The 71,606-nt window shown below is 49.6% G+C and overlaps 2 protein-coding genes across 2 annotated transcripts; one reads left to right on the top strand and one right to left on the bottom strand.

The window, feature by feature from the left end:
- Positions 1–18,219: 18,219 nt before the first annotated feature.
- eif3f (eukaryotic translation initiation factor 3, subunit F) lies at positions 18,220–45,396 on the bottom strand. Its single transcript, XM_052009342.1, has 8 exons — positions 45,237–45,396; positions 37,109–37,179; positions 29,254–29,333; positions 23,031–23,168; positions 20,929–21,020; positions 20,310–20,446; positions 19,172–19,285; positions 18,220–18,415 (listed from the first exon to the last, which is right to left on the bottom strand). The coding sequence occupies exons 1-8, from the start codon at positions 45,343–45,345 to the stop codon at positions 18,338–18,340; spliced, it is 819 nt and encodes a 272-aa protein (XP_051865302.1). The 5' UTR covers positions 45,346–45,396; the 3' UTR covers positions 18,220–18,337.
- Positions 45,397–51,180: 5,784 nt separating this feature from the next.
- Positions 51,181–57,682, top strand: LOC127566850 (zinc finger protein 16-like). The gene is made up of 2 exons (XM_052009339.1): positions 51,181–51,328; positions 56,097–57,682. The coding sequence occupies exon 2, from the start codon at positions 56,493–56,495 to the stop codon at positions 57,375–57,377; it is 885 nt and encodes a 294-aa protein (XP_051865299.1). The 5' UTR covers positions 51,181–51,328; positions 56,097–56,492; the 3' UTR covers positions 57,378–57,682.
- Positions 57,683–71,606: the final 13,924 nt, after the last annotated feature.

Below are 71,606 nucleotides of genomic sequence, written 5' to 3'. Positions count from 1 at the left end.
TGATACATCCGAATAGGATGCTCTTTATGGTGCATCGGTAAAAGTTGGTGAGAGTCAAAGGGGACAAACCAAATTTATTTTAGCATCCTGAGGAAGTAGAGGTACTGGTGAGCTTTCTTGGCCGTGGCATCTACGTGATTTGACCAGGACAGATTATTGGTGATGTTCACTCCCAGGAACTTGAAGCTCTCAACCCTGTCGACTTCAGCACCATTGATGTAGAGAGGTGCATGTACACCGCCCCCTTTCCTGAAGTCAATGACCAGTGAGATCACTGAAGGACCAGGAGGAGGGTATACAACACCGTAGAGGCCAGAATAGGTACTCAGCGACAGTACAGTTTTGTGTCAGACTGAAGCAGTCTTTCTGTTGGATAGATAGATCCAGTTCAGAAATCTTTTCGGACATATACTTGTAGATTGTTGTGTAGTAACGGGATAAGGAATTAGCACATGGACAGGAGTAAGTGTGCAAAGGAAATAGAGGTAGACAACTCCACATTGAGAAGAATACACAGGTGATTCGGCAGCGGTAGGCGTGAATCTCGGATGCTATGTCTTGATAGAAGAGTCCCGAAAGGCAATTGCCAAGGATTCCAAGGCTATATCAAATAATAAAGGACAAAAGGCAGCCCTCTCTAGTGCCTCGAAAAAGCCTGAAAAAGGCGATCTATGATTATTAGTAAGTATTGAAGCCAAAGATGTATGATATATCAATGTAATGGCGGATATAAAATTTGGGCTAAAATTAAATTTCTCAAGCGTGTTAAATAAATATTACCATTTGATAGCCTTCTCCGCATCAAGCGAGATAACACACACTGGAATTGTAGATGAAAGGGTATATACAATATTCATTAACCTCCTAATATTAAAATGCAAATATTGATATTTAATAAATCCTGTCTGGTCATCAGAAGTAATTTCTGGAAGTACCTTTTCCAGTCTAGAAGCCAATATTTTGGGAAAAAAATGGAGTCCACATTCAATAAAGAGAAAAGTCTGTAAGATGCACATTCAGTAGTATCTTTATACTTTATAAGAATTAAAGAGATAGATGCCTCATAAAAGGATTGTGGTAATTTATCTGCTGATAGGGCATCTTTAAAAATTTTACCTAACCAGGGAGACAGAAGATCAGAAAAAGATTTTAAAAATTCAACTGTATACCCATCGGGATCGGGTGTTTTACCGGAGTTCATTGAAGAGATTTCTTTCTTTATTTCTTCCTCCGAAATGGGTGCATCTAATATTAAACGTTCATTAAGTGATAATTTCGGAAAGTTAAATTTCCTTAAAAATTCATGCATTAATGGAATGCATGTTCAATCAGGAAATTCTGATTGATATGAAGAAGTATAAAATTCTTGAAAAGATTTATTAATTTGATCATGGTCCACGGTGCAATTACCATCTCGTTTACGAACTTTAATAATCTGACGTTTAGTCGAAGCAGCTTTTAGTTGGTTGGCCAATAATTTACCAGATTTATCACCAAAACTCCTAGTTTTGAGTAGTTGATTTTCAATTAGAGACGTTAATAATAAACTGTGTTGCAATTGAAGTTCAGTTCTCTATTTATAAAGCTCCAAAATGGGAGCAAAAGGGTATTTTTTTATCGATTTCTTTAATCTTATCAGCCAATATACGTAGTTCGTTATTAGTTAGTTTTTTCAATCCAGAAGAATATGAAATAACTTGACCACGGCTTTAAAGGTATCCCATAATATCCCACTGGAAACTTCTTCCGTAGAATTAGTTGAGAAGAAAAGGGAAATCTGTTCTTTAATAAAATTAATCTATATCCTGGAGTAGTGAAGAATTGAGTCGCCATTGTCTAGCACCAGAGGGTACGTCTACTAATTTGATTGATAGTTTCAATGGTGCATGATCAGAGACAGCAATTCCATCATACTTACAGTCAATAACAGATGGAGCTAATCCCGCGTCGATAAAAAGTAATCAATTCTAGAGTAGTTGTGATAGACACGAGAAAAGAATGAAAACTCTTTACCATGTGGGTGTAGAAATCTCCAAACTTCTAAAATTCCTGAATCCACTAAAAAGGAATTAATAAAGACAGCGGATTTGTTTGGAAGTACTTTATTCGACACCCACCTATCCATCGAAAGGTTTAAACAACAATTGCAATCTCCACCCATAATCTACGTATATTGGTTTAAATTAGGAAAAGATGCAAATAAATGTTTAAAGAACTCGGGATGTTCAACATCAGGTGCATTGTTATGAAGTAAGCCAGTAATTAATAAAAATCTATCATTCGGGTCTGAGATTGTTTCATGATGAACAAATGAAATCGAGGAGTCAATAAAAATAGAGATTCCTTTCACCTTTGCTTGTGAGTTAGAATGAAACTGTTGACCCCTCCAAAATTTAAAAAAGCGCTGATTATCCTCTCTCCTAATATGTCTCCTGAGCATAAATGATCAGAGCGTTCAATCTATGAAAAACTTTAAAGATCTTCTTCCGCTTAATTGGATTATTTAAACCATCCATGTTCCATGAAACAAAATTAATGATATCCATTTTAATAGACTAAAACATATGGTGTGTAAAGGGTTAACCTTGCTGCACAGGGGATTCATTAACAGGAAGAGGGAAAAGAGTTCAAAGAGGAGCCGGATATGACGACAATTCAGACATATTTGTAGTTTTAAATCAGTCCAGGAGAAAAAACTAAACTAAAAACAGTCCCACCCCCACCCACAAAAGCCCTAGAACTGGCCAATAGGCAGCCAGAATTCTGCTCACTAAATCCCTTAATCCCGCCTCTTTTGGTGGCAAATCTCCAAGTTAAAAAAGGAATGCAAAACGCCACCGGTAGCCAAAACATGAAGGTACAAGTACCAAAAACATTTCGAAAAGTACAACCACTGAGAGAAAATGACTTGCTGAGAAATTCTACGCAGTTGAAACCACTGACAGTCGACATTTAAAAAATACAATCTTACTATTATTCAAAAAAAGCAATCAATCACCCAATCCGATTCTTAATTATTACAAACATAAACCATTAAAAATATTAAGTAGAATAATAAAAGGGGAGAAAAGAACTGTAAAATAGAAACATGATAAGTATCCATGTTCCAGAACCAAACACGAAGGGGCAGAAAATATCTCCGGCCTTAAAACGTTCAAATCTGTGCGTTAGTTATTACCTTGTGGATCAAATAGGTGTAAAAATCACCGAATAGCACATTTATTAACCATCTGGAATCAAAAGTTAATCTTTGAGAAATTCTTCAGCTTCATTCACGGAATTAATCCACTTACGTGATTTTTCAGGGAGTACAATCCTCAGGCGAGCTGGAAACAGCAATGCAGGTTGCTGGTTGCAGGTTGCTGTCGATAAAGCCGCGACATAATCGGTTTATCTCTTTCATAACTTCTGGGCTGTAAACTTCAACCAGACGAAACTTCCAGTCTTTATATTGGATCATTCCTCGACGACGAGCAATTCGAATCAAATGCTCTTTAGTACTTACATAGTGAAATCTCAGCATTACTGGACGTCGTTTTTGCTCTGCTGAGGTTTTGGTCTTAACGCTCGGTGAGCACGATCAAGCATGCGACGTACAGAGAAAACTTCAGAGCCAAATAAATCCATCAGAAGTTTGGAAAATAATTCAATAGGATTACTAGTTTCAGCATCTTCAGGAAGGCCAATAATCCTCAAATTGTACCTCCGACTGCGGCTTTCTCAATCAATAATCTTCCGTCTTTGCTGTTCCAGTATTTGGGTGGTCGCAGTTAAATCCTTTTCCAATGAGCTCAGTTTATGATTTCTCTCTTTGCCAGCTTCATCCGGTTCAGCAATTAATTTCTGTTGTTTAACATTTGCCTGTTTAAGTGTTGGTAGTCTGTCTTCGATCTCCTTTAACAGCGTTTCCAAAGTGGAAAATTTCTGATTTTTTTTTAATCCAGCAGTTTAGAAATAGCTTTCAAAGTAAATTGAGGATTTCCATTCGCCTTGCTTTCAGCTGCACCTTTAGCTCTGGTGTTCATTTCCCGCAGTTAGAAATCAAAATCCAATCTTAAAAAAGTATTATAAAAGTCTTATTAAAACTTCAGCATAAATTCAGCATAATTCAGAACAAAGAATTAAAAACTGAGTGGAACAGAGCCAAGATGCGACCTACTCCATCTAGCGCCACTTAGAGAGAGAGAGAGTGTGTGTGTGTGTGTGTGTCTGTGTGTCTGTCTGTCTGTCTATCTATCTATCTATCTGTCTATCTGTCTATCAGCAGATCTATCTGTCTGTTTGTATATCTGTCGATCTATGTCTGTCTGTCTGTCTGTCTGTCTGTCTCTCTATCTCTCTCTCTATCTATCTATCTATCTATCTATCTATCTATCTATCTATCTATCTATCTATCTATCTATCTATCTATCTATCTATCTATCTATCTATCTATCTATCTATCTATCTATATCTATCTATCTGTCTGTCTGTCTATTTGTCTGTGTCTGTCCGTCTGGCTGGCTATCTATCTGCATATCTATCTGTCTGCCTATCTATGTCTGTCTGTCTGTCGGTCTGTCTATCTCCGTATCACAGGTACGGGCGAACTGTTTAAAAAGCTCCTGTGTTTTTTCTCTTGCAGAATTAAGAAGGGCCAATAAAAAGGAGGTCGTGTAAAGCGGAGCAGCCGTTGTGGAGCAGCCGTTGTCGGAGTGGTCCGAGTCAGAGTGGTAAGGCTTTGGCTCAATAGGCTTCGGCGAGAACAGGCAAGAGGCGAGGTAAGTGGGTAAATTGACTTATCTTTCCTTGTTACATTCTTTGTAGAATTAGTCAGCATGTCTGCAAGGTTAGTGCTTTGTTCCGGGTGTCACATGTAGGAATCCTTGGAGAATTCCAGCCTCCCCGATGGACACATCTGCGCCAGTTGCGCCGAGATGCAGCTCCTTAGAGACCGTGTTAGGGAACTGGAACTGCAGCTTGATGACCTACGGCTTGTGAGGGAAGGTGAGGAGGTGATAGACACGAGCTACAGGGAGGTGGTCATCCAGAGGCTACAGGAGTCAGATAACTGGGTGACTGTCAGGAGAGGGAAGGGAAATGCCCAGATAGTGGAGAGCACCCCTGTGGCCGTCCCCCTCAGCAATCAGTATATCGTTTTGGATGCTGTTGAGGGGGATGACCTGACAGAGGACGGCCACAGTAAACGGGTCTCTGGCACTGAGCCTGGCTCTGTTGTGCAGAAGGGAAGGAGGGAGAAGAGGAATGCGGTAGTCAGAGGGATAGTGAGGGGAGCGGACAGGAGATTCTGTGAGCCTGATGGAGACACCCGCATGGTGTGTTTCCTCCAAGGTGCCAGTGTACGTGATGTCTTAGATCGGGTCCTGAGTATCCTGAAGGGAGAGGTCGAGCAGCCAGAAGTCTTGGTAAATGTTGGTACCAATGACATAGGTAGAAATAGGGAGGAGGTCCTGCAGAGAGACAAGGAATTAAGAAGGAAGCTGAGTAGCAGGATCTCCAGGGAAGTAATCTCAGTGTTGCTGCCTGTGCCATGTGCTAGAGAGGGCAAGAATAGCAGGATCAGGAATAGCAGAATGCGTAGCTGAGAGACTGGTGCAGGGGTCAGGGCTTCAGATTCTTGGATTATTGGGATCTCTTCTGGGGAAAGTATGACCTGTACAAAAAGGACGGGTTGCACTTGAACCCGAGGGGGACCAATATCCTAGCGGGCAAGTTTAATCGAGCTGTTAGAGAGGGTTTAAACTAATTTGGTGGTGGGGTGGTGGGGGGGGGGGGGGGACCGGAGTGATAGGGCTGAGGAAGGGGAAAACAGTAATAACTCAAAGATAGCGCGCAGTAAAGATGACAGGAAGGACAGGCAGATGATGGGGCAAATCTGCAGCCAGTGGGATGAGTTGCAGTGTAATCAAAGCAAAAAGTACCAAATACTGGACCAAATAGTATTATACAAGTGCACGCAACATAAGAAATAAGGTGACTGATCTTGAAGTACAGCTACAGATTTTCAGGTATGATGTTGTGACCATCACTGAGACGTAGCTGAAGGATGGATGTCTTTGGGAGCTGAACGTCCAAGGATAAACGGTGTATCGGAAGGATAGGCAGGTAGGCAGAGGGGGTGGCGTGCCTCTGCTGGTAAGAAATAATATTAAATCATTAGAAAGAGGCGACATGGGAAAGGAAGGTGTAGAATCTTTGTGGGCTGAGTCAAGAAATCGCAAGGGTAAAATGACCCTGATGACAGTTATATACAGGCCTCCAAACAGCTGCCGTGATGTGGACATAAATTACAACATGAAATAGAAAAGCCCTGTCAGAAGGGCAATGTTACGATAATCGTGGGGGATTTTAACATGCGAGTGGTTTGGAATATAAGGTTGGTACTGGATCTCAAGAGAGAGAATTTGCAGAATGTCTACGAGATGGCTTTTTAGAACAGCTTGTTGTTGAGCCCACTAGGGGATCGGCCGTACTGGATTTGGTATTGCGATTAGAGAGCTTAAGGTGAAGGAACCCTCAGGAGGCAGTGATCACAACATGATTGAGTTCTGTTTGAAATTTGAGAAGGAGAAGCCGAAATCCGATGTGTCGGTATTTCAGTGGAGCAAAGGAAATTCCAGTGGCATGAGAGAAGAACTGGCCAAAGTTGACTGAAAAGGGAGACCAGCGGGAAGGACAGCAGAGCAGAAGTGGTTGGAGTTTCTGCGAGAAGTGCGGAAAGTGCAAGACAGATATATTCCAAAAAAGAAGAAATTTTCGAATGGAAAAGGGACACAACCGTGGCTGACAAGAGAAGTCAAAGCCAAAGTAAAAGCAAAGGAGAGGGCATACAAGGAAGGAAAGATTAGTGGGAAGATAGACGATTGGGAAGCTTTTTAAAAAACTTACAAAAGACAACTTATGAAGGTTCATTGGGAAGGAAAAGAAGAACTATGAAAGCAAGTTAGCAAATAATATCAAAGAGGATACTAAAAGATTTTTTCAAAAGTATATATAGAGTAGAAGACAGGCGAGTGTAGATATAGGACCGATAGAAAACGACGCTGGAGGAATTGTAATGGGAGACAAGGGGATGGCAGAGGAACTGAATGAGTATTGTGCATCAGTCTTCGCTGAGGAAGACATCAGCAGGATACCGGACACTCAAGGGTGTCAGGGAAGAGAAGTGTGTGCAGTCACAAATTACAACAGAGAAGGTACTCAAGAAGCTGAATGGTCTAAGGGTAGATAAATCTCCTGGACTAGATGGAATGAACCCTCATGTTCTGAAGGAAGTAACTGTTGAGATTGCGGAGGCTTTAGTAATGATCTTTCAAGAATCAATAGATTCTGGCATAGTTCTGGAGGACTGGAAACTTGCAAGTGTCACTCCGCTATTTAAGAAGGGTGCGAGGTTGCAAAAAGGAGACGAGAGACCTGTTAGCCTGACATCGGTGGTTGGGAAGCTGTTGGAGTCGATTGTCAAGGATGAAGTTATGGAGAACCTGGAGGCCCATGACAAGATAGGCCGAACTCAGCATAGTTCCCTTAAAGGAAAATCCTGCCTGACAAACCTATTGCAATTTTTTGAGGAAATTACAAGCAGGCTAGACAAAGGCGATTCAGTGGATGTTGTGTATTTGTATGTTCAGAAGGCCTTTGACAAGGTGCCGCACATGAGGCTGCTAAACAAGATAAGAGCCCTTGGAATTACAGGAGTATTACGATCGTGGATAGAGCATTGGCTAATTGACAGGACACAGAGAGTGGGAACAAAGGGATCCCATTCTGGTTGGCTGCCGGTTAGCAGTGGTCCGTGTTGGGGCCGCTTCGTTTTACGTTGTATATCAACGATTTCGATTATGGAAAAATTACCTTGTGGCAAAGTTTGCTTACGATACAAAGATAGGCGGAGGGGCGGGTAGTGTTGAGGAAACGGAGAGTCTGCAGAGAGACTTGGATAGACTAGAAGAATGGACAAAGAAGTGACACATTAAATACAATGTTGGAAAGTGTCTGGTCATGCACTTGGGTATAAGCAATAAACGGGCAGACTATTATTTAAATGGAGAGAAAATTCAAAATTCAGAGATGCAAAGGGACTTGGGAGTCCTCATGCAGGATACCCTAAAAGTTAACCTCCAGGTTGAGTCGGTGGTGAAGAAGGCGAACGCAATGTTGGCATTCATTTCTAGAGGAATAGAATACAAGAGCAGGGGTGTAATGTTGAGCCTCTATAAGGCATTGGTAAGACCTCACTTGGAGAACTGCGTGCAGTTTTGTGCTCCTTATTTAAGAAAGGATGCGCTGACTTTGGAGAGGGTTCAGAGAAGATTCACTAGAATGATTCCAGGAATGAGAGGGTTAACATGAAGAACGTTTGACGGCTCTTGGGCTGTACTCCTTGGAGTTCAGAAGAATGAGGGGGGACCTCCTCGAAACATTTCGTATGTTAAAAGGCCTGGACAGAGTAGATGTGGCGAATTTGTACCCATGGTAGGGAAGTCCAATACAAGAGGGCATGACATCAGGATTGAAGGCGCCCATTCAGAACAGAGATGCGGAGAAATTTCTTCAGCCAGAAAGTGGTAAATCTGTGGAATTCGTTGCCACGGGCGGCTGTGGAGGCAAAGTCATTGGGTGTATTTAAGGCAGAGATTGACCGGTATCTGAGTCTCCAGGGCATCAAAGTTTATGCTGAGAAGGTGGGGGACCGGAGCTAAATGGGAGAATGGATCAGCTCAAGATAGAATGGCGGAGCAGACTCGATGGGCCGACTGGCTGAATTCTGCTCCGAAGTCTCATGGTCTTATGGGTACCAGTGGGGGAGGTAAGGGGATCTCAGCTTATTGTGTGTGGATTCCCACTGGTGAAGGGAAGGGGATCTAGGCTCATTATGTGTGAGGTCCGTTGGGGCAGGAAAGGGGATCTCAGCCAACTGTGTGTGGGGTTCCCACTGGTGGAGGGAAGGGGATCTAAGCTCACTGTGAGTGGAGTGCAGTGGGAGAGGGAGGGAGATCTCAGCTCACAGCGTGTGTGGGTCCCAGTGGCGGAGGGAACGGGATCTCAGCTGCCTGTGTGAGGTCCCGGTGGGGCAAGGAAGGGGATCTCAGCCAACTGTGTGTGGGGTTTCCACTGGTGGAGGAAAGGGGATCTCAACTCACCCAGTGTGTGGGTCCCAGTGGGGGAGGTAAGAGGATCTCAGCTCACAGTATGTGGGGGTTCCACTGGTGGAGGGAAGGGGACCTCAGCTCACTGTGTGTGGCGTGCAGTGGGAGAGGGAGGGAGATCTCAGCTCACAGTGTAAGTGGGTCCCACTGGTGGATGGAGGGGATCTCAGCTCACAGTTGGTGGGGGTTCCACTGGTGGAGGGAAGGGGATTTCAGCTGATTGTGTGTGGGTTCCCGGTGGGGCAGGGAAGGGGATTTCAGGTCACTGTGTGTGGGTTCCCGGTGGGTCAGGGAAGGGGATCTCAGCTCACTGTGTGTGGGATGCAGTGGGAAAGGGAAGGGGATCTCAGCTCACAGTATGTGTGGGTCCCAGTGGGGGAGGGAAGGTGATCTCAGCTCACTGTGTGGGGTCCCAGTGGGGGGGAAGATGATACCAGTTAACTGTGTGTGGGGGTCCTGGTGGGTCAGGAAAGGGATCACAGCTCACTGTATGTGAGGGTGCCGGTGGGATAGAGAAGGGGGTCTCAGCTCATTGTATTTTGGGGGGGGGGGAGATCCCAGTAGGAGAAGGAACGGGATCTCAGCTCACTGTGGTTGGGGGCCCAGTGGGGCAGCGAAGGGGATCGCAGCCTCTGTGTGTGGGGTCCCGGTGGGGCAGGGAAGGGGATCTCAGCTCACTGTGTGTGGGGGTCCTGGTGGGGCAGGGAAAGGGATCTCAGCTCACTGTGTGTAGGAGTCGCTGTGGGGCAGGGAAGGGGATCTCAGCTCACTGTGTGTGGGGGTCGCCGTGGGGCAGGGAAGGGGATCTCAGCTCACTGTGTGTGGGGGTCGCCGTGGGGCAGGGAAGGGGATCTCAGCTCACTGTGTGTGGGGGTCGCCGTGGGGCAGGGAAGGGGATCTCAGCTCACTGTGTGTGGGGGTCGCCGTGGGGCAGGGAAGGGGATCTCAAGCTCACTGTGTGTGAGGCAGAAATTGGGGCTGGAAGTGATGTAATGATGTTCTGGACTGAAGGGGGTAAAATAACGAGCCCGGTTGGATGGTCAATGTGTGTTTGCCAGGGTGGGGGTGTCAGTGACCAGAAAGCACAGGTTTCAGGTGGATGGGGGAAGAGGGGACAGAGAATGTTGGCCAGTGATGGGAGCTTGGAGCTCGCTGTCGGGGGGTGTGGGGTGGGGAGGGTGCAGACACTGTACGGGCGTTGGGACAAGTCCGTGAGCAGGGAGGATATGGAGGGACACAGATGGGGTGAGGTCAAGTCGTCATCATGGTGGGTGCAGAAACAGTGGGCCGAAGGGCCTCTTCCCGTGCTGTTCCCTTCTGTGTTTGTTTCATGAGATGGGGCACAGGTTGGTGGGTATTGGTTAAGGTGGGGTGGGGGGGACGGAGGGGAGGGGTCAGAGTGGCGTCGTGGGGGAACGGAGGGTGGAGAGGTCAGAGTTCAGACATGGTGGGGAGGGGTCAGAGAGACGTAGTGGGTCAGGGGAGGGTAAGCGGAGGGGTCAGAAGTGGTGGGGACGGGAGGAATCACAGAGACGTGGTGGGGAGAGGTCAGAGGTGGTGGGAGGGGAGGGGACTGTGAGGGGAGGGGGAGTGGAGGGGTTAGAGACGTGGTGGAGGAGGGGTTAGAGGTGGTGTGGGAGGGGAGGGGAGGGAGAGGGGAGTGGGAGGGGTCAGAGATATGGTGTGGAGTCAGATCTGGTGGGGCAGGATGAGGGGTCAGAGGTCAGACGTGGTGGGGAGAGGTCGGAGAGACTTGGTGGGGGAGGGGTCAGATGTGGTAGGGAGGGGTGGAGGAGGAAGGGAGAGGTCAGAGACGAGATGGGGAGAATGAGTAGAGAGGTCAGGTGGCGGGGGAGGGTGGTGTCATACGTGGCGGGGGAGGGGAGTGTGAGGAGGAGGGTCAGAGCTCAGGTGGTGGGGAGGGGTCAGACGTGGAGTGGAGGGGAAGGGTCAGAGAGGTTGTGGGGAGGGAGGGTGAGGGGAAGGTGAGGCTGAGGGGAGGGGTCAGCGAGACGTGGGGGAGGGGATGGTAGGGGAGGGGTCAGAGCTCAAGACGTGAGTGGGGGAGGACAGGGGTCAGACAGTGGAGGGGTCGGAGGTCAGACGTGGTGGGGAAGGGGGGCAGAGAGACGTGGTGGGGTGGTGATGGGGAGGGGAGGGGGGTGAAGGGACAGGGGAGGGGTCAGAGACGGGGACGTGATGGGAAGGGGTCAGAGAGACGTAGGGAGGGGGTGTGAGGAGAGGGGGTGAGGGGAGGGGAGTGGCCTGAGCTCAGGTGGAGGGCGAGGGGAGGCATCAGAGGGGGAGGGGTCAGAGCTCAGACATGGTGGGGGAGGGGTCTGAGAGGTGGTGGGGAAGGGAGGGGAAGGGTGAGGGGTCAGAGCTCAGACGCCGACAGACACATGAATGATGGAGCAATGGGCGACGTGGGAGGGAGGGGTGGGATAGATAAAATGTCGGCATAACATGGTGGGACCCTCAGCCACTAATCACAGAGCTCCAGCCACAACCACAGCCCTCCAACCACTGCCCTCTGTCTTCTCCGGCCAAGCCAATCTTGCATCCTGCCCATCAGGTCACCGCGTTCCCTCCTCACTCTCCACACCACCGCCGGTTTCCGAGTGACAGGAAAACGTCACCAATCGCACCTTCATATCCAACCCGTACCCATACAGACAGGACGATCCCGTGTGCCTTCACCTTCTCGATGAGCCAAGGACGGTGTGGGGACCTTGTCGAACGCCACATCGGAGTCCCTGAGGACGACGTGCGTTACTCGACCCTCGTAGGCCATCTCCAGCAGGGGAAGGTTTCTCGCTCCCCCCCCCCCACCCCCCACAATCCCGCGTCTCGATGCCTCTCAACCTTGCGCGTCGTGGTCGGGCCTCCGCCGTTCGTGGGAGGACAGAGCCGGTCTCTCCGCCCGCTCCATCCCGGGCAGCGTACCGGTGACCGGAACTGCACACCACCCTTGCTCACCACCTTATCTACCTGTGCTGCCACCTCCAGGGGTCTGTGTACACGGAGGGCCCCTCTGATTGCGAATATTCCTCCGGGGAGGACACGATCAAGACGCTGGGAGAACTCAGCGGGACAGGCAGCATCGGTGGAGAGAGATCGACTGCAAGACCCAAGACTATCGCCTGTCCATCTGTCGTATGAAAGCACATGGATGTCACATGACAGTAACAACGCTGACCCTTCTGGCCCGACGACAGAATTGTTTATAGGATTGGAAATTACACCACTGTCAATCAAGGTTCGGCTCCACCCCACCCATCAGGTGTGGGCAGACGGATTGGCCTTGGAGAGGTACCTTTGTTCCTGGGCCTGCCTGACCATTGGCCTTGGTAAACACCTTTGTCCTTGACCTCCAAGTCATTGGCCTGTCCAAATTCCCTGGCCGGGCTCCACCCAGCCTCCCAGAACTATAAAGAGTGCTGCACATTCCTGGCTCTTCACTTCCCCAGGAATAGTGAGACAATGCTGCAGAGACCACTGGTAAGAGTGTGCACCACCACGTGGTTTGGGAGCGTCTCAGTCAGAATCCAGGGAATGTTAGGGCCAATACTTGTTTGGGTCAAGATTTTCAGGCATTAAAGTGTTTATCCCTTGATAAGCTGTACCTAGTTTATTTTGTGTTCGTGTATGTAAATGTGTGTGTATATCTCATCCTCGTTGAAATTCCCCCTCACGTTTGTAGTCTCCTGATTGTGTGTGTGTGTGTGGGAGTGTGCATCCGTTCCCATTCATTCTGTCCCTTTGTGATTAAACTATTTTTAAAATCCAAAGATTGTGTCCAGAGTCCTACATCTTTAAGACCGAAAGAAGCTTCTCACACAACACCATCTTCCTTCCTCGATCCAGCCGCACCAGAGGGGAAAGAGGAATCACGATGGATTGGTATGTTCCCGCATTGCAACAGAGGGGATGCTGGCGGTCTGAGGTGGAGAGGTCCCCAAGGCCTGAACAAATGTCTCCCAGAACTTTGAGGACAACTGGAGGAAGAGATATCGGCATCATCCTATCCGGATGCATCACAGCTTGGTGTGACAACTGCTCTGCCTGGGACCGCAAGAAACTGCAGAGAGTTGTGGACACCGCCCAGTGCCTCACGGACACCAGTCTCCCCTCCGTGGACTCTGTCGAAACCTCTCGCTGTCTCGGTGAAGCAGTCAAAGACCCCACCCACCCGGGACATTCTCTCTTCTCTCCCATTGGGTAGAAGATACAGGAGCCTGAGGGCACGTACCACCAGGCTTAAGGACAGCTTCTACCCCACTGTGTTAAGGTTATTGAACGATTCCCTTGTACAATGAGATGGACTCTGACCTCACAATCTACCTTTGTTGTGACCTTGCACCTTGTCTACCTGTAATGCACTTGCCTGTAGCTGTGACACTTTGCTCTGTATTCTGCTGGTTTTTACCCTGTACTAGCTCAACGAACCCTGCTCTGCCTCGATGCAACTGCACTGTGTAATGAATTGACCTGTAAGATCGGTATGCAAGACAAGTTTTTCACTGTACCGCAGTACAAGTGACAAAGTAAACCAACACCAATACATACAGGGCAGGACCTGTACAGTGAACGGTCAGGCCGGGGAATGTTGTAGAACAGAGGCAACCACCTGGGGTACAGGTACACTGTTTCCTGGACGTAGTGACATGGGGGCAGTGAAGAAGGCTTCCGGTGTGCTGGCCTTCATTAGTCTGAGCACTGAGTACGGGAATTGGGACGTCATGTTGCAATGACACAGGTCGTCGGTGAGGCCGCACCCACAGAACTGTGCATGGTTCTGGTCGCCCAGCTACAGGAGGGACATCATTCGGCTGGAGAGGGTGCAGAGGAGGGGTCCTCGGTGGAGATCTCTCTACGCCAGAGTCCTTCCCCTTTACATCAGGGACCTGAGGTGGAGGGTACTGCACTGGGCAGTGCCGTGCAACCATTTCCTGAGCTGGTTTACCGACACCCCGGCCACCTGTCCCTTCTGTGGCCGCGAGGAGAAGGTGTACGTGTACACAGAGTGCAAGAGATTGCGGCCCCTCTTTGCGTATCTGATGGGATTGCTGCTCAAATTTTTGCTGCACTTCAACCCGATGCTGCCGATCTATGGTCACCCGGTGCAGTGTGGAGCGTGTCACGCTTCTGCTGGGCCTGGTCAAGCTGGCCCTCCATGGGTCCTGGCAGCCGAGGGTTCTGGCCGGTCTGCCTGCCTGCCCATCGTCTGGGCTTATATCCGTGCGCGGGTGTCCTTGGAGGGGGAGCGCATGGTCCCCATGGGGCACCCTGGCTGTGTTCTGTGCTCAGTGGGCCCCTCGGGGGATCGCGTGTGTCGTGGACGGCGAGAACGTGATTCTTCTCTGAAGTGTTGGGTGGTGAGTTTAGGGGGTGTTGTGTTGCGTGCGTCTTTAGTGGGTGTTTAGTCAGCATTATTTTGGTATTGCTGTTGGTTTATTATTGTCATTTGCACGGAGGTACAGTGAAACACTTGTCTTACAAACCGATCTTACAGGTCAATTCATTACATTGAGTTAGTACAGAGTGCATTGATATAGTACAGGTAAAAACAGTAACAGTACAAAGTAATGTGTCACAGCTACAGAGAAAGTGCAGTGCAATAAGGTGCAAGGTCACAACAAGGTAGATCATAAGGTCATGAGGTCATAGTCCATCTCATTGAATAAGGGAACTGTTCAATAGTCTTATCACAGTGGGGTAGAAGCTGTCCTTAAGCCTGGTGGAACGTGCCCTCAGGTACCTGTATCTTCGACCCAATGGAAGAGGGGAGTATGTCCCGGGTGGGTGGGGTCTTTGATTATGCTGGCTGCTTCACCAAGACAATGAGAGGTAAAGACAGAATCCAAGGAGGGGAGACTGGTGTCCGTGATACACTGGGTTGTGTCCACAACTCTCTGCAGCTTCTTGCGGTCTTGGGCAGAGCAGTTGCCGCACCAAGCCATGATGCATCCAGATAGGATTGGTAAAAGTTGGTGAGAGTCAAAGGGGATGAACCAAATTTCTTTAGCCTCCTGAGGAAGCAGAGGCACTGGTGAACTTTCTTGGCCGTGGCATCCATGTGGTTTGTCCAGGACAGGCTGTTGGTGATGTTCACTCCCAGGAACTTGAAGCTGTCAACCCTCTCGACCCCAGCACCATTGATGTAGACAGGTGCATGTTCACCGTCCCCTTTCCTGAAGTCAATGACCAGCTCTTTAGTTTTGTTGACATTGAGGGAAAGGTTGCTGTAGTTATGTAGATGCTCAGTTTGTTATCAATCTTTCTGTATTAGTTGCAGTGTACTAGTTGTCCTTTTGTAGTGCTTTTAGTTAATAAACGCTTATATTAAAAAAAAGTATGCAAAGGAGATTCACGAGGATGTTATCAGGCTTGAATGGTAAGGAGAGACTGGGGCTTTTTAACCCTGGAGCAGAGGAAGTTGGGGGCTGACTCTACTGAGGTGTATAAAACCACGAGGTGCATGGATGTCGGGTAATTTTCCTAGGGCGGGGGGTGGGGGGGGAAGAGTCTGAAACTGAAGGAACATTCACCGAAGGTGGGAAGAGGGAAGACGTAACTGGGACCTCAGGTTCTCAACCAGACAGTGGTGGGGATGCAGAACTCAAGGCAGCTCGGGTGACAACAGTCGAACAGGGGGCGTGGAGAGCTTCAGAGGGCATCTGGGACGGGGCATCTCGGATGCCATGGACTAGAGGGTCTGAGTTTTAGGGAGAGGTTGGCCAGGCTTCATTCCTTGGAGCGTAGGAGAACGAGGGGCGATCTTACAGAAATGTTTGAAATTATGAGGGGGGAGGAACGGGAACAGTCTTTTCCCCGGGGTAGGAGAGTCCACAACTAGGGTGTTATAGGTTTAAGGTGAGAGGGGAAAGATTTAAAAAGGACCTGAGGGGCAACTTTTTTCATGCAGAGGGTGGTGTGTGGAACGAGCTGCCAGAGGAAGTGGGTGAGGCAGGTACAACAGGATCATTTAAGAAGCACTTGGATAGGTACATGGAGGGGCAGGGCTTGGGGGGATATGTAGCCGAGCAGAGGGATCTGGGACTAGCTGGGTGGGCACCGTGGTCAGCATGGACAGGTTGGGCCAAAGGGCCTGTATTGCAACTGTGACTCGATAAAAATGCTGATGTGCTGAGTAGCGAATCTGCAAACACAATTCAACACAGGAATTCGAACATAGAACAGGACAGCACAGAACAGGCCCTTTGGCCCACAATGTTGTGCTGACATAGCTAATCCCTCCGACCTACAGAATGCCCCTATCCCACCATTCTCCCCTCATTCATGTGCCCATCCAAGCCTGTTAAAAGCCCCCAATGAGTTTGCCTCCACCACCCTATCAGGCAACGCATTCCAGGCATCCACCACTCTCTCAGTAAAACAAAATGTACCCCTCACGTCTGTTCTGAACCTACCCCCTCTCACCTTAAATGTGAAGAGGAAGGAAGATTGCCGAAGATATCCAGCAGGATATCGATCAGCCAGAAATATGGGCGGAGAGATGGCAGATGGAGATTAATCAGAACAAACATGAGGTGTGGCACTTTGGGAGGTCAAATGTAAGGGGAAGGTAGACAGTTAATGGCAGGACCCTTCATGGTGGATGTTGGGGACCAAGTCCACAGCTTCCCTGAAAGTGGCCGTACAGGCTGACAGGGCGTATGGCGCGCTTACCTTCATCGGTCAGGGCACCGGGTATGTCGGTAAGTCACGTTGCCGCTGTATAAAACCATGGTTGGGCTGTATTGCAGAGTATCGCGCACAGTTCTGGTCGCCCCATTGCAGAAAGGGTGTGGGGGCTTTGGAGAGGGTGCAGGAAAGGTTCGCCAGGATGCTCACAGAGACACCCAGAGATTCTGCAGACACTGGAAATAAGAAGGTCGGGGGAGGGACAGAAGCGCACGCAGGCAGGGGATAGGTGAGTCCAGGTGAGGGGGGGGGGGGAAAGGGAGGTGGGTGGGATGCTGCCTTGGATTAGAGGGTCTGAGCTCGCAGGAGAGGTTGGACGGACTTGGGTTGTCCTCCCTGGAGTGGCAGAGGCTGAGGGGAGACCCGATGGAGGTTATGAGAGGCACAGTCAGAACGCCAAATACCAGAGGGCATAGGTTGAAGGTGAGAGAAAGTTACACAGAGAGTGTGGAGGGGCTGCTTGGGGAGCAGATATGGTGGTGATGTTGAAGAGTTTAAATGTGCAGGCAATGGAGGGATATGGACCATGGGCAGGCGAGATGGGACCAGTTTCATTTGGTCGGCGCACACGTTGTGGGGCAAATGGCCTGTTCCTGCTCTCTGCCAGCTCCACCCCTTCGGGCAGTGCATTCTGTGACACCGTCCCTCCTCCAATCTCCTCGCAACCTCCCGTTCCTTATCCTGAACCAACGCAGGAGCAGGGCAGTGTGGGCCCATGGGGTGGAGGCTCCACAGACCGAGCCACATCGTGCTCAGGAGGACACCCATCCAGAGACGATGGCCACGTGGATCTGATGGAGAAGCCACCACCTTGGACTGCAGACTCCAGCTGTCGCGGGCGTCTGGAGCATCGCACTCTTCCCAAGATGGCTGACCGTAGACTCCAGCTGTCGTGGGCAGCCGCTGCATCGCGCCCTTCCCAAGATGGCTCACTGTACAGCAGCAGTCATAAGCCAGAACATTATACCCTGTCCAAGATGTCAGACCAGACCAACAGTCACGAGCAGCCAAAGCATGACACCCTTCCCAAGATGGCTGACCAAAGACTAGCGGTCATGAGGAGGCAACACATTACGCCCTTCCCAACATGGCTGACCGCAGCCAGCAGCAGCCAAAGCATAACGCCCTTCTCAAGATGGCTGACCAGACTCCAGCCGTCAAGATGGACCCGATACACAGCCATGACAACCAGCAGAAAGACAGCTCGCTCTGCTGACTGGCCCCCTGAACCCAGCGCACTCACGGACCAAAGATCTGCCCATCTGCCCCCTGGAGGGCAACCTTAAATCCAAGCCACCTCCCCTGCTGCCACACACCGGGGATACTCACAGCAAGACCAACAGACAGACTCACACCAAGGTGCTTCCAGCAAAGAACAATTTAATAGCTTGGGGCTGGAGGGGAGGGGGTTGGCATTCTCACAGCACACGAGGTAGGCAGGGCGGCCTGGTCCATTCGGGGAGAAGGTCCCGCCCAACACTTCACAGAGCCACCAGCTTCTCATTCAGCGAGATCTGTGCCTGGGTCAGGTTTGACAGATATGTCACCATCAGGAGATCCTGCCCAGAGAAATGGGGAAAGAGAGAGAGAAGAGTTCTTAACCTCACACATCACCCTGCAGCTCACATCCAGGTAACCAGATGTGGCCATAACTCTGCCCACCAAAACCCCTCGATAAGATCACAGCCCATAACTCACTCTGAGGATCTGCTCGACACACAAACAGCCCGAACTCTTGGCCAGAATCCAGCCCCAGGTGTCGGTTACTGTGCACATAAACCCTGACACTCTCACATTGATCCCAAGCCTGTGACTCACCCCTGGGGATCTGTTGTTCAATGTATAAAACCCCTGAACTCTTCCATTCCAGACGGTAACTCACAGCCCCGGAGCTGCTACTGAACAACCAAACCCCTGAGGTTCCCCGATAACGTTGTACCCTGCAACTCATCTGTTACCCCAAACATCCCAAACCCTTCAAGTTCCAGCCTGCAACATGCCCTGGGAGTCAGTTATTCCAGACATAATCCACTCCGACCCCTTGATGATATTCCAGTCTGCATCTCATGCCTAGGGATCTGTTGTCTGATGGTTGGACCCAGTGAACCCTCGATGGGACCCCACTCTGTGTCCCACTCCCACCATGTGTTACCCCAGGGTGGGACCCAGTGACCCCGACGGGACCCCACCCTGACCCACTCACACCGTGTGTTACCCCAGGGTGGGACCCAGTGACCCCAATGGGACCATGGGACCCCACCCTGTGTCCCACTCCCAAGTTGGGACCCAGCGAAGCCAGCACCCGTCAGACTCACATTGATGTTGCTGTTGAGCATCGTCTCGAAGTCCTGGGCTGAGATCTTGGGCACCTTGTTCACCAGGTCAATGAGGAACCGTCCCACCGAGTTATCAGGGCTGACCTTTCCCGACTGTGGGGGGTGGGGCAGGAGAGAGGCAGGTGGATTAGTGCACCCTGGACGGGCGGTGTCACCACCCCCCACCCCCATCCGGCCTGAGGCCACCGTCCAATCCCTGTAGGGCAGAGTGGTGCGAGACCCCCCACCCAACCATCCCACCATTTTGTACCTGCATTTGACCTCCCTCCACCCCTCCGACAGCCACACACCCCTTGTTGCCGGGACACTGCAGCCAGGCGAGGATTCCCGCCCATTTACCCAGCGCTGTTGTAACTCCCAGGATTCATGGGGCCGGGAACTGGACGCACCACTCAGGGCAAGCCGGGGGGTGGGTGGGGGGGGGGTGGTGTCAGGACAAAATGTTCGGGCACCATGCGCTGGTGGGAGGGGGGTGGGGAAGTGGGATGTGGGGCCAGATGCTGGACGATGGCCCCTGTCCATCAGGGATCCAGTGCGTGGGGGGGGGGGGGGGGGGGTGGAGGAGGAGGGGGGGTGAGGAGGAGGGGGGGTGAGGAGGGGGGGTGAGGAGGAGGGGGGGTGGAGGAGGAGGGGAGGAGGAGGGGGGGAGGAGGAGGAGGGGGGGAGGAGGAGGAGGGGGGAGGAGGAGGAGGGGAGGAGGAGGAGGGGAGGAGGAGGAGGGGAGAGGAGGAGGGGGGAGGAGGAGGAGGGGGGAGGAGGAGGAGGGGGGAGGAGGAGGAGGGGGGAGGAGGAGGAGGGGGGAGGAGGAGGGGGAGGAAGGGGGGGAGGAGGGGGGGAGGAAGGGGGGGAGGAAGGGGGGGAGGAGGGGGGAGGAAGGGGGGGAGGAGGGGGGGAGGAGGGGGGGAGGAGGAGGAGGGGGTGAGGAGGAGGAGGGGGTGAGGAGGAGGAGGGGGTGAGGAGGAGGAGGGGGTTGAGGAGGAGGAGGGGGGGAGGAGGAGGAGGGGGGGAGGAGGAGGAGGGGGGGAGGAGGAGGAGGGGGGGAGGAGGAGGGGGGGAGGAGGAGGGGGGGGAGGAGGAGGGGGGGGAGGAGGAGGGGGGAGGAGGGCCCGGCACTCACCAGCACCTCCTCGGCGTACTGCAGCACGGTGGTGAGCATGTCCTGGATGCGGGCAGCGGAGGTGCCCACCTGCTCCAGCTCGGTGGCCAGGCTGACGGTGCGGCTGGGGCTGCTCCTCGTCTTCTGGATCAGGTCCACTGCGGGCGGGGAGGCAGCAGGTCAGAGCCGGGAGGCGAAGGGGGGAGCGAGGTAAAGGCGACACAGCAGAACCTGGGGGGGAGGGGGTGGGGTGGGGGGCAGTGGGAGGGGAGCAGGTTGGGGGGTGAGGGGAAGGGGACGTGAGGGGGGAGGGGGCAAGGGTGGAGGAGGGGACGAGGGAGAAAGGGAGGGCACGAGGGTAAGGAACGAGGGGGAGGGGCGGGGGTGAGGGTGAGGGGGGAGGGGACGAAGCAGGGGGGAAGTGACGTAAGGGGGTTAAGGGACGCAAGGGGGTTAAGGGACGCAAGGGGGTTAAGGGACGCAAGGGGTGGGGGTGGAGGGGGCAGATGGGACGCGAGGGGGGAGGGGACACGGGGTGGGGCAAAGGGGAGGGGGCGAAGGTGAGTGGGGAGGGGTCAAGGGGGAAGGGGCGAGTTGGGGAAGGTGGGGGGAGGGCTCCCTCTTCCGAACGTCTCCCTACCTCCAATCCTCTCGGTGTCATAGTAGACGTAATTGACGGTCAGGGGTGTGAACATCACCCCCATGGTCTTCCCTGGGACCCCCAAGGGGGCGCTGTGAACCAAGGGGAGAGAGGTGATCAATGGAGTCCTTCACCCACGGCTCCCTCACCCCCATCCCCCCCGCAGGGAACTCCCACCCCTCCCTCGCACCCACACCCCAGGAGCCACCACAGCCACCCCACCCCGTCCCCACGGCTCCCTCACCCCCACCCCCTCCCCACCCCTCCCCCCGGCTCCCTAACCCCACCCCCCTCACCTGGGAACCCCCACACCCACCCCAGCCTTCCCTCTCACCTCCAGTCCCTCCCCCTGGAATTCCTCTACCAAACCCAGCCCACAGCTCCCTCTCACCCCCCACTCCTGCCCGACCCCATCCCGCCCCCAGGTCCGTCCTCCGCGCGGGGGACAGAACAGGGCAGCACAGGAATGGGCCCTTCTGCCCACGAGGTTGGGCGGAACAAACGAAACTGGTCACGAAACCCCTCGCTGAACTAACCACAGTGTCCACATCGGTCCGCTCCCTGCACACCCACGGGCCTGTCTGAGACACCTCGGTCGTATCTGTCTCCAGCCCCAACCCTGGCAGTGTATTCCAGGCACCCACTGCTCTCTGTGTAACAAAACTTGCCCCACACACATCCCCTGTTAACTTTACCCCCCTCTCACCTTAAATGCATGCCCTCTGGCACTGGACATTTTCACAAGATGTGAGGTGTTGCATTTTGGAAGGACAAATCAAGGTAGGACATACACAGTAAACGGTAGGGCACTGAGGAGTGCGGAGGAACAAAGGGATCTGGGAGTTTGGATACATAATTCCCGGAAAGTGGCGTCACAGGTAGACAGGGTTGTTAAGGCGGCTTTTGGCTTCCTGGCATTCATAAATCAAAGTATTGAGTACAGGAGTTGGGATGTTATGGTGAGGTTGTATAAGTCATTGGTGAGGCCAAATTTGGAGTATTGTGTGCAGTTCTGGTCACCTAACTATAGGAAGGATATCAGTAAGATTGAAAGAGTGCAGAGGAGATTTACTAGAATGTTGCCGGCTCTTCAGGAGTTGAGTCACAGGGAAAGATTGAACAGGTTAGGAATTTATTCCTTGGAGCGCAGAAGAATGAGGGGAGATTTGATATAGACAGAGTTAATGCGAGAAGGCTCTTTCCACCTAGATTAGGAGAGATAAGTACGAGAGGACATGGCTTTAGGGTGAAAGGGGAAAGTTTAGGGGGAACATTAGGGGGAACTTCTTCACTCAGAGAGTGGTGGGAGTATGGAACGGGCTGCCATCTGATGTGGTAAATGCGGGCTCATTCTTGAGTTTTAATTATAAATTGGATAGATACATGGACGGGGGAGGTCTGGAGGGTGCAGGTCAATGGGATGAGCAGAATAAAGTTTCGGCACAGACTAGACGGGACGAATGGCCTGTTTTCTGTGCTGTACTGTTCTATGGTCCTAAGACATCAAAGCAGAACTAGGCCATTTGGACCATTGAGCCTGCTCCGCCATTCCATCATGGCCAATGTATTTTTCCCTCTTAAATCCCATTCTCCTGCCTTCTCCCTGTAACAATTGACACCCTCATTAACCAAGACCCTCTGCTTTAAAGACACCCAATGACTTGGCCTCCACAGCAGTCTGTGGCAATGAATTCCATCGATTCACCCCCACCCCCCGCTCAACAAATTCCTCCTCATCTCTGTTCGAAAGGGACGTCTCTTTGTTCTGAGGCTGTGTCCCCTGGTCCCGGACTCTCCCACTAGTGGAAACGTCCTCTCCACAGACCCTGGGGGGAAGGTACCGGCTCTCTGTCTCTCGCAACCTGACAAACCTCTCTCGGGTCTCCCCTCAGCCTCCGCTGCTCCGGAGGAAACCACCCGAGTCTGTCTGACTCCCTTGCTCGAGCAATCGGGTCCTTGGCCGATGTCTGTGCAACTCTCCCACACCACGTGTGAGGGTCCCAGTCAGGGCGTGAGAAGCACCGAGGATGTAACCAACCCCCTCCCCCCCAAGCTCCACCCCCTGATTCCCCCGCTCACGTCTGGGTCAGTCCTGGTTCTACCTGACGTAGGCTTTGATACTCATCCTCCCATTCAGCAGGGTTGTGTCGACCGTAAGGTGCACCGGGTTCTGGGCCTCCCGGCTGTAGTACTCGTGGATCAGGACCGAGTGCTCCGTGATGTCATGTCCTGTGGCAAACCTGCAGTGAGAGCCCAGGGTAGGTCAGCTCCCGTACAACGACCGGCTCCCGATAGTATACCGACTGGGTGTACGGCACCAGCTCCCGACTGTACACCGATCGGGTGTATGGCACTGGCTCCCGACTGTACACCGACCAGGTGCATGGCACCGCCTCCCGAATGTACACCGATCGGGTGTATGGCACTGGTGCCCGACTGTACACCGGCTTCCGACTGTACACCGACTGGGTGTATGGCACCGCCTCCTGACTGTACACCGGCTTCTGAATGTACATCGACCGGGTGTACGGCACCGGCTCCTGACTGTACACCGGCTTCCGAACATACACCGACCAGGTGTACGGCACCGCCTCCCGACTGAATACCGGCTCCTTCCCAACTGTACACCAACCAGGTGTACGGCCTGACTGTACACTGAGCAGCTCCCGACTGTACATCGAGGTGTACGGCCCGACTGTACACCACACCGAGTGGGTGTATGGCACTGGCTCCTGACTGTACACCGACCGAGTGTACGGCACCAGCTCCCGACTGTACAACGACCGGCTCCCGATAGTACACCGACCGGGTGTATGGCACTGGCTTCCAACTGTACACCGATGGGGTGTATGGCACCGGCTCCCGACTGTACACTGACTGGTGTCTTGCAGTCTCACTCTCTCAGGGGGATAACTGTTCACAGACTGGGATCTACAACCCCCTCTCCCCAGGGGGTAATCAGTCCACTGACTGTTGTCATTTCATCCCCTCTCCTGGGAGGGTTATCTGTACACAGGCTGTTGTTTGTCAGTGGCTCTCTCTCTTGTTATCACAGTACTTTGACTGCTGTTTCTCAATCCCTCTCAGAGATATTTTTGCACTAACTGGTGTCATCAATCCCTCTCTCAGCGACATCTGAACACTTACTGGTGTCCGTAAAACCCTCTCCCAGGAATATATCTGCACACTGAATGGTGTCACTCAATCCCTCTATCAGGGATATCCATAAACTGACTGGTGTCAATCAATTCCACTCTCATGGATTTCTGTACAGCGACCGCAGTCCATAAAACCCTCTCTCAGGGATATATCCAACTCTCAGGAACATCAGTGTATAGTGACTGGTGTCCATCAATTCCTATCTTAGGGATATCTGTACACTGAATGATGCCTATCAATGCCTCTGTCAGGGACATTTGTACACTGACTGGTGTCTATCAATCCCTCCCTCAGGGATATCTGTAGACCGACTGGAGTCTATTTATCACCTTGTCAGAGATATCTATTTACACTGAGAGGTGTCCATCAATTCACCTGTAAGTGATATATGTATCTGTACACTGAGAGGTGTCCATCAACGTATCTCTCAGGCATATCTGTACAGTGACTGGTGTCTATCAATCACTCTCTCAGGGATACCTGTACACTGACTGGTGTCTATCAATCCCTTTCTCAGGGATATTGTGCACTGACTGGTGTCTGTCAATCCTTCACTCAGGGATATCTAAGTACACTGCCTGGTGTCTATAAATCCCTCTCGAGGGGATATCTCTACACTGACTGGTGTCTACCACTCCCTTTCTCTGGGATATCTGTACACTAACTGGTGTGTATCAATCTCACTCTCAGGAAATCTGCACACTTCCTGGTTTCTGTCAATCCCTCTCTCGGTGATGTGGGTACACTGACTGGCGTCTGTCAATCCCTCTACTGCACACATCCTGGTGTCTACCAGCCCCTCTCATCTCTCTCTCAGGGAGATCTGTACCCTAACGGGTGTCTACCTCTCCCTCTCCCAGGGATATCTGTGCACTGACTGGTGTCTATCAAAGCCCCTCTCAGGCATACCTGTACACTGACCGGTGTCGATCAATCACTCTCCCAGGGATATCTTTACAGTGACTGCTGTCTGTCAATCCCTCTCTCAGGGGAACCTGTGCACTGACAGGTGTCTGTCAATCACTCTCTCAGGGATATCAGTACACTGACTGGTGTCTTTCTCTCCCTATCTCATGGATCGCTGTACAGTGACTGCTATCAATCCCTCTCTCAGGGATATCAGTACACTGACTGGTGTCTTTCTCTCCCTATCTCATGGATCGCTGTACAGTGACTGCTGTCTATCAATCCCTTTCTCAGGGATATCTGTGCACTGACTGGTGTCCGTCAATCCTTCACTCATGGATTTCTGAGTACACTGCCTGGTGTCGATCAATCCCTCTCTCAGGGATATCTGTACACTAACTGGTGTCTGTCAATCCCTCTACTGCACACTTCCTGGTGTCTATCAGTCCCTCTCATCCCTCTCTCAGGGATATCAGTACACTGACTGGTGTCTTTCTCTCCCTGTCTCAGGGATCGCTGTACAGTGACTGCTGTGTATCAATCCCTCTCTCAGGGAAAACTGTGTACGTGAACTGCTGTCAATCAATCCCTTTCTCAAGGATATCTGTGCACTGCCTGGTGTCGATCAATCCCTCTCTCAGGGATATCTGTACACTGACTGGTGTCTGTCAAACCCTCACTCAGGAATATCTATGTACACTGATAGGTGTCCATTCATCCCTCTCTCAGGGATATCTGAGCAGTGACTGCAGTCTATAAATCCCTCTCTCAGGGAGATCTTTACCCTGACGTGGCTCTATCAATCCCTCTCTCAGGGATACCGTATCTGTGCACTGACTGCTGTCTGTCAATCCATCTCACAGGCATATCTGTACAGTGAATGGTGTCTATCAATCCCTCTCCCTGAGCTATCTGTGCAATGACTGGTGTCTGTCAACCCTCACTCGGGGATATCTATGTACACTGACTGGTGTCTATCAATCCCTCCCTGAGGGATATCTGTACACTGAATGCTACCTATCAATCCTCCTCTCAGGGATATCTATGTACATTGACGGCTATCTACCAATGGGCTATCTCAGGGATATCAGTACACTGACTGTTGTCTGTCAATCCCTCTCTGAGGGATATCTGTACACAGACTGGTGTCCATTGGTCCCTCTCTCTAGGATATCTGAACACTGAGCTGTGGCTGTCAATCCCTATCTGTACTGAGTGGTGATTATCAATCCCTCTCTCTGGGACAGCTGCACATTGACTGGTGTCTATCAATCTCTCTCTCAGGACATCTGCACACTGACTGATGTGTATCAATCCCTCTCTCAGGACATCTGCACACTGACAGGTGTCTATCAATCCCTCCCTCTAGGACATCTGTAAATTGACTGGAGTCCATCAGTCCCTCTCTCAGGGATATCTATGAACACTAACTGCTGTCTATCAATGCCTTGCTCTGGGATATTTGCACAGTGAGTGGTGTCTAACAAACCCTTCCCAGGGATAACTGTACACTCACTGGAGTCAATCAATCCCTCTCTCAGGTATATCTGTACACTGACAGCTGTCTATCTATCCATCACTCGGGGATATCTGTGCCCTGACTGGTGTCCATCAATTCATCTCTAAGCGATATCTGTGCACTGACTGGTTTCAATCAATCCCTCTCTCAGGTATATCTGCACAGTGACGTGTTCAATAACCCCTCTTGAGGTACATCAGTAAGCTGACAGGTGTCCATCAATCCCTTCCTCAGCAACATCTTTGTAGTGACTGGTGTCTGCCTCAGGGATATCTGTGACTGACTGGTGTCTCTCAATCCCTCTCTCAGGGATATCAGTACACTGACTGGTGTCTATCAATCCCTCTCCCGGAGCTATCTGTGCAATGACTGGTGTCTGTCAACCCCTCAGTCAGGGATATCTATGTACACTGATTGGTGTCGATCAATCCCTCTCTCAAGGACATCTATACACAGACTGTTGTCCATCAATCCCTCTCTCTGGGATATCTGTACACTGACTGGTGTCTGTCAAACTGTTTCTCAGGGAAATCTGAACTGACTGTTGTCCGTCTTCCCATCTCTCAAGGATATTGAATCACTGGTGTCTGTCAATCCCTCTCTCAGGGATGTCTGTGTGGGCTGATTGCTGTCTATCAATGTCTGTCTCAAGGATACCTGTCCACTGCCTGGTGTCAATCAATCCCTCTCTCAGGGATATTTGTACACTGATTGGTGTCTATTAATGCCCCTCTCAGGGATATCTGTACACTGACCGATGTCGATCAATCACTCTCCCAGGGATATCTTTACAGTGACTGGTGTCTGTCAATCACTCTCTCAGGGATATCAGTACACTGACTGGTGTCTTTCTCTCCCTATCTCAGGGATCACTGTACAGTGACTGCTGTCTATCAATCCCTCTCTCAGGGACATCTGTACACTGACAGGTGTCAATCAATCCCTCTCTCAGGGATAACAGTGTATGTGGACTGATGTCAATCAATCCCTTTCTCAGGGATATCTGTGCCCTGACAGGTTTCAATCAATCCCTCTCTCAGGCATATCTGCACTGTGACGTGTTCAACAACCCCCCTGAGGTACATCAGTAAACTGACTGGTGTCCATCAATCACTCCCTCAGCAACATCTTTGCAGTGACTGGTGCCTGTCAATCCTTCTCTCAGGGATATCTGTGACTGACTGGTGTCTCTCAATCCCTCTCTCAGGATATTTGTACATTGACTGGTGTCTATCAATCCCTCTCCCAGAACTATCTGTGCAATGACCGGTGTCTGTCAACCCCTCAGTCAGGGATATCTATGTACACTGATTGGTGGATATCTATGTACACTGATTGGTGTCGATCAATCGCTCTATCTGGGATAGCTGTACACTGACTGGTGTCCATCAATCCCTCTCTCAGGGGCATTTGTACGCTGACTGGTGTCTATCATTGACTCACTCAGCGATAGCTATGGAGACTGACTGGTGTCTATCAACCCCTCTCCCAGAGCTATCTGTGCAATGACTGGTGTCTGTCAACCCTCAGTCAGGGCTACCTATGTACACTGATTGGAGTCTATCAATCCCTCTCACAGGGATATCTGTACACTGACTGGGGTTTATCAATCCCTCTTTCTGGGTTAACTGTACAATGACTGTTGCCCATCAATCCTTCTCGCAGGGATATCTGTACACTCACTGGTGTCGATCAATCACTCTCAAGGATATCTGTACACTGACTGGTGTTCTTCAATCACTCTCTCAGGAATATATGTACACTAACTGGTGACTATGAATCACGTTCTCAGGGATATTTGTACACTGACTGGTGTCTGTCAATCCCCCTCTCAGGGATATCTATGTACACTGGCTGCTGTCTCTAAATCCCTCACAGGGATATTGATACATTGACAGGTGTCTATCAATCCCTCTCTCAGGGATATCTGTACACTGACTGGGGTTTATCAATCCCTCTTTCTGGGATAACTGTACAATGACTGTTGCCCATCAATCCTTCTCGCAGGGATATCTGTACACTCACTGGTGTCGATCAATCCCTCTCTCAAGGATATCTGTACACTGACTGGTGTTCTTCAATCACTCTCTCAGGAATATATGTACACTAACTGGTGACTATGAATCACGCTCTCAGGGATATTTGTACACTGACTGGTGTCTGTCAATCCCCTTCTCAGGGATATCTATGTACACTGGCTGCTGTCTCTAAATCCCTCACAGGGATATTGATACATTGACAGGTGTCTATCAATCCCTCTCTCAGGGATATCTGTGCACTGACTGGTGTCTACCTCTCCCTCTCTCAGGGATATCTGTACACTGACTGCTGTCTATCAACCCCTCTCTCAGTGATATCTGTGCACTGACTGGTGTCCATAATTCCCTTACTCAGGGATATCTGTACACTGACTGGTGTCTGTGAATCCCTCTCTAAGGGATATCTGTATACTGACAAATATCTATCAATGCCCCTCTCATGGATATCTATGTACATTGACTGGTGTCTATCAATCCCTCTCAGGGATATCTGTGCACTGACTGGTGTCTATCTCTCCCTCTCTCAGGGATATCTGTACACTGACTGCTGTCTATCAACCCCTCTCTCAGTGATATCTGTGCACTGACTGGTGTCTATCAATCCCTTCTCAGGGATTTACCAGGACACTGACTTGTGTTAGAACAACCTTTGACTACGTATAATTGAGCTCAAAGTGTGTCGGCTGTGTGTATTCAACTCACCAGCCAACGATCACCTCATTGGGAGCCACTTTCCGATGCAGTTCGTACATGTTCTTTGCAAATTCCATGTCGACTGCCACCTGCAGGTGAAAGGGGAGATGGTGAGGAGTCCCCAGCCAGGACCTTAGTTTCGGCAGTCTGTGGGGGTATCAGTTGCGTTGGTCTGTGGAGTGCTGTGTTGGATTCGAATGTTTGAAATCATGTATGGTGCTTAATGCACCTCGAGTGGCTGCACAAGGAATGGTCGCTTCCGGGCTCATTGGTTCGTCCATCAGATGAATATATGGTTTCTCATTGGTTGGTTTTGCCACAGGTATCAAATAGGTTTGCTGATTGGACTATAGTTAGTTAAGGAGTACCTCTCATCTCAGGTATAAAATGTGTCGTTTTTTTGTTCATTGCTTCTTACTTTTTACCTTTAATTTATCATGTTAAACAGTTGTTTACTAAATGGTCCCCCCAGTCTCTATCATTGATTGGCCGAATTAATGCAGTTAAGATGAACATTTTACCAAAATTTTTGTATTTATTTCAAGCGGTTCCAACTTTGATCTCGAAATCCTTTATTGATACTATTGATTCTAAAATTCTTTCACATATATGGCAGTATAAAAACCCAAGGTTAAATTTTTCTTTTAAATTTTATTTACAGTGTGGTAGTAGGCCCTTCCGGCCCAACGAGTCCGTGCCGCCCATTTTAAACCCAAATTAACCTACCTGTACGTCTTTGCAATGTGGGAGGAAACCGGAGCACCTGGAGGAAACCCACGCAGACACAGGAGAACGTACAACGGGAATGGAACCCCAATTGCTGGCGCTGTAATAGCGTCGTGATAACTGCTACGCTACCGTGCCGGTAAGAAGTATTTACAAAAATTAAAAAAGGATGGCAGTATGGTTTTGCCTAACTTTAGATTTTACTATTGGGCAATTAATATTAGATATTTAATTTTCTGGGCACAAGATTTAGATGTAATTCAATGTCCTCGATGGGTGTATCTTGAGCATGAATCCGTGCAAGGATTTTCATTAGCTTCTACTTTAGGAGCCTCACTCCCTTCTGCACTTACTAAATTGAGTAAACAAATGCCTAACCCAAAAGTTAAACATACAATGCGAATATGGTTTGAATTTCCTAAATTTTTCGGATTGAATAAATTCATTTTATCAAGTCCTATCCAATCTAATTTTTTCTTTCAACCATCCAGAATTGATTTAGTTTTTTCTCTATGGAAAATGAAGGGAATAACATGCTTTCATGATTTATTCATTGATAACTGTTTTTTGTCTTTTGAACAGCTGTCCAATACAATTTGCCTAGATTACAGTTTTTTCCGATATTTACAGATTAGAAATCTTTTAAAAGTTATATTACCTTCTTTTCCAATACCATATAAAATTGAAATTATGGAAAAAATCTTAGGTTCTAATCCTTATCAGAAGGGCTTGATAGCAATAATTTATGATCTGATTATGAAAATATGTCCAGAGACACTTGATAAAATTAAGAATGAATGGGAAAGAGAACTCCAGATACTCTTAACTACAGAGACATGGAAGAAAATTCTCCAATTAGTTAATACATGTTCAATGTGTGCCAGACACTCTTTGACCCAGGACCCACATGTCGAAGGACAAGTTAGCCCTTTTTTTATCACCATAAAAATCCTACATGTGACAGATGTAATTCGGAGGTGGCTTCCCTGACACATATGTTTTGGTCCTGTCCTCTTTTGAAAAAATATTGGAAAGACATTTTTAACATTATTTCAACTGCATTGAATATTGATTTACAACCCCATCCTATTACTGCAATTTTTGGGTTACCAGTGATGGATTCTGGCCACTTATCTGCTCCTGCTTGTCGTATGATTGCTTTTGTTACATTAATGGCCAAGAGGTCCATTCTGTTTAAATGGAAGGATCCTGTACCCCCTACTACATTTCAATGGTTTTCTCAAACTATAACATGTTTAAACTTGGAGAAAATTAGGAGCGGTACTGTTGATCCTTCACTTCAACTTGAGGAAGGTTGGAGTCCATTTATTCAGTATCTCCACATGATATAAGCTGACCTTTTTCGAATCCCTTTCAATAACCTTAGAAGATAGAGGAGCAGAGTTAACGACATGTTTTTTTTAAATCGAAGAAATATTAGTCCAGTTTTATTTTTGAAGTTTTTTGGTTTGCTTTTGTTTCTTTTTTTTTTGATTTGCGGGTTCTTTTTTCATATAATTAAATTTCTTTTCAATTTTTTTGTATCATGGTCAGTTAGCAAGAGCACGGGAGGCCCAGATTATATTTTACTCCTTGTGAATATGTATATTAACTATTATTACTGTTACCCAGATCTCTCCGCACCATCTGTACAATCATTAATGTTGTGGATATTAATTTGAATTAATTTGGAATTCAATAAAAAGATTGAAAAAGAAAGAATTGCTTCTCATGCCTCGCTCTCCTGCGCGCCTCCATCTCTCTGTCACCCTCTCGCCCACCTCCAATCTCCCCCCCCGCGCCTGCCTCCAATGTCTCTCCCTCGCGCCCGCCTCCATCTCCCACTGCGTCCGCCTCCAACCCTCCCTCCCGCCCGCCTCCATCTCTCTCCCTCCCACGTGCCTGCCTCCATCTCCCTCCCGCGTGCCTGCCTCCATCTCTCTCTCGTACTTCTGTGAGTGTGCTAGTGTTCGAGTGCAGGGGGCAGGATGACCTGGGTGCGAGGTAACCAAGGTATCGTCTCTACAGACATGAGGACCCTGCGGTGCCCGAGGCAACGGTCACATGACAGGGTCGACCTGGACAAAGGTTCGACGCAGGCATGGGGCGGAGGGAGGTGTGACCAGGCGATGAAAGAGCGAGCGCACCGGGTGGTGAGGATCTCTTGGATTTGGGACTCACCACAGATCAGGTCGCGACTGACGCCGTGGAGTGACAGGAACGGTGAAAACGGGCTCAGGCGCGCTTCCGAGACAGGTGGCGCTCGTCGAGACCCAGCAGCAAAGCGTGTTTCGTGCTGCACTGAGCGCGAGGATGATTTCTGTCGGATCCGCGGACAATCCTGCTTAACTCTGGCGCAGGAACCGTGCATGGTTCCGGCTGTCCTATTGCTGGAATGACTCAGGACAACGTCACTGGGACTGCAGGGTTTCAGCTACAAGGAGAGGCCGGATAGGCTGGGATTTCTTCCCCCCACCTCTCCGGAGCGCAGGAGGCTGGGGGTGGAAGAACCACACACAGGTTTACAAAACCACAAGGGGCATTAATAAGGTGGACGGTCACGGCCTTTTTCCCTGCCCCACCTGGGTAGAGGAGTGTAGTGGTTAGTGTGACACTGTTACAGCGCCACCGACCCAGGTTGAATTCCGGCCGCTGTCTGTGAGGGGTTTGTACGTTCTCCCCGTGCCTGCGTGGCTTTCCTCCGGGTGGTCCGGTTTCCTCCCATATTCCAAAGACGTACGGGTCAGGAAGTTGTGGGCATGCTATGTTGGCGCCAGAAGCGTGGCGACACTTGCGGGCTGCCCCCAGAACACTCTACACAAAAGATACATTTCACTGTGTGCTTCGATGTACGTGTCACTGATAAAGAGATCTTAACCTTGAAACTAGAGGGCATGGGTTCAAGGTGAGAGGGAGAAGGTTTAGGGGACAGCAGACAGGGTGGTTTGTACACGGGATGGGCTGCCATAGGAGGTTGTGAAGGTGGCTACAATTACAACGTTTGGAAGGCACTGGGACAGGAAAGGTTTGGAGGGATGTAGGCCAAACTGGATGAGCCAACTTGGTTGGTATGGATGAGATGACCTGGAGGGCCTGCTGCCAACCTCCATTGCTCTGTGAGACTCGAAATGGTAAGACTTTGGTCAGGGCCCATTCAAGTCTTGTGTGGGTGCAGCTATAGTCAGCGTCGTGCAGCACAGAGAGAGGCCCTTCAGCCCAACTGGTCCGTGCCAACCATGTTAGCCCCATTTGCCCGCGTTTGGCCCCACAACCTTCTAGACCTTTCCAGTCCACCCACCTGCCCAACTGTCTTTCAACAGCTGCAATCGTACCTGCCTCAACCACTTCCTCTGGTTGCTCAGCGTGACAAAAAAAAGTCGCCCCTCAGGTTCCCGGTGAATCTCCCCCCCTCAGACCTACGCCCTCTCATTTTCGATTCCCCCGCGCCCCCCCCCCCCCAGGACCCTGGGAAGAAAGACCCAGTGCATTCCGCCCCTTATCTCTGCCCCTTGTGGCTTTGCACACCTCTGCCCGTACACCTGTGCACTCTGGCCACACTCCGAGAAGGAGGCGGAGGCTTCGGTGTTGGTATTGGATTATTATTGTCACTTGTACCAAGGTACAGTGAAAAACTTGTCTTGCAGACCGATCGTACAGGACAATTCATTACACAGTGCATTGAGGCAGCACAGGTAAAAACAATAACAGTACAGAGTAAAGTGTCACAGCTACAGAGAAAGTGCAGTGCAATAAGGTGCAAGGTCATAACAAGGTAGATCGTGAGGTCAGAGTCCATCTCATCGTATAAGAGAACCATTCAATAGTCTTATCACAGTGGGGTAGAAGTTGTCCTTAAGTCTGGTGGTATGTGCCCTCAGGCTCCTGTACCTTCTACCTGATGGAAGAGGACCAGGTACAGAAGAGGGGCAACGAGATGCCACCCCGGTTGGAGGGCGTCAGCTGCGAGGAGAGGCTGGGGTTATTATCTTTGGAGTGTCGGGAGGCTGAGGGGAGACCTGATCGAGGTTTATAAAATGACGGGAGGCAGAGAATAGGGTATTCAGAGTCCTTTCTCCCTCAGGGCAGACATGTGAAATACTAGAGGAGACATGTTTAAGGTCTGAGGGGGAAAGTTTTGAAAGACACGTACATGAAGAGGTTGTTTTTTGGTCATCCGCGGGGAAAGGTGTCCGGAACGCACTGCCAGGGGTGGGGGTGGAGACAGCGAGGAGTTTGGGCCGCTGGAGATCAATGGCCCTGGTCGGAAAAGTGCCGACAGGGATTCAGCGCAGACACGCGTCTGGGGAGGGGCTCAGAGAAAAACGATTGTAGCCGTGAGGGAGGGAACCCAGGAAACGAGGCCAGTGACGGGAGAGGGGCACCCTTGCCCCGAGGGGAGGGGGAGCGCATGGCACGCCTCCCTCCAAACTGCCCGAGAGGAGCCGAGAGCACTCGGGAGCAAATCTCCGGCAGGGTGGGAATACTGGGAGACTCCTCAGGTCCCGCTAGCGTTAACTGGGACACAGTCCACAGTTCCAGCAGTGGTGCTGGTGGGAACACTGGAGACACAGGTGCCGGAAATTTGGAGCAACGCACAAAGACCACAAAAGGAGCAGGAATAGGCCGTTCGGCCCATCCAGTCTGCTCCGCCATTCGATCATGGCTGATTTTATTTTCCCTTCTCAACCCCCGTTCTCCTGCTTTCTCCCCGTAATTTTTGACACCCTGACCCCTCAAGGACCTCTGCTGTAAATATACCCAATGACTCGGCCTCCACAGCCGTCTGCGGCTGTGAATTCCACTAGTTCACCACCCTCTGGCTAAAGAAATCCCTTCGCCTTCCTTACTTCTGACTCAACCTGCAAGTTAACCTTTAGGGAATCCTGCACTGGGACGTCCAAGTCCCTTTTTCACCTCCGATTTTTGAATTTGCTCCCCATTTAGAAAATAGTCTATGCTTTTATTACTTCTACCAACATGCATGACCGTACACTTCCCAACACTAGAGCTGTAGAAGATCCTCCTATTCGGAGGCTGTGCCCTCTGGTCCTAGACTCTCTCACTACTGGAAATGTCCTCTCCATGTCCACTCTATCCAGGCCTTTCAATGACTCATCCTTCTAAACTCGTGAGTACAGGCCCAGAGCCATCAAACGCCCCTCGTGCATTAACCCTTTCATCACCGGGATCATTCTCATAAAACTCCTCTGGACCCTCTCCGACACCAGCACATCCTTCCTTAGATATGGAGACCAAAACTGCTCACAAATGTGGTCTGATCAACACCTTATAAAGCATCACATCCTTGCTTTTATATTCCCGTCCTCTCGAAATGAATGCTAACATTGCATTTGACTTCCTTACCAAGATATCTTTATTAGTCACGCGTACATCAAAACACACACAGTGAAATACATCTTTTTTGCGTAGTGTTCTGGGGGCAGCCCGCAAGTATCGCCACGCTTCCGGCGCCAACATAGCATGCCCACAACTTCCTAACCTGTACGCCTTTGGAATGTGGGAGGGAACCGGAGCACCCGGAGGAAACCCACACAGACACGGGGAGAAGGTACAAACTCCTTGCAGACAGCAGCCAGAAATCAACACGGGTCGATGGCACTGTAAAGCGTTACACTAACCGCTACACTACCGTGCCTGCCCACTCAACCTGCAAGTTAACCTTTAGGGAGTCCTGTACTAGGACTCCCCAAGTCCCTTTACACCTCTGATGTCCGAATTCGCTCCACCTTTAGAAAATGGTCTACGTCTTTAGTCCTTCTACCAAAGTACATGACCATACACTTCCCAACGCCATGTTCCATCTGCCACTTCTTTGCACATTCTCCCAACTTGCAGTCCTTCTGCAGACTCCCTGCTTCCTCAACATCACCTGCCCTCCACCTGTCTTTGTATCATCCGCAAACTTGGCCACAAAGCCCTCAATTCCTTCATCCAGATCATTGACGTGTAACGTGAAAAGTAGCGGACCCAACACCGACCCCTGCGGAACACCACTAGTCACCGGCAGACAATCAGAAAAGGCCCCCTTTGTTCCCACTCTTTGCCTTCTGCCAGTCAGCCAATCTTCTATCCATGCTGGTACCTTTCCTGTAATACCGTGGGCTCCTATCTTGTTTAGCAGCCTCGTGCAGTACCTTGTCAAAGGCCTCCTGAAAATTCAAGTAAACAACATCCACTGACTCTCCTTTGTCTATCCTGCCTGTTACTTCCTCAAAGAATTCCGACAGATTGGTCAGGCAAGATCCTCCCCTTAAGGAAACCATGCTGACTTCGGCCTATTTTATCATGTGCTTCCAAGTACCCTGAAACCTCATCCTCAATGACGGACTCTAACATCTTACCAACCACTGAAGTCAGGGCTACCCGGCTGATAATTCCCTGTCTTTTGCCTCCCTCCCTTCTCGAAGGGTGGAGTGACATTCGCGAGGAGCTGGAACAACTCAGCGGGTCAGGCAGCATCCGTGGAGGGAAATGGACAGTCGACGTTTCCGGACGAGACCCTTCATCTGGACTGAAAGAGGGGAGAAGGCAGGATGAAAGGTCGGGGGGGGTGGGGAGAGGTAGGTAGGGGGCAGGGTAAAAGGGAATGATGCGAGAAGCTGGGAGGCAAAGAGCTGAAGGACGGGAGAGGGCAGTGGACCATGGAACAAAGGGAAGGAGGTGGGGAACCAGATGGAGGTGGTGGGCTGACCGTGAGGGGAAAGAGAAGGGGAGAGGGGACCACAGGAAGGAGGGAAAACTAAGGAAAGGTGGGAGGGGAAAGCAGAGGGGAGGGGTTCCCGGAAGATCGAGAAATCAACTCCCTCCACGGATGCTGCCTGACCCGCTGAGTTCCTCCAGCACTTTTTACGTGCTTTGCTCCAGATTTCCAGCATCTGCAAAATCTCTTGTATCTCCACCAAGATGGTTTTTGTTTGGATCTAATTGTGTTTTATCATATAAAAATGGTGTATAATTTATGTTTTTCTTGTGAGTCACTGCTTGTCTGATGCTGTGTGCCTGGGATGCCGCCGCAAGGAGGTCTTTCATTGCAGTCGTGCACCCAACGGTAAAATGGCTGCCTGCTGTTACCTGGGTAACAGGCCCTCCGCCCGCTTGCCGATCGCAGTCGCCTTACCTCATCCTCCGACTCGTTGTGTGGGACGGAGAAGCAGTTGGTGATCTCCACGGTCTGCTTGTCCACCGTGCCTGGAGGAGGGGGGAGAAGAGAGGGAGAGGGGTGAGTCGCTGCTCCCGAGGCAGACGGGAGTGGGTGACAACTCCTGCGGCCCTGGCTTCGCGAGCCCCAGCCACCCCCCATCCCAATGAGGAGGTAAAGGGTTAAAAAAAACTAACTCTACATATAGCTGATGGAAAAATACCTCGTAAGCAAGAGCAGGCAAGCTGCTGACTCAATGTATAAGGTGTTAATTACTGTGTCAGGAATCTTGGTTTCAGACCAGGTATGCTAGACAATAAGGGTACTGGGTACAAGAAACGAGTGGGAAGCTTGTCCTAAACAATGAGGGGTGATACCTGTCTTTGAATCTCTTGATTATAACTCAATTATGCTGGACAATATTCCAAAGGCGTATGGGTAGGTTAATTTGGGTTTTAAAAAAATGGGCGGCGCGGACTCGTTGGGCCAGAAGGGCCTGTTACCGCGCTGTAAATAAAATATTTTTAAAAATTTAATTTAATTTAAAAAAATAGGTGCGATGTCTGTCCCGCGATCTCTGTGGCCTAACCGAAACTTGCGGCGCCGCATGCATTAAGTGTGCGTGACAATATCTATAAATTTCTGTCTGCTCCTTTGTACGAGGAGACCTCAGGAAGCGACTCTTAACGAGTGCTGAAGAGACCTCTCCTTAGCAGTACACTGTTAATAAAAGTGTTTTATCGAATCGACTCGTGGCACTGTGTACTTTACAGCAGACAGAAGTGAGAACTTAATTTCGGGATGACACCAAGACCTCCCTCCTCACCATCAACCCTGTCACTGCCCTCCAAGTGCCAAACATCGTAGTCAGAATACAACGACTATGTTCTCTATTAAGATGTCACTTATCATTAAGACTTTATTAGTCACATGCACATCAAAACAACAGTGAAATGCATCTTTTTGCGTCAAGTGTTCTGGGGGCAGCCCGCAAGTGTCGCCACGCTTCCGGCGCCAACATAGCATGCCCACAACTTCCTAACCTGTACGTCTTTGGAAAGTGGGAGGAGGCCCACGCAGACACGGTGGGGAGAACATACAAATTCCTTACAGGCAGCGGGCGGAATTGAACCCGGGTCACTGGCGCTGTAATAGAATTACACTAACCGCTGCGTTACTGTGCCTGCCACCTACACTACCGTGATAAGACTATTGAACGGTTCGTTTGTACTATGAGATGGACTCTAGACCTCACGATCTACCCACGCAGACACACGGGGAGGGGGAATCATGCGAACTCCTTACGGGCAGCAGCCGGAATTGAACCCGGTTCGCTGGCGCTGTAATAGCGTCATGTTAACTGCTGCGCTACTGTGCCTACTTGTGGTGATAACTCTGTTAAGTTTCAAAATAGTGAAAGACAGGGTTGGTCCACCAGTTTAAGTCTAAAGCTGGGGCAAGGCCGATTTCGGGGGCACTGGACAGGAACTGTGTAAGATGCATGGGATTCACGGGGACTTGCTAGTTTGCATTCAGAACTGGCTTGCCCATGGAAGGCAGAAGGTTGTGGTGGATAAGATTTCTTTATTAGTCACATGTACATCGAAACACACAGTGAAATGCATCTTTTGCGCGGAGTATTCTGGGGGCAGCCCACAAGTGTCACCACGCTTCTGGTGCCAACATAGCATGCCCACAACTTCCTAACCTGTACATCTTTGGAATGTGGGAGGAAACCAGAGCACCCGGAGGAAACCCACACAGACGCGGGGAGAACGTACAAGCTCTTTACAGACAGCGGCCAGAATTGAACCCAGGTTGCTAGCGCCGTAATAGCGTTACGCTAACCGCTTATTTCACCTGGAGATCCATGACCAGTGGTGTTTCGCAGGGATCCGCATTGGGACCTCTGCTGTTTGTGATGTATGTATACATGACTTGGGATGGAAATGTAGACGGGTGGGTTAGTAAGCTTGCGGATAATTGGTGGAATTGTGAATGGTGTAGGAGGATGTCACAGGATACAGAACGACAGATATGGACAAAAATACGACCGATGGAGAGTTTAATCTGGGCAAATGTGAGGTATTGCACTTTGGGAGGTCTAATGTAATTCATTAGACCTCCCAGTAGTTCAGAACATGGGACAGTACAGCACAGGACTGTCCATTCGGCCCACAATGTTGTGCCGATCTTGACGCCATTTTATACTAAATGTCCTCCTCCTGTGTATCATCCAGATCCCTCCATTCCCTTCATATTCATGAGTCTATCTAAAAGCCTCAAACTCCACCAAACTGCCTGCTTCCACTGCTACCCCTGGCAACCCATTCCAGGCACCCACCACTCTCTGTGCAGAAAACTTGCCCCACACCGCCTTTAAACTTCCCCCACTAACCTTAAAAGCACGTCCTCTGGTGTTTGATATTTCTACCCCGGGGAACAGGTTCTGACCGTCTACCCTATTGTAATGTTAAAAACCTCCATCAGGTCTCCCGTCAGCCTCTGACACTCTGAGGCGAACAACCCGAGTTTGTCCAACATTTCATTCTGGCTCATACCCTCTAATCCAGGCAGCACCCTGGTGAACCTCTTCTGCACCCTCTCCACATCCGACCTGTAACGGGGTGACCAGAACTGCAAGCAGTGCTCCAAGTGTGGTCTGACTGAAGTTTTATGAAGCTGCAGTGTGACTTCTTGACTCTTAGACTCAACACCCCGACCAACATAACATACTTCACCACCTTATCGACGTGTGTAGCCACTTTCTAAGGACCTGGACCCCAAGATCACCTCTGTACCTCAGTGCTATTAAGGGCCCCTCTGTGTACTTTCTCTTTTCATTTGACCACCCAAAATGCAACACCCTGCACTTGCCCAGATAAAACTCCACCTGCCACTTCTCCGCCCAGATTTCCAGCCGACCCATATCCCGCCGTATCCTTCAACAACCTTCCTTGCGATCCACAGCTCCTGAACCAGTCAGCCCACCAGCGTTTTCATCACGCGCATTCACGGACGACGCCGATCCCCTGCGGAACACCGCTGGTCACAGACCACCGGCCAGAATTGTACTCAACCGTTTCCACACCCCCTGAGCCTCCTATTATCGATGCACCATAGAAAGCATCCCACCTGCATGCATCACGGCTTGGGACAGCAACTACTCTGCCCAGGACCGCAAAAAACTGCAGAGTTATGGACACAGCCCAGCGCGGCACGGACACCAGCCTCCCCTCCGGGGACTCTGTCTGTACCTCTCGCTGCCTCGGAGGAGCAGCCAGCATAATCAAAGGACCCACCCACCCGGGGCATACTCTCTTCTCCCCTCTCCCATCAGGCAGATGATGATACAGGAGCCTGAGGGCACATACCACCAGGCTCAAGGACAGCATCTACCCCACTGTGATAAGACTATTAAACAGTCCACTTATACGATGAGATGAACTCTGACCTCACAATCTACCTTGTTGTAACCTTGCACCTTATTGCACTGCATTTTCTGTGGCTGTGATGCTTTACTCTGTACTGTTATGCACTCCGTACTAACTCAACACACCGTGTACTTCCCCAATGCACCCTGCACTGCCCCAATGCAGTGTGTAATGAATTGACCTGTACAATCGGTACGCAAGACAAGTTTTTCACTGTATCTCGGTAGAAGTGACAATAATAAACCAATATCAATACCTACCAAGCCATCGTGGAAGCCACGTGACTCATGAGCCAGATCAGCCTACTGCAGGGGACCTGAACCAGTGAATTCCCAGAGACAAGGACCGACGAGGAGTCGCCTGATGGGGGATGGAATCTGGACAACACGCAAGGCGTGGGGGGAGCTGCCCGCGGAGGGAGACGGGCAGCCGACGTTCCGGGTCAAGACCCTGGTCTCAGCCAAGTGTGGTTTTGCGCGCGGGAAACCGCGTCTCACAAACTGACGGAGTATTTTTTCCTGGGGGGGGGGGGGGTGGGGGGGGCCACAGAGAAGTGGACAAGGGTGGGGCAGGGGGACGTCGTCCACGTGGTCTTCGATGGGGTCCCGTGCGGTAGGCTGGTCCCGCAAGGGGAGATGCGGGTGAGCTGGCCAACCGAACACGCAGTGGGACGAGTGAAGCGGAGGGCCGTTCTTCCTTTTCCCTCTCTGGATCGAGAGGCCCGTGACCATCGGGGGCCGCCACCAGCTCCCCCCCGCCGTGGCTCGGATCGTGGACGCCCGCCGGAGTCTGTGGTTCGCGCAGAGGGTGGCGAAGGGGATCGTGCGAGGGTACGGAACATTCCTGAGGCAGGAACAGGCCCTCTGGCCCATAGTGTCTGTGCTGACCTCAGTGCCAGAATCTAAACCGATCCCATCTGCCTGCACGCGGTCTGTATCCCGATATCACTGCCTGTCCACATGCGTCTGTCTGCACGCCTCTTGAACATTCCCCTTGTATCTGCTTCCACCACCTCGAGAATGTAGAACATTACAGCACAGTAATAACTGAGGAGAGAGGGAAGAAGTGTTGTGGAGAGCAGCAAAGTAAAAAGAAAGAGGGACTGGGGAACTGTCTAAAGAATCTTCACCGAAGACCAGAGACTGGACCACGAGTACTTCTGGATATGTGGCAGATCTTCAGCAGATGGCTGGACCAGGCCTGGTAGGCGAGGGTGGTCCTGTGTGCCAGGAGGACTCCACGTCAGGGGAGGTGAGAGTTTTTGGTGGGGGTCGAGGCACTGCTGTAGTGTGGAACAGTCAGAAGCCCGGGCACCTGCAGGATCTGTGTGTCTGAGGGGCACTTTGGAGGATCAGGAGTACACTGGATGTTGGGCTCATCGTAGTGCACACAGGCTCCGGGTGTGAGAAGGCACTTGGAAGGTCGGTTTATCGGGAGGGTTACGCAGGGGCATCAGAGGGTCAGATATTAAAACTGAGGGAAGGATGTATGATGGAGGTCAGAGGAGAAATGGTGGAGGGGGCTGATGGAGAGGAAAGGTGTGGTTATGGAGGAAAGAGATGGAGCGGCAGGAGATTTGTTACGGTGAAGAATTGCACAGTGACTGGTGAATGACAAGTGACAGGAGAAGGGTTAGAGTAATTAGGCAAATGGTCTGAGGAGAATGGGTGCAATAACTCCTGAGAGAAGGGAAGGACTCTTGTGGAGATGGGTACAGTAACAAGAAAGAGGTATTGGTGTTGGTTTATTATTGTCACTTGTACCGAGGTACAGTGAAAAGCTTGTCTTACACACTGATCATATAGGTCAATTCATTACAGTGCAGTTAGATTGAGTTAGTACAGAGTGCATTGATGTAGTACAGGTAAAAATAATAACAGTAAAGTGTCACAGCTACAGAGAAAGTGCAGTGCAATAAGGTGCAAGGTCACAACAAGGTAGATCGTGAGGTCAGAGTCCATCTCATCGTGTAAGGGAACTGTTCAATAGTCTTATCACCGTGGGGTAGAAGCTGTCCTTAAGTCTGGTGCTACGTGCCCTCAGGCTCCTGTATCTTCTACCCGATGGAAGAGGAGAGAAGAGAGAATGACCCAGGTGGGTGGGGTCTTTTATTATGCTGGCTGCTTCACCAAGACAACGAGAGGTAAAGGCAGAGTCTGCTGAGGGGAGGCTGGTGTCCGTGATGTGCTGGGCTGCGTCCACAACTCTCTGCAGCTTCTTGCGGTCCTGGGCAGAGCAGTTGCTGTACCAAGCCATGATACATCCAGATAGGATGCTCTCTATGGTACATCGGTAAAAGTTGGTGAGAGGCAAAGGGGACAAACCAAATTTCTTTGGCCTCCTGAGGAAGTAGACGCATTGGTGAGCTTTCTTGGCCGTGGCATCTCCGTGATTTGACCAGGACAGTCTGTTGGTGATGTTCACTCCCAGAAACTTGAAGCTCTCAACCCTTTTGACCTCAGCACCATTGATGTAGACAGGTGCATGTAGGGCAACTGTCGAAAGAATGGCATGCTGGCCGAGGAGAGTGGTGTCAGGTGACTGAGGAGTAACTACTGGCAGGTGGAGCAGCATCTGACGGGTGGGGGGGGGGGGGGGCAAGGAATTGTCGACATTTTGGGTTGAAATCCTGAATCAGGTCTGAGAGGGGAGTGATCCGGTGTAGAGGGGAGGATAAGATCGGGAAAACGAAGGAGGCATGCATTGGGTCAGGTGGTCAGGAAATGGATTCGTCGGGTCTGGCAATCGGGAACAAGCAAATCCCTGTAAGAGGGAAATCAGGAGGGCAAAAAGGTAGCATGAGTTGGAACTGGCAGGCAAGGTTGAGGACAATCGCAAGAGCTTCACCCAGTATTATGAGTAGAACATAGAACACTACAGGCCCTTCGGCCCACAATGCTGTGCCGACATTTTATCCTGCTCGAAGATCTATCCAACCCTTCCCTCCCACACAGCCCTCCACTTCTCTGTCATTCATGTGTCTATCTAAGAGTATCTTAAATGTCCCTAATGTATCTGCCCCCACAACCTTGGCCGGCAGTGCATTCCACGCACCCACCACTCTGTGTAAAAAAACTTACCCCTGATATCCCCCTTATACCTTCCTCCACTCACCTTAAAATTATGCCCCCTCATGGTAGCCATTGTCGCCCTGGGGAAAAGTCTCTGACTGTCCACTCGATCTATGCCTCTTGCACACCTCTATCAAGTCACCTCTCACCCTCCTCTTCTCCAAAGAGAAAAGTCCTGGCTCGTTCAACCTATCCAGGCTATCAATGCTCTCCAATCCAGGCAGCATCCTGGTAAATCTCCTCTGCACCCTCTCCAAAGTTCCAACATCCTTCCTATAATGAGGCGACCAGAACTGAATACAATACTCTAAGTGTGGTCTGACTGGAGTTCTGTAGAGCTGCAACATCTCTTAGCAGCAGTTTCCAGGCACCCACCACACTCTCTGTTTAAAAAAAAAGCCTCATAAACCTGCTTTAAATCTCACCCAGCTCACCTTGAAGATGATACAAGACAGGACATGATGGTTCCATCCTGGGGGAAAAAGACAATCTATGCCCCTCATCACTTCAATCAGGTCGCCTTGCAGCTCCTGACAAAACCACCCAAGTCTGTCCGACCCAACTGCTCCCTCCAACTTGTGCTCTCTAATTCCTTCCTGGAATTGGGGGGAGGGCGACAAGAACTGCGCACGAGGTTCCAAATGCGGGCCGAAGCAACAGTTTTATACAGCAGCAACGTGACTTCCCAACTTCACGCACACACACCCCACCCGGACCGACGGGAGTCTTGCGTGCACCGTGCACCTTCCTTCATCACATTCACCTGGGCCCTGACAGCCCTCAGTACATTAATGCTCTCAAGGGTTCAGCCATTGACTTCCCTCCAGCATGTGAACCCAACCCCCCCAAAGTGCAAAACGACCTGCGACACGTCCAGATTCAACTCCATCTGCCATTTCCTGGCTGCACCAGGCTTATGTCTACTGCACAACCACAGCTCCCCAGCCGGACCCTCCTCCCTTCCAACCACCTACCCAGCGGCCCTCCCTCCCCCCCAACTCCCTCCTCTCCAACACCCTCTCACCCCTCCCCCACCGTCTCATCCTCCCTACCTCCCTACCCCACTCCCCCACCTCCCTATTCCACTTCCAACCATCTCACCTCTCCCCCACCCTCTCATCCTCCCTCCCCCTCATCCCCCTCCCCCACCCTCTCATCCTCCCTACCCCCTCCCCCACTCACTCCTCCACTACCTCCCTACCCCACACCCCCACCTCCCTATCCCCTTCCCACCCCTCCCCCACCCTCTCATCCTCCCTACTCTCCCCCACCCTCTAACCCTCCACCACCTCCCTAACCTCTCAGCCCTCCCCACCCTCTCATCCTCCATCCCCTCCCCCACCCTCATCCTCCCTACCCTCCCTACCCTTTCCCCTACCCTTGCACGACCTCACTACCCTCTCCCCACCTCCTCATCCCCCTCCTCCACCCACATCCCACCCTCGCACCCTTCCCCCACCCTCTCACCCCTCCCTACCCCTTCCCCTCCTCTCCCCATTCTCCCCCCAACCCCCTCACCCAGCAGGGTGCCCCTCCACCCCACGCACCCAGCAGGGTGCCCCCCTCACCACCCTCCCCCAGCAGGGTGCCCCACCCCCTCACCCAGCAGGGTGCCGATGCCCCTCCGCGCCTCCTCGCTGCGCCGCTCGCTGCTGTCGGCGATCGAGCACAGGACCACGGGGTGGATGCGGACAGTCGGGCCTGCCGCCATGCTGCCGTCACCTGCGGGCCGGGAGCGGACGTGACGTCAGCGGGGAAGGGGCGGGGCCAGCCCTGGGAGTGACGCAACCGCAGGGGGGCGGGACAGTCCGCGGATTGACAGGTAACTGGCGGGGCCCGCCCGGTGAGTGACACAACCACTGGGGCGGGGCCTGTTCGGAGTGTGACGCAGAGGGGGGCGGGGCCAGCCCGGTGAGTGACATGTGAGCGGCGCGGCCGCAACATGTCGCTGCTTCATGTGGTCGCCTCTGCTGAAGCGCTGGGAAACACTGACTTCCTGACACTGCTGTCCTTATAATAAACGCATTGCAATGCAGCGTTACTGTGCAGCGTTGTAATGCAACGGTACCACCTCTTCACATCGCCCAGTCTGGGGTTTTGCAAGGTGAAGCTGCAATGTTTGATTGTCAAGCTGTGACCGACCCCCTCCCTCCCATCCCTCCCTACCCCCTCCCTCCCATCCCTCCCTACCCCCTCCCTCCCATCCCTCCCTACCCCCTCCCTCCCTCCCTGCCACCCCTCCCCCTCCCTCTCATCCCTCCCTAACTCCTCCCTCCCACCCCTCCCGACCTCCTCCCTCCAATCCCTCCCTACCCCCTCCTCCCTCCCTGCCACCCCTCCCCCTCCCTCTCATCCCTCCCTAACTCCTCCCTCCCACCCCTCCCGACCTCCTCCCTCCAATCCCTCCCTACCCCTTCCCTCCCATCCCTCCCTACCCCCTCCTCCCTCCCTGCCACCCCTCCCCCTCCCTCTCATCCCTCCCTACCTCCTCCCTCCCACCCCTCCCGACCTCCTCCCTCCAATCCCTCCCTACCCCCTCCCACCCCTCCCTACCCCCAACCCTCCCCTCCCACCCCTCCCCCCCTCACCCTCCCCAATCTCACCCTCCCCAATCTCACCCTCCCCAATCTCACCCCTCCCCTGCCATCTCACCCTCCCTCACCCCGTCACCCTCCCTAATCCCTCCCCGACCCGCTTACCCTACCTTGACTCCTCCCCAACCCTCGCCCCTCCCCCACCCATAATCCCCTCCCCACGACTCCCTCCCTACAGTCTCCTCAGTTAGATACACGATTGCAAGCTGCTTTGTGACATGTGGTCGACCTTTCTGAAGGACTTTCTGAAGGTTGACTATTCTGAATCACTTGGAAGCATTGATTTAAATGTATTCCTTCACCCTGATTAGATACACTCAACCATATGACAATGTTCCCTCCAATTTTATAAATTTCCAGTTTGCTTATTGCAATTTCAAGTTATCATCCTTGAATCAACAGCCATTAAATATAACAGTTAGATAAATGATTGTAAAGGATTTTGTAAATGATTGTGTGAGCTGGGGCTTTTGTCTTTGGAGAGAAGGAGGATGAGAGAAGGTGATAAGAGAAGGAGGAGGAGAGAAGGTGATAAGAGGCATAGATCGAGTGGACAGTCAGAGACTTTTTCCCAGGGCGACAATGGCTAACACGAGGGGGCATAATTTTAAGGTGAGTGGAGGAAGGTATAAGGGGGATGTCAGGGGTAAGTTTTTTTACACAGAGAGTGGTGGGTGCGTGGAATGCACTGCCGGCAGAGGTGGTGGAGGCAGATACATTAGGGACACTTAAGAGACCCTTAGGTAGACACATGAATTATAGAGAAGTGGAGGGCAATGCAGGAGGAAAGGGTAGGTCGTAGAGTGGGATAAAATGTTGACACAACATCGTGGGCCGAAGGGCCTGTACTGTGCTGTAATGTTCTATGTTCTGTAAGATTTTATTTTATGTAATTGACTGCTGAGTAATTGGAAAAGTTATTTCATTTGTAGTACTTAACTCTGTTTAGTAAGTCTCAACCATGTCGCAAAGTTGCCTGCACTCTTCTAAATGCCCAATTTACTGTTTGCAATGTGAAGTTACAATGTTTGATTCAACAGCAGTGACATACATGCCTATAAACTGCTTTATTTAGTGCCATTGACTGTTCTGATTGACTTCAAAATGATTATTTCATTGTAGTACCCAACCCTTACTGGGTATTCTCAACGGTAGCAGAAGGTTTCTCACCATCTTCAGGACTCCAATTCGCTGTCTGCAATTTGAACAAAAACACTCCATTTTGGTGTGAAGTGAATCAAAGTGGTCACAGTGTTGCTAAACGGCTTTGCTGGTTGGATCAAGAACTGAATGGTTGAAGGGAAGTAGCTGTTCCTGAACCTGGTCGTGTGGGACTTCAGACTTCTGTACCTCCCAATGGGAGCTGTGAGAAGGTGGCACGGCCTGGATGGTGGGGATCCTTGATGATGGATGTCGCTTCCTTGAGGCAGCACTTCCTGTGATGGTGAGGAATGAACCCATGATTTATTGGGCAGAGTCCACGACTCTCTGCAGCTTCTTACATTCCTGCGCATTCGAATTGCTGTAGCAGTCCACAATGCGGCCAGTCAGGATACTTTCAACAGTAGAAGTTTGTTAGAGTGTCCGGTGACAAGCCAAACCTCCTAAGAAAGTAAAGACACTGCTGTGCTGGGCCTGGGACCAGTGCATCCTTTCAGCAGTTTGATAAATGATTTAACTATTTTACTTTATGTCATTGGTGATTACGAATCACATTGAAATGTTTGTTTCATTGCAGTACTCAGCTCTGTTCAGTTACTTTCAACCCTATCACAAAGTTGTGGAACTTTTTCAACTCACCCAGGTTGGTGATTGCAATCTGAAGGGACAATGATTCATTCAGCAGCTGTTATCTTTTGTTAAACTGTTCAATTTGGAGGTAAATAATGTTATTTTGTGCTATCCACTATTCTGATTAATTTGGAAAAGTTAACATGACTGTAATACCTAACCCTGATGTTTGGACTCGACTGTATCATAACGTCACCTACGAACGTCAAAACGCCCATTTTGCTGTTTGCAACCTGAAATTACAATGCTTGATCGAACACCCATTAACTAAATTCAACAGTTAGGTGAATGCTTGTAAATTCCTTTTTTTACGTCATCGGCTTTTCAGAATCAGTTGAAAAACGTTTATTCCAACTGTAGGACTGAACCCTGATTAAAAACACGACGATGCTGGAGGAGCTCAGCAGGCCAGGCAGCATCCGTGGAGAAGAGCAGGCAGTCGACGTTTCAGGGCCCTTCCTCAGGACTGAAGATAGGAGAAGGGGAAGCCCAATATATAGGAGGGAAAAGCAGAGCAGTGATTGGTGGACAAAAGAGGGGAGGTGGGGTGGTGATAGGTAGATGCAGGTAAGAGATAGTGATAGGCAGGTGCGGGGGAGGGAGTGAGAGCAGATCCACAGGGGGATGGGTCAAAGGTAAGGAGAGATATGAAAAAAAGTAGAAAAAAAGAAGCTGGGATAGGGAAGAAGTGAAGAGGCAAGAAGACCCTGACTAGTTGGACACAACCATATCAAAGGCCGAATTTGTTGTTTGTAATATGGTTACAATGTTGAATTCAATGTCCATTAACCACATTCAATCTCAATGAAGCGGGATTCTGACCCGAAACGTTGACCGCCTGCTTTTCTCCAGGGATGCTGCCTGGCCTGCTGAGTTCCTCCAGCATCGTCGTGTTTTTCAAACCATGTAATCGATTATCCTATTGACTTGGAAACATTTCTGACATTGTGGTTCTTAACTCTGTTCAGTTAGACTCAACTGTGTCATAAAGTTGCCTACCTTTCTCACAAAGCACCCCATTTCGTGTTTGCAATGTTTAATTTATCGGACACTAACTAATTAATGGTTTAATTTAATGTTTAATTTAATGGCCATTAACTAATTTCAACATTTTAATTAGCTGTTTGCAATGTGAAGTTACAAATTTTAAAGCAGGAGAGGCTTGGACAAACTTGGGCTCTTTTCTCTGGAGCGGTGGAGGCTGAGGGGAGATCTGTTGGAAGTGTATAAAGTTATGAGGGGATTAGATAGGATAGACAAGCAATATCTTTTTCCCATTATTGAGCGATCCAATACCAGAGGGCATGCACTTATGGTAGGATCAGAGGGAGTAGGATCAGAACAGATGTCAGGGGCACATTTTCTACTCAGAGAGTGGTGGATGCCTGGAATGCGTTGCCTGATAGGGTGGTGGACGCAAATTCATTTAAAAGAGGGGCTTGGCTGGGAATGAGAGGAAACTGGAGGGAAATTGGCATTCTGTAAGTAGGAAGGATCAGCTATGTCAGTACAACATTGTGGGCCGAAGGGCCTGTTCTGTTCTCTGTTCAGGCACGGTAGTGCAGTGGTTAGCGTGACGCTATTGCAGCACCAGCGACCCAGGTTCAAATCCAGCTGCTGTCTGTAAGGAGTTTGTACGTTCTCCCTGTGTCTACGTGGGTTTCCTCCAGGTGCTCCGGTTTCCTCCCACATTCCAAAGACGTATGGGTTAGGAAGTTTTGGGCATGCTATGTTGGCGCCGGAAGCGTGGTGACACTTGCGGGCTGCCCCCAGAACACTCTACGCAAAAGGTGCATTTCACTGTGTGTTTGGATGTACATGTGACTAATAAAGATACCTTATCTTATTTTATCAAACTGCCATCAACCACTTTCAACAAACTCCGAGACCTAGGACTCAACACCTCCCTCTGTAACTGGATCCTTGACTTTCTAATCAACAGACCGCAATCAGTGAGGATAGGCAGCAATACCTCCAGCACGATTATTCTCAACACTAGTGCCCCACAAGGCTGCATCCTCAGCCCTCTACTCTACTCCCTATACACTCATGACTCTGTGGCCAGATTCTGCTATAACTCCATCTACAAGTTTGCAGATGATACCACTGTTGTAGGCTGTATCTCAAGCAGCAATGAGTCGGAGTACAGGAAGGAGATAGAGAGCTTAGTGGAATGGTGTCATGACACAACCTTGTCAACAAGACAAAAGAGCTGGTCATTGACTTCAGGAAAGGGGGTGGTGTACATGCACCTGTCTACTTCAATGGTGCTGAGGTCAAGAGGGTTGAGAGCTTCAAGTTCCTGGGAGTAAACATCACCAACAGCCTGTCCTGGTCAAGTCACGTAGATGCCACAGCCAAGAAAGCTCACCGGTGCCTCTACTTCCCCAGGAGGTTGAAGAAATTTGGTTTGTCCCCTTCGACTCTCACTAACTTTTACGACTGCACCATAGAAAGCATCCTATCTGGATGTATCACCGCTTGGTACGGCAACTGCTCTGCCCAGGGCCGCAAGAAACTGCAGAGAGTTGTGGACACTAGTCACGGACACCAGTCTCCCCTCCTTGGACTCTGTCTTTACCTCCAGTTGTCTTGGTGTAGCAGCCAGCATAATCAAAGACCCCACCCTCCCGGGACATTCTCTCTTCCCCCCTCTGCCATCGGGTAGGAGATACAGGAGCCTGAGGGCACGTACCACCAGGCTTAAGGACAGCTTCTACCCCACTGTGATAAGACTATTGAACCATTCCCTTATACGATGAGATGGACGCTGACCTCACGATCCACATTGTTGTGACCTTGCACCTTATTGCACTGCACTTTCTCTGCAGCTGTGACAGTTTACTCTGTACTGTGATTGTTTTTACCTGTACTACCTCAATGCACTCTGTACTGCCTTACTATGCACTGTGTAATGAATTGACCTGTACGATCGGTTTGTAAGACAAGCTTCTCACTGTACCTCGGTACAAGTGACAATAATAAACCAATACCAATACCAACAGTTCGGCTGAAAACACAGCCGCCAATGGTGGCGATCCGTACCCAGAAGGCCGTGCGCCGCAGAAAGCGCCCCATCAGTCGGAGGAGCGGGGGCCCGAGCATGCGCGGTGCGGATCCAGGGGCAGCGCCGCCCCGCCCAGCACCGAGGCCGCGCGCGTGCGCAGTGCGGGCGCGAGCAGCCGTTGGCCGGGCGACCGTCCGCCGCGCGCCCGTGACCGGCGGGAGGGGACCGGACCGGCCGCTGCCGCGCATGCTCGCCGTCCCCGCCACCGAGATAGGGCGGTCCCCCGGACCCGGGGCCGCTGGGTAAGGCCGGCCGCCATGATCGACGGGGCAGGCGGGGGGGGTTGAGGCGGGGGGGGGGAAGATGGCGCGCCTTCAGTTGTTGTTTGCTTCAGCACTCAGAGTGAGCGCGTCTTCCGTGAGGTTGGGTGTGACTAATGTAGAGCCCCCACCCCAGCACCCTCCCCACCCAACACCCACACCCAAGCCCCACACTCACCCCCCATCCCCAACCCCCATCCCCATCCACCCCCACCACAGCCCCCACCCCATCCCCCACCACCCTCCCTACCCCACACCCATCCCCCAACCCCTATCCCCATCTCCCAACCCCACCCCCATCTCCCACCACCACCCTCAACCCCACACCACCCCCACCCCACCCCACCTCACCCCCCAATGATCAGTTGTGGACAATCAACGATTTACTGAAATTAATGATTTGGGAGGAGGTGCTGGCGTGGGTGTTGGGGGGAGTGGGGCAGCATGGGTGGAGGGGTGGTGGGGGTGGGTGGTGGTGGAGCGGGGTGGAGGGGTGATGAGGGGGTGGGGAAGCGGTGGTGGGGATCGGTGGGTGGGGTGGAGCGGTGCTGGTGGTGCAGGGTAGGGTAGGGTGGGCTGGGGGAGGGATGCGTGGGGCTGGGGGTTGGTGGTGGGTGGGATTGGGGCGGGGTGGTGGGGTCTGAAAGGTGCTGTGATGACGAAGTGGGTTGGGAAAGGCGCGCTGCGACGAGTGCGTCCTGGATCCTGCGGCGGGTGGAACAAGCGAGCGTGGACGTTGGCAAGTGAAGTTTCAAGAAGAGAGAAAGAGAAAAATATAAGGCCGATTTGTTAGCTGGATTGGGGGAGAATGCAAATGAGTGAAGTGCAGTGGGACGGTGGGGACAGGGGGCAGGAGGGGAGAATGTTCTGGGGGCAGCTCGCAAGTGTCGCCACGCTTCCGGCGCCAACATAGCATGCTCACAACTTCCTAACCCATATGCCTTTGGAATGTGGGAGGAAACCGGAGCCCCCAGAGGAAACCCACGCAGACACACAGGGAGAGAACGTACAAAATCCTTACAGACAGCGTGGTGGGGATTGTTGTGGGGTAGGCGGATGGGGATTACTTAAAAGCAGGAGAAGGATTCTTGCAATGATTTCAAGGTGTTAGTGAGATAACACCAAGTGTACTGTACACAGTTTTAGTCCCCGAGTTTAAGAAAGGGTTCAGATGATCCAAAAGAAATTTTCTTCTCTAATTCCTGCGGTGAGAGAGTTACCAGTGGAAGACAGATCTGTATCCTTTTGAATTTAGGAGAACGAGGTGATTTTATTGCAATAAACGGGACGCTAAGGGGAATGAAAGGGCAGATGTTGAGTCGTCTCCACAACTTGGAAAGTCATGAGCCCCAGCATAGAAATAGGCCCTTCAGACCAACTCGTCCACGAGTGTGAACTTGTCCCGGTTGCCTGCAATTGGCCCGGACCCCTCTAAATTCCCTCTATCCACGGACCTGTCCAAATGTCTTTTTAAGCGTTGTGATTGTATCCCCTTTCTACCTCTTCCTCTGGCAGCTTGTTCCACACACCCAAAAGTTGCCCTTCAGTGGCCCTCTCACAAACCTATGGCTGCTAATTTTAGACCCCTCTGCCCTAGGGATAACCTTCACCTTATCCTACGCCCCTCGAGATTTTGTAAACCTCTTTAAGGTCACCCCTCAGCCTCCCATGCTCCAGAACGTTGGATTCGATTGTTTAATTTTTATCTTTTAGGTAAATTTTATGTGTATCATGTTTGTTACAGCTCTCGTGGCTGCACAAGGCAGAGCTGCTTCTCACCTGGTGTCTTTCACCAGCTGAATGAGGGTTTTTTCATTGGTTGATTTTGCCGTGGTATTTATCAGGTATTTTCTGATCGGACCATTATTATTTGAGGAATATCACTTACCTCAGTTAGAAAAGGGGCTGTTTTATGTTATAAAAGCTATTCTCTGTCTCTCTATCTCTGTCTCTCTGTCTGACACTCTGTCCCTCTCTGTCTGACGCTCTGTCTCTCTCTGACATACTGTCCCTCTCTCTCTCTCTCTCTGACACCTTCTCTCTGACACTCTGTCTGTCTGCCTCTCTCTCTCTCTCGTCTCTCTCTGACACACTCTCTGACACTCTCTCTGACACTATCTCTCGCACTCTCTCTCTCTGACACTGACACTCTCTCTGACAGTTTCTCTGTCTGACTCTGTGTGTGTGCGTCTCTCTGACACTATGTCTCTCTCCCTCTTTCTCTCTGACACTCTGTCTCTCTCTCTCTGGCACACTGTCTCTCTCTCTCTCTCTCTGACACACACTCTACTTTGACACTTCCTCTCTCTGACACTCGCTCTGACAGTGTGTCTCTCTCTGACACTCTCTCTCTCCCTGACACTGTCTTTCTCTCTCTGACACACTCTGTCTGACACTCTCTCTCTCTAACACTCTCTTTCTGACACTCTCTCTGACATTCTCTGACACACTGTCTCTCTGTCTGTCTCTCACTTTGACATCCTGTCTGTCTCACTCTCTCTCTGACACTCTGTGTGTCTCTCTCTCTCTCTCTCTGACACTCTGTCTTTCTGACACCCTCTCTCTGACACACTTTCTCTCTCTCTCTCTTTCTCTCTTTTGACACACTCTCTCTGTCTCTCTCTTTGACACTTTGTCTGTCTCCCTCTCTCTCTGACACTGTCTCTTTCCTGTTCTTCCTCATCTTTTTAAGTTGCCATGTGTCTGTGATCATTTCCTTCGTCCCACCAACTCTGAGTAAAACGACTGTGAAGCAACACATTTTTATGCCTCATTCCCGACTCTGAAAAGAACCCGGGATCCAAACACCAGAATCCCACGGTGATCGGGATAAAGAAATCCCACCTCTCCAAACCCACGCCCTCCGATCCCGGTAACATCCTCGTGAGTCTTCCCTGCGCCCTCTCCGGCTCATTCAAGCAGTGCGGCTCTGTGCGCAGTTCTCTGAGTGTGGTCCCTCCGATCTCTTGTGTGGTCTCGACGGAGGGGACCTGTCATGAGGTGATGGGGGCAGTCATGTGAAACGGAGTTGTGCAGGAAATTCTCTTTGCATTCATGTTTAATCTCTGCAATTATTTGGCCCAGAGTGTGGAGGCCAGATTATTTAAAGCAGAGGTAGATTTTTGAGAGGTCGGGGAATAGTGGTCTGTGGGGAACCGACACATGGAAGCAATTGGAGGCTGGGGCATGACTGTATTGAATGTGGCCACTCTTGTTTTCTTAACATCTTAATGGCCGTCCCAGATGATCTATTTGAACTTCTAAAAGGTAAGATCTCTTTATTAGTCACATGTACATTGAAACACACGATGAAATGCACCTTTTTTTGTGTGGCGTTCTGGGGGCAGCCCACAAGTGTCGCCAGGCTTCCGGCGCCAACATAGCACGCCCATAACTTCCTAAACCGTACGTCTTTGGAATGTGGGAGAAACTGGAGCACCCAGAGGAAACCTATGCAGATACGGGGAGAACGTACAAACTCCTTACGGACAGAGGCCGGAATTGAACCCGGGTCTCTGGCGCTGTAATAGCGTCACGCTAGCCGTTACACTACCGGACCTGCCCTTAAGGGTCCAAAAGGGAATTTTATTCCAACAATGGAATCTACTGAAGAATAAAATAGCTATAGAACAGAGGACAGTACAGCACAGAACAGGCCCTTTGGCCCACAATATAGCCAATCCCTCCTGCCTACAGAATGCCGACTCTTGTGGGCTGACCCCAGAACACTCTCTGCAAAAGGTGCATTTCACTGTGTGTTTCCATGTATGTGTGACTCATAAAGATATCATCATCGTCATAGTTTCCTCTCATTCATGTGCCCATCCAAGCCCCTTTTAAAAGCCCCCAGTGAACTTGCCTCCCTCCACCACCCTTTAAGGCAACGCATTCCAGGCATCCACCACTCTCTCAGTTATATTCCTGTCCACACAGCCCAGTGCCCAACACTGACACAGTGCTGGTGTGGGGGGATTTATCCTGTGGACAGTCCCTCTCTCACCCTCTCTGTCCATTATATTCCTGTGTACACAGCCCAGTGTCCAACACTGACATAGTGCTGGTGTGGGGGAATTTATCCTGTGGACGGTCCCTCTCTCACCCTCTCTGTCCATTATATTCCTGTTTACACAGCCCAGTGTCCAACACTGACATAGTGCTGGTGTGGGGGGATTTATCCTGTGGATGGTCCCTCTCTCACCCTCTCTGTCCACTATATTCCTGTACACACAGCCCAGTGTCCAACACTGACATAGTGCTGGTGTGCGGGGATTTATCCTGTGGATGGTCCCTCTCTCACCCTCTCTGTCCACCACTCTCTGAGTAAAAAACATACCCCTCACGTCTGCTTTGAACCTCCCCCCCCAACCCCTCAGTTTAAATGCATGCCCTCTGGTGTTGGATCACTCAATAATGGGGAAAAGGTATTGCTTGTCCACCCTATCTATGCCCCTCATAATCTTATACACTTCCAACAGATCACCCCTCAGCCTCCACCGCTCCAGAAAAGAGCCCGTTTGTCCAGCCTGTCCTGATAGCATATGCCCTCTAATCCAGGCAGCGTCCCGGTAAACCTCCTCTGCACCGTCTCTAAAGCCTTGACATCCCTGCGGTTGTGAGGTGAGCAGAACTGCACGTGATATTGCACGGAACAGTGATATTCAGCAGATCAGGTAGAATCAATGGGAAGTGCTGTCTGACAGGAAGGCTCTGATGAGATGTTGCCTGACGCCTTTGTAAATTCCACCCACAGGGAATCGAAAGCGGATGTCTTGCATTCCGGGAATTTCCACCCAAGCATCACATTGAACTGTTCCGCGGATCTGCATAGGCCCGTCGTTACCCCTTTGACCTCTGAAAGAGCAGAAACAACGATCGGCTCCTCAGTCTCTGGGTGGACGCGCCCGGTGCTTCTGTGAGCGCCCGGGTACAGAGACGTCGACCGGAGCATTGACCTGACTGGAGAACATTCTGCCCGCCCTTCCGTCCCCACCGGCCAGGACAGAACACAGCGTCGGAGGTCGGCTGGGGAGAGAGCAGCCGGACGTCTGCCTGACCAAGGTGGGAGGCCACGGACCGGCTGACCGTCCCGAAAGCGGGAAGCGGACACTCGTGCGCCCCCCCGATCAGGTCCCGGCCCTGCTCGAGAATGCTGCCGCCTTCACCCCGGGTGAAACCGTTCCGCTGCTCGGACTGCGGGAAGGACTTCAGGCGCTCCAACGACCTGATCACGCACCAGCACGTCCACACGGGCGAGCGGCCCTTCGTCTGCGCCGAGTGCGGCAAGGGCTTCACTCACCCGACCTACCTGGCGAACCACCGGCGGGTGCACACCGGGGAGCGGCCCTTCACCTGCTCGGCCTGCGGCAAGGGCTTCGCCCAGTCCTCGGCCCTGCTGCGGCACCGGTGGGTCCACACAGGTGAGCGGCCCTTCGCCTGCGCCGAGTGCGGCAAGGGCTTTGCCGACCCCTCCCACCTGCTCGACCACCGGCGGCTCCACAGCGGCGAGCGGCCCTACGCCTGCCCTGTGTGCGGCAAGGCCTTCGCCCTGTCGTCCTCCTTCCTCCGGCACCAGTCCACCCACGCAGAGGACAAGCCGTTCGCCTGCTCGGCCTGCGGAAAAGGCTTCACCTGCAGCTCCAGTCTGGTCACCCACCAGCGGGTGCACACCGGCGAGCGCCCCTTCGCCTGCCCCGACTGCGGCCGGGGCTTCAGCCGCTCCTCCCACCTGGCCACCCACCAGCGCACCCACACGGCGGAGAGGCCCTTCGCCTGTCCGGCCTGCGGTAGGGGGTTCACCCTCCCGGCCAACCTGCTGAGGCACCAGCGGGTCCACACCGGGGAGAGGCCCTTCGTCTGCCGGGCCTGCGGCAAGGCCTTCGCCCAGTCCTCTAACCTGCTGCGGCACCAGCGGGTCCACAGCGGCGAGCGGCCCTTCGCCTGCCCCGAGTGCGGCAAGGGCTTCGCCCAGTCCTCCCATGTCCTGAGGCACCAGCGGGTGCACGCCGGCAGCGGGGAGCGGGGTTTCAAGTAGGCCCGTGATTATTGCCAGCACGGCTCGGGTCTGTTCTGTTAATGGCATTTCTCCCCTTTCCTCTCCTCTCCTCTCCTGTTCCTCTCCCTCCCCTCTCCCTCACCGCCCCTCTCACCTATCCTCCCCTCCCCACCCCCTCCCCTATTCTCCCCTCCCCACCCCCTCCCCTATTCTCCCCTCCCCACCATGACTGCGCTGGGCTAGAGTTTCGCATCCTGGATCTGTGCTGAAATAAATTGGTTTGGTTTTAAACACGGTCCTCCAGCCCTTAAGTACCTCCCAGGACGGAGGGAGACACACACACACACACACACACACACACACACACACACACACACACACACATTCTCACACTCACTCACTCTCAGACACAAAGGCACAGACTCACACACTGACACAAACACACACAGAGACACAGACACACACAAATACACAGACTCACACAGTCACACACACAGACTCACACAAACACACAGACTCACACAGTCACACACACACACACACACACACACACACACACACACACAGCGTTAGATGAGCTCAGCAGGGTCAGGCAGGAGAGGTACGGGGTACAGTCCACGGTTCCAGGGCTCAGAACCACCCCCCACCCCTCATCAGGATGGGGAAGGAAAGGGGGGGGCAGGGGGAGGAAGCCAGAATGAAAAGGGGAGGGGGAGGAGCTGGCAGGTGATTGGTTTGAGTCCAGGTGAGGGAAGCAGTTGATGTAAGTAGGTGGGAGGTGGAAGAGGCAAAGGGCTGTAGGAGCAGGAATCCGACGGGAGAGGGCAGCACACCTATCCTACGGGAGGGGACATGTCAAGGGTCAAGCTGTGGGCCCAGTCAGTCTAGGAAGCTGGACACGGGGTCAGGCCCCCTAAGCTGAATGGTGGGACGGTGAAGGTGTTTGGACAGGAGGTCCTGACGCACTGGGTCTGCGTGGTGGAAAGATGCAGTCGACGGGAAGAGTATCCTGGATCCTGGAGTCAACGAGCACCTGCAGCATGGAAACAGACTATCTCGTGCATGCTGGCCTGGTCTTCTGTCTCGTCCCGTCTACCTGCACCCGGGCCATCTCCATCCAAACCCCTCCCATCCATCTACCTATCCAAACCTCTCTTAAATGCTACAGTTGGTATTGGTTTATTATTGTCACTTGTACTGAGGTACAGTGAAAAACTTGTCTTGCATACCTTTCGTACAGGTCAATTCATTCCAGAATGCAGATACATTGAGGTAATACAGAGTGCACTGAGTTAGCACAGAGTGCGTTGAGTTAGCACAGAGTGCGTTGAGTTAGCACAGAGTGCGTTGAGTTAGCACAGAGTGCGTTGAGTTAGCACAGGGTAAAAACAATAACAGCATTAAGTGTCACAGCTACAAAGTGCAGTGCAAAAAAGTGCAAGGTCACAACAAGGTAGATTGTGAGGTCAGAGTCCATCTCATTGTAGAAGGGAACCGTTCAATAGCCTTATCATAGCGGGATAGAAGCAGTACTTGAGCCTGGTGGTACGTGCCCTCAGGCTCCTGTATCTTCTGCCTGATGGGAGAGAAGACAGAATGACCTGGGTGGGTGGGGTCTTTGATTATGCTGGCTGCTTAACCAAGGTAATGAGAGGTATAGACAGAGTCCATGGAGGGGAGGCTGGTTTTCGTGACACGCTGGGCTGTGTCCACAACTCTCTGCAGTTTCTTGCAGTCCTGGGCTGAGCAGTTGCCGTACCAAGCATAATACCAGATAGGATATTTCTAAGGTGCATCGATAAAATTTGGTGAGTGTCAAAGGGGACAATCAGAATTTCTTTAGGTTCCTGAGGAATGAGGAAGTACAGATGCATTGAGTTAGTACAGAGTGCATTGAGGTAGTACAGGGTGCATTGAGTCAGTACAGAGTGCATAAATGTGGTACATAGTCATTAGGTTAGTACAGGGTGCATTGAGGCAGTACAGGGTGCATTGAGGTAGTACAGAGTCCATTCAGGTAGTACCCAGCGAATTGAGTTAGTACAGAGTGCAATGAGGTACTACAGAGTGCATTGAGGTAGAACGGAGCGCATTGAGTTCGTACAGAGTGCTTTGAAGTTGTACAGAGTGCATTGAGGTAGTACAGAATGCAATGAGTTAGGACACAGTGCGTTGACAAGTACAGAGTGCATTAAGTAAGTATGGATTTCATTAGGTACAACAGAGAGCATTGAGTCAGTACAGAGTGCATTGAGGTAGTGCAGGGTGCATTGAGTCAGTACAGAGTGCATTGAGTTAGTGCAGATTGCATTGAGGTACTATAGACTCCATTGAGGTAGTACAGAGTGCATTGGGTTCGTACAGAGTGCACTGAGGTAGTAGAAGTGCATTGTGGCGGTACAGAGTGCAATGATTTCGTACAGCGTGTGTTGAGGTACTCAGTGTGCATTGCTGTAGTACAGGGTGCATTGAGGTACTACAGAGTGCACTCAGTACAGGGTGCATAGAGGTAGTGTAGGGTGCATTAACTTAGTACAGAATGCATTGAGTTAGTGCAGATTGTGTTGAGCTGCGAAAGAGTCCACTGAGGTAGGACAGAGGGCATTCAGTTCGTCCAGAGTGCTTTGAGGTAGTAGAAGTGCATTGTGGTGGTTCAGAGTGCAATGAGGTAGTACAGAGTGCATTGAGGTAAGTACAAGTGAATTGTGGCAGTACAGAGTGCAATGAATTAGTACAGGGTGTGTTGAGTTAGTACAGATGCGTTGAAATTAATGCAGAGTTCATCAAGGTAGTACAGAGAACATTGAGGTAGTACAGGATGCCTTGAATCAGTACAGGTTGCATTGTGTTAATACAGGCTGCATTGGGTTAGTGAAGAGTGCATTGGGTTAGTGAAGAGTGCATTGAGTTGGTACAGAGTGCATTGAGTTGGTACAGAGTGCATTGAGTTGGTACAGAGTGCATTGAGATAGTACAGAGTGCATTCAGTTAGTACAGGATGCATTTAGGTAGTGCAGGGAGCATTGACTTAGAACAGAGTGCATTGACTTAGTACAGAGTGCATTGAGGTAAGTACAAGGGCATTGTGGCAGTACAGAGTGCAATGAATTAGTACAGGGTGCGTTGAGTTAGTACAGAGTGCGTTGAAGTTAATGCAGAGTTCATCAAGGTAGTACAGAGAGCATTGAAGTAGTACAGGATGCCTTGAAATAGTACAGGGTGCATTGAGGTAGTACAGCGTGTGTTGAGGTAGTACAGGGTGCATTGAGTTAGTATAGTGTGCACTGAGGTAGTACACAGTGCATTGAGGTTGTACAGAGTGCACTGAGGTAGCACAGAGTGAATTGAGTTAGTACAGTGTGCTTTGAGGTATGACAGATTGAATTGAGTTAGTGCAGAGTGCATTTAGGTCTTCCAGGGTGCATTGAGTTAGTACAGAGTGCATTGAGGTAGAACAGGGTGCAGTGAGATAGTACAGAATACACTGAGTTAGTACAGAGGGCATTGAGTTAGTACAAGGTGCATTGAGGTAATACAGAATACATTGAGTTAGTACAGAGTGGATTGAGGTACTACAGGGTGCATTCCCATAGTACAGGGTGCATTGAGGTAGTGCAGGGTGCATTGACATAGCACAGAGTACATTGAGTTAGTACAGGGTGCATTGAGATAGTACCGAGGCCATTGCGTTAATTCAGTTTACACTGCAGAACTATGGAGTCCATTGTGGTAGGAGAGAGTGTATTGGGTTCGTACATTGTGCTTTGAGGTAATACGGTGTGCAATGAGGTAGTACAGAGTTTAATGGGTTAGTACAGCGTGCATTGAGATTGTACAGAGTGCATTGAGTTAGTTCAGATTACATTGAGGAACTATGGAGTCCATTGTGGTAGGACAGAGTGTATTGAATTTGTACAGAGTGCTTTGAAGTAGTACAGAGTGTATTGTGGCAGTACAGAGTGCACTGAGGTAGTACAGAGTCCATTGAGGTAGGACAGAGTGCATTGAGTTAGTACAGAATGCAACAAGGTAGTACAGAATGCATCGAGTTAGTACATATGGTACATAGTGCATTGAGTTAGTGCAGAGTCCATTCAGGTAGTACCCAGTGCATTGAGGTACTACGGAGTGCATTGAGGCAGGACAGAGTGCATTGAGGCAATACAGAGTGTGTTGAGGTCGTACAGTGTGCGTTGAGTTAATGCAGCATTGCTGGAAAAAATTTTAGGTTTTAATTCTTGTCAGAAGGGCTTGATAGCAATAATCTATGATCTAATTATGAAAATACGTCCAGAAGCACTGGACAAAATTAAGAATGAATGGGAAAGTGAACTACAGACATCTATACCTACAGAGACTTGGAAGAAAATTCTTCATTTAGTTAATACATCTTCAATGTGTGCCAGACATTCTTTGATACAGTTTAAGGTAGTTCACAGGAACCATATGTCAAAAGATAAGCTAGCTCGTTTTTATCAGCATATAAATCGTCTATGTGACAGATTTAAATAGAATGTGGCTTCTTTGACATATATGTTTTGGTCCTGTCCTCTTTTGGAAAAATATTGGAAAGACATTTTTAACATTATTTCAAATGTATTGAAGATTGATTTACAACCTCACCCTATCACTGCAATTTTTGGATTACCAAGGATAGAGTCTGGCCATTTATCTGCTTCCTTTAACTGTATGATTGCTTTTGTTACATTAATGGCCAAATGATCCATTTTACTTAAGTGGAAGGATCCAATATCCCCTACTACTGTTCAATGGTTCTCTCAAACTATATCATGTTTAAACTTGGAAAACAGTTAGGAGTGGTACTGTTGATCCTTCACTTAAATTTGAAGATATTTGGAGTCCATTTATTCAATATTTTCACATGATGTAGATCCCCTTGTAATAACCTTTCAACTTAGAGGAACGGAGTTGACGACAAAATATTGCTTTGTTTCTACTGAGAAATTTTAGTCCAGTTTTTTTTTCTGTCTTTTTTTTTGTAGTTTTTTAAATTTAGTTTGGTTTGATATATTGTTTATAATTTTTCTTATTGATTTGGGGATTTTTTTATCCTTTTATATATTTGATAATAATTTTTTTTCTTTCCTATCTTTTATATTATATTCATCTACTAAGAGATCGTTGGATCAACAGATCTTCTGTATTTTATTGTTGTTCATGATTATCCATGCCATGATAGTTCTCCTGATCTCTTTGTATTACATGTACAAACATTGATGTCATATATTAGTCTGTATTAATTTGAAATCTAATAAAAAGATTGAAAAAGGAAAGGAATTAGCACAGGGTGCATTGAGTTAGTGCAGGGTGCATTGAGGTAGTACAAGTGCATTGTGCCAGTACACAGTGCAATGCGTTAGTACAGGTTGCATTGTGTGTTGAGTTAGTACAGAGTGCGGTGAAGTTAATGCAGACTTCATCAAGGTAGTACAGAGAGCATTGAGGTAGTACAGGATACCTTGAAGTAGTACAGAGTGCATTGAGTTAGTACAGAGTTCACTGAGTTAGTACAGGGTGCACTGAGGTAGTGCAGGATACATTGACTTAGTACAGAGTGCATTGAGTTAGTGCAGATTGCATTGAGGTACTATAGAGTCCATGGAGTTCGTACAGAGTGCATTGAGTTCATACAGAGTGCACTGAGGTAGTAGAAGTGCATTGTGGCGGTACAGAGTGCAATGATTTCGTACAGCGTGTGTTGAGGTACTCAGTGTGCATTGCTGTAGTACAGGGTGCATTGAGGTACTACAGAGTGCACTCAGTTAGTACAGGGTGAATAGAGGTAGTGTAGGGTGCATTGACAGTACAGAATGCATTGAGTTAGTGCAGATTGTGTTGAGCTGCGAAAGAGTCCACTGAGGTAGGACAGAGGGTATTGAGTACGTCCAGAGAGCTTTGAGGTAGTAGAAGTGCATTGTGGCGGTTCAGAGTGCAATGAGGTAGTACAGAGTGCGTTGAGGTAAGTACAAGTGCATTGTGGCAGTACAGAGTGCAATGAATTAGTACAGGGTGCGTTGAGTTAGTACAGAGTGCGTTGAAGTTAATGCAGAGTTCATCAAGGTAGTACAGAGAGCATTGAGGTAGTACAGGATGCCTTGAAGTAGTACAGGGTGCATTGAGGTAGTACAGCATGTGTTGAGATTGTACAGAGTGCATTGAGTTAGTACAGTGTGCACTGAGGTAGTACACTGCATTGACGTTGTACAGAATGCACTGAGGTAATACAGAATACATTGAGTTAGTACAGAGTGTACTGAGGTAGTAAAGAGTGCATTGAGGTAGCACAGGGTGCAGTGAGTTAGTACAGAGTGGATTGAGGTACTACAGGGTGCATTCCCATAGTACAGGGTGCATTGAGGTAGTGCAGGGTGCATTGACATAGCACAGAATACATTGAGTTAGTACAGAGCGCATTGAGATAGTACCGAGGGCATTGAGTTAATTTAGTTTTCACTGCAGAACTATAGAGTCCATTGTGGTAGGAGAGAGTGTATTGGGTTTGTACATTGTGCTTTGAGGTAATACGGTGTGCAATGAGATAGTACAGAGTTCAATGGGTTAGTACAGCGTGTGTTGAGATTTTACAGAGTGCACTGAGGTAGTACAGAGTGCATTGAGTTAGCACATAGTGAATTGAGTTAGTACAGTGTGCCTTGAGGTATGACAGATTGAATTGAGTTAGTGCAGGGTGCATTTAGGTCTTGCAGGGTGCATTTAGGTCTTGCAGGGTGCATTTAGGTCTTGCAGTGTGCATTGAATAAGTACAGAGTGCATTGAGTTAGTACAGAGTGCATTGAGGTAGGAACAGGGGGCATTGAGTTAGTACAGGGGGCATTGTGGTAGAACAGGGGGCATTGAGTTAGTACAGAGTGCATTGAGATAGTACCGAGGGCATTGAGTTAATTTAGTTTTCACTGCAGAACTATAGAGTCCATTGTGGTCGGAGAGAGTGTATTGGGTTTGTACATTGTGCTTTGAGGTAATACAGTGTGCAATGAGGTAGTACAGAGTTCAATGGGTTAGTACAGCGTGCGTTGAGATTTTACAGAGTGCACTGAGGTAGTACAGAGTGCATTGATTTAGCACATAGTGAATTGAGTTAGTACAGTGTGCCTTCAGGTATGACAGATTGAATTGAGTTAGTGCAGGGTGCATTTAGGTCTTCCAGGGTGCATTTAGGTCTTCCAGGGTGCATTTAGGTCTTGCAGGGTGCATTGAATAAGTACAGAGTGCATTGAGGTAGGAACAGGGGGCATTGAGTTAGTACAGGGGGCATTGTGGTAGAACAGGGGGCATTGAGTTAGTACAGGGGGCATTGTAATACAGCGTGAATAGAGGTAGTACAGGGTACATTAAGGTAGTACAGAGTGCACTGACGTAGTACAGTGTATTGAGTTAGTAGAGGCTGTATTGAGGTACTACAGAGTGCATTGAGGTACAACAGAGTGCATTTAATTTGTACAGAGTGCATTGAGGTAGTGCACAGTGCATTGGGTTAGTACAGAGGGCATTGAGTTAGTACAGAGTGCATTGAGTTAGTACAGGGTGCATTGAGGTAGGAACAGGGGGCGTTGAGTTAGTACAGGGGGCATTGTGGTAGAACAGGGGGCATTGAGTTAGTACAGGGGGCATTGTAATACAGCGTGAATAGAGGTAGTACAGGGTACATTAAGGTAGTACAGAGTGCACTGACGTAGTACAGTGTATTGAGTTAGTAGAGGCTGCATTGAGGTACTACAGAGTGCATTGAGGTACAACAGTGCATTTAATTTGTACAGAGTGCATTGAGGTAGTACACAGTGCATTGGGTTAGTACAGAGGGCATTGAGTTAGTACAGAGGGCATTGAGTTAGTACAGAGGGCATTGAGTTAGTACAGGGTGCAATGAGGTAGTACAGAGTGCATTGATGTAGTGCAGAGTGCATTGACATATCACAGAGTACACTGAGGTAGTACAGAGTGCATTGAGGTAGTACAGAGGGCATTGAGTTAGTTCAGATTACATTGAGGTAGGAGAAAGTGCATTGAGTTAGTACAGAATGCAACAAGGTAGTACAGAATGCATCGAGTTAGTACACATGGTACATAATGCATTGATGTAGTACAGAGTGCCTTGAGGTTAGTACAGAGTGCACTGAGTTATTGCAGAATGCATTGAGTTAGGAAGAGTGTACATTGAGGTGGTGCATAGTGCATTGAGTTAGTGCAGAGTCCATTCTGGTAGTACCCAGTGCGTTGAGTTAGTACAGAGTGCATTGAGGTACTACGGAGTGTATTGTGGCAGTACAGAGTGCACTGAGGTAGTACAGAGTCCATTGAGGTAGGAGAGAGTGCATTGAGTTAGTACAGAATGCAACAAGGTAGTACAGAATGCATCGAGTTATTACACATGGTACATAGTGCATTGATGTAGTACAGAGTGCCTTGAGGTTAGTACAGTGTGCACTGAGTTATTGCAGAATGCATTGAGTTAGGAAGAGTGTACATTGAGGTGGTGCATAGTGCATTGAGTTAGTGCAGAGTCCATTCAGGTAGTACCCAGTGCGTTGAGTTAGTACAGAGTGCATTGAGGCAGGACAGAGTGCATTGAGGCAATACAGAGTGTGTTGAGGTCGTACAGTGTGCGTTGAGTCAATGCAGCGTTGCTGGAAAAAATTTTAGGTTTTAATCCTTGTCAGAAGGGCTTGATAGCAATAATCTATGATCTAATTATGAAAATACGTCCAGAAGCACTGGACAAAATTAAGAATGAATGGGAAAGTGAACTCCAGACATCTTTACCTACAGAGACTTGGAAGAAAATTCTTCATTTAGTTAATACATCTTCAATGTGTGCCAGACATTCTTTGATACAGTTTAAGGTAGTTCACAGGAACCATATGTCAAAAGATAAGCTAGCTCATTTTTATCAGCATATAAATCGTCTATGTGACAGATTTAAATAGAATGTGGCTTCTTTGACATATATGTTTTGGTCCTGTCCTCTTTTGGAAAAATATTGGAAAGACATTTTTAACATTATTTCAAATGTATTGAAGATTGATTTACAACCTCACCCTATCACTGCAATTTTTGGATTACCAAGGATAGAGTCTGGCCATTTATCTGCTTCCGCTAACCATATGATTGCTTTTGTTACATTAATGGCCAAATGATCCATTTGTGGCGACTCACCGTCTAGTCGGGCGAACCGGCTCGGCAGTCGGGTCGCGCGGCGTCGGAGCGACGAGGCCCAAGATGGCGGCGGGCCTCGTCTTTCCGAGCGATGGGGAGAACCCGCGCGCGGGTAAGTCCTGATGACGTAGGACTTACGTCATTGCCGGTTTTTTTGGGCGGGAGTTTTTCTCCCTTAAAGGGCCCGCACAAGGCGGGAAAATAAACCAGTTCTGTTTGGCAATCCTCCGAGTAGAGTCTTGTTTTATTCCGCGGTAGCAACCGCTACACATTTTACTTAAGTGGAACGATCCAATATCCCCTACTACTGTTCAATGGTTCTCTCAAACTTGTTTAAACTTGGAAAACAGTTAGGAGTGGTACTGTTGTACCTTCAGTTAAATTTGATGAAGTTGGGAGTCCATTTATTCAATATTTTCACATGATATAGATCCCCTTGTAATAACCTTTCAACTTAGAGGAACGGAGTTGATGATATGATATTGCTCTGTTTCTACTGAGAAATTTTAGTCCAGTCCTTTTTTTCTGTTTGTTTTGTTCTGAATTTTTTTGTTTAGCTTAGTTTGGTTTGATATATTGTTTATAATTTTTCTTATTGATTTGGGGATTTTTTTCCTTTTATATTTTATAATAAATCTTTTTCTTTCCTATCTTTTATATTATATTCATCTACTAAGAGATCATTGGAAAGGAGTTAGCACAGGGTGCATTGAGTTAGCACAGGGTGCATTGAGTTAGCACAGGGTGCATTGAGGTAGCACAGAGTGCGTTGAGTTAGTACAGAGTGCGTTGAGTTAGTACTGGGTGCGTTGAGGTAGTACAGAGTGCAATGAGTTAGTACAGCCTGTGTTGAGGTAGTACAGAGTGCATTGAGGTAGTAGAGGATGCCTTGAATTAGCACAGGCTGCATTGAGGTAGTGCAGGGTTCATTGAGGTAGTACAGAGTGCATTGAGTTCGTACAGAGTGCTTTGATGTAGTACAAGTGCATTGTGGCAGTACACAGTGCAATGAGTTCATACAGCTTGTGTTGAGGTAGTACAGTGTGCATTGAGGTAGTACAGGGTACATTGAGGTATTACAGAGTTCATTGAGGCAGTACAGAGTGTACTGAGGTAGTAAAGAGTGCAAAGAGTTAGTACAGTGTGCTTTGAGATTGCACAGAGTGCATTGATATAGTACAGAGTCCATTGAGGTAGGACAGAGTGCATTGAGTTAGTATAGAATGCAATAAGGTAGAACAGAGTGCATTGACTTAGTACAGAGTGCACTGATATGGTACATAGTTCATTGAGGTAGTACAGAGTACCTTGAGATTAGTACAGAGGGCACTGAGTTAGTGCAGAGTGCATTGAGTTAGCACAGGGTACATTGAGGTGGTGCATAGTGAATTGCGGTAGTATAGAGGGAATTGTGGCATTACAGTCTGCACTGAGGTAGCACAGAGTATAATGAATTACTACAGCGTGCGTTGAGATTGTACAGAGTGCATTGAGGTAGTACAGAGTCCATTGAGGTAGGACAGAGTGCACTGAATTAGTACAAAGTGCATTGAGTTAGTACAGGGTACATTGGCGTGGTGCATAGTGCATTGAGTTAGTACAGAGCCCTTTCAGGTAGTACCCAGTGCATTGATTTACAACAGATTGTATTGAGTTAGTACAGGGTGGATTGAAGTACTACAGAGTGCATTGAGTTTGTACTGGGTGTGTTGAGGTATTACAGAGTGCGTTGAGGTAGTAGAGGATACCTTGAATTAACACAGGATGCATTGAGGTAGTACAGAGTGTATTGACTTAGTACAGAGTGCATTGAGGTAGTATAGCGTGTACTGAGTTAGCACAGAGTGCACTGAGTTAGCACAGAGTGCAGTTAGTTAGTGCAGCGTGCGTTGAGGTCGTACAGAGTGCATTGAGTTAGTACAGTATGAACTGTGGTAGTACAGAGTGCATTGAGGAAGTACAAGGTGCATTTGGTTATTACAGGGTGCATTGAGGTAGTACAGAGTGCGTTGAGTTAGTACAGTGTGCATTGAGTTGATACAGAGTGCATTGAGTTAGTACAGAGTGCATTGAGTTGATATAGAATGCATTGAGTTAGTACAGAGTGCATTGAGTTAGTACAGAGTGCATTGAGTTAGTACAGATTGAATTGAGGTACTATAGATTCCATTGAGGTAGTACTGAGTGCATTGAATTAGTACAGCATGCAATGAGGTATTAGATAGTGTATTGTGTTTTGAGTTAGCACAGAGTGGATTGAGATAGTACAGAGTGCATTGAGTTAGGACAATGTGCTTTGGGGTAGTACAAAGTGCATTGAGTTGGTACAGAGTGTATTGAGTTTGTGCAGATTGCATGAGGTATTACAGAGTCCACTGAGGTAGGACAGAGTGCATTGATTTCGACAGAGTGCATTGATTTCTAAAGAGTGCTTTGAGGTAGTGGAGAGTGCATTGTGGCAGTATAGAGTGCTTTGAGGTAGTACAGGGTGCATTGAGGTAGTTCAGGGTGCATTGAGTTAGTATAGATTGCATTGAGATAATACAGAGTGCATTGAGGACTCCAGAGTGCATTGAGGACTCCAGAGTGCATTGAGGTAGTACAGAGGGTATTGAGGTAGTATAGATTGCATTGAGGTAGTATAGATTGCATTGAGATAGTATAGATTGCATTGAGATAATACAGAGTGCATTGTGGACTACAGAGTGCACTCAGTTTGTACAGGGTGCACTGAGTTTGTACAGGGTGCATTGAGGTAGTGCAGGCTGCATTGTGGTAATACAGAGTGCTTTGAGGTAGTACAGGGTGCATTGAGTTAGTATAGATTGTATTGAGATAATACAGAGTGCATTGAGTTCGTACAGGGTGCATTGAGTTAGTATAGATTGTATTGAGATAATACAGAGTGCATTGAGTTCGTACAGGGTGCATTGAGGTGGTACAGGGTGCACTGAGGTGGTACATAGTGCATTGATGTCGTGCAGAATGCATTGATGTCAGTTAGAGTGCATTAATGTCGTACAGAGTGCATTGTTGTGGTACAATTTGCACTGAGGTAGTGCAAAGTGCATTAAGGTAGTGCCGAGTGCATTGGTTTAGTACAGAATGCACTGAGGTAGTAAAGGGTGCATTGACTTAGCACAGAGTGCAGTGAGGTAGTATAGTGTGCATTGAGCTGGCACAGATTGCATTGAGGTAGTAGAGAGTGCATTGAGTTAGTGCAGAGTGCCTTGGGTTACAGCAGATTGCAACTGAGGTACTATAGAGTCAATTGAGGTAGGACAGACTGCATTGAGGCAGTACAGAGTGCACTGAGGTAATGCAGAGTACAATGAGTTAGTGCAGCGTGCTGTGAGGTTATGCAGAGTGCATTGAGGTAGTACAGTGTGCATTGATTTAGTGCAGTCTGAACTGAGGTAGTACAGAGTGCATTGAGTTAGTACAGAGTGCAATGAGGAAGTATAGGGTGCATTAAGTTAGTACAGAGTGTGTTGAGTTAGTAAAGAGGACATTGAGGTAGTACAGAGTGCATTGTGTTAGGACAAAGTGCATTGATGTTGTATATAGTGCATTAAGTTAGTACAGAGTGCCTTGACGTTAGTACAGAGTGCATTGAGGAAGTACAGGGTGCATTGAGGAACTACAGAGTGCATTGAGGTACTACAGAGTGCATTGAGGTAGCACAGGGTTCATTGAGTTAGTACAGAGGGCATTGAGGTTCTACAGATTGCATTCTGGTAGTACAAGGTGCATTGAAGTAGTACAGTGGGCATTGAGTTAGTGCAGATTACACTGAGGTACTACAGAGTCCATTGAGGTAGGACAGAGTGTATTGAGTTCGTACAGAGTGCTTTGAGGTAGTACAGCCTGCATTGTGGCAGTACAGTGTGCACTGACGCAGTACAGAGTGCAATGAGTTAGTACAGAGTGCATTGAGATTGTACAGATTGCATTGACGTAGTACAGAGTGCATTGATATGGTACATAGTTTATTGAGGTAGTACAGAGTGCCTTGAAATTAGTGCAGAGTGCATTGAGTTAGTACAGGGTACATTGAGGTGGTGCATAGTGCATTGAGTTAGCACAGAGTCCATTCAGATAGTACCCAGTGCGTTGAGTTAGTATAGAGTGCATTCAGGTGGTGCGTAGTGCGTTGAGTTATTACAGCGTGAATTGAGTTTATACAGAGTGTATTGAGGTACTACAGAGTGCATTGAGGTAGGACAGAGTGCATTGAGATAGTAGAGTGCGTTGAGTTAATGCAGAGTTAATCAAGGTAATACAGAGAGCATTGAGGTAGTAGAGGATGTCTTGAATTAGCACAGGCTGTATTGAGGTAGTGCAGGGTTCATTGAGGTAGTACAGAGTGCATTGCGTTCGTATAGAGTGCTTTGAAGTGCATTGTGGCATTACAGAGTGTGTTGAGTTAGTACAGAGTTCGTTGAGTTAATAAAGAGGGCATTGATGTAGTACAGAGTGCATTGATGTGGTACTTAGTGCATTGATGTGGTACTTAGTGCATTGATGTGGTACTTAGTGCATTGATGTGGTACTTAGTGCATTGATGTGGTACTTCGTGCATTCAGGTGGTACAGAGTGCATTGAGTTAGTACAGAGTGCATTGAGGTACTACAGAGTGTATTGACGTTGTACAGAGTTCATTGAGGTAGTGTAGTGTGCATTGAGGTCATACAGTGGGCATTGAGAGTGCAGATTACATTGAGGTACTACAGAGTCCATTGAGTTAGGACAGAGTGTATTGAGTTCGTACAGAGTGCTTTGAGGTAGTACAGAGTGCATTGTGACAGTACAGAGTGCCTTGAGGTAGCACAGGGTGCAATGAGTTAGTACAGCATGTGTTGAGATTGTAGAGGGTGCATTTAGGTAGTACAGAGTCTATTGACGTAGGACAGAGTGCACTGTCTTAGTATAAAATGCAGTCAGGTAGTACAGAGTGTATTGAGGTAGGACAGTGTATTGAGGTACTACAGAGTGTATTGAGGTAGGACAGAGTGTATTGATATCGTACAGAGTGCATTGAGGTAGTAGCGTGCGTTGAGTTAATGCAGAGTC

The sequence above is a fragment of the Pristis pectinata genome, chromosome 46, assembly GCF_009764475.1.
Source record: "Pristis pectinata isolate sPriPec2 chromosome 46, sPriPec2.1.pri, whole genome shotgun sequence".
In the NCBI taxonomy this organism is placed as follows: domain Eukaryota; kingdom Metazoa; phylum Chordata; class Chondrichthyes; order Rhinopristiformes; family Pristidae; genus Pristis; species Pristis pectinata.
Note: the sequence above shows the minus strand (reverse complement) of the source record. Positions and strands in the feature narration are given on the sequence as shown.

Coding starts and splice junctions, on each gene's coding strand:
- LOC127566850 (XM_052009339.1), top strand. CDS start 56,493: ATGCTGCCGCCTTCACCCCGGGTGAAACCGTTCCGCTGCTCGGACTGC.
- eif3f (XM_052009342.1), bottom strand. CDS start 45,345: ATGGCGGCAGGCCCGACTGTCCGCATCCACCCCGTGGTCCTGTGCTCG. Junction 29,334..37,108: donor ACAACGAGTCGGAGGATGAG/GTAAGGCGACTG, acceptor TTTCACCTGCAG/GTGGCAGTCGACATGGAATT. Junction 18,416..19,171: donor TGCTCAACAGCAACATCAAT/GTGAGTCTGACG, acceptor TTCTCTGGGCAG/GATCTCCTGATGGTGACATA.